Source organism: Mytilus californianus, unplaced genomic scaffold (assembly GCF_021869535.1).
Source record: "Mytilus californianus isolate M0D057914Y unplaced genomic scaffold, xbMytCali1.0.p SCAF_1, whole genome shotgun sequence".
NCBI classification, from domain to species: domain Eukaryota; kingdom Metazoa; phylum Mollusca; class Bivalvia; order Mytilida; family Mytilidae; genus Mytilus; species Mytilus californianus.
In genome coordinates, this window is record NW_026262581.1 from 79,744,191 (window position 1) to 79,816,279 (window position 72,089).

General features: G+C 32.8%; 1 protein-coding gene across 1 annotated transcript; it reads left to right on the plus strand.

The window, feature by feature from the left end:
- The first annotated feature begins 14,546 nt into the window (after positions 1 to 14,546).
- On the plus strand, positions 14,547 to 27,083 carry LOC127708823 (uncharacterized). The gene is made up of 4 exons (XM_052213978.1): positions 14,547 to 14,658; positions 19,020 to 19,091; positions 21,192 to 21,368; positions 26,934 to 27,083. Exons 2-4 carry the CDS (start codon positions 19,046 to 19,048, stop codon positions 26,993 to 26,995), a joined length of 285 nt encoding a protein of 94 aa, XP_052069938.1. The 5' UTR covers positions 14,547 to 14,658; positions 19,020 to 19,045; the 3' UTR covers positions 26,996 to 27,083.
- Positions 27,084 to 72,089: the final 45,006 nt, after the last annotated feature.

Genomic DNA, 72,089 nt, shown 5'->3' on the forward strand with positions numbered 1-72,089 from the left:
ACTCGCCAAGGAATTTGTTTTGTCCCGGCTGATAAGGCTGCTAATAATATCATTATTGTTTGACGTAAATTTTACATTGAGGTTCTGCAAAAGGAAATCACGAATTTACCAACATTCCAACTAACTCCATTTTCGGAAAATGACATCTGTAACAAACATAAACTTTTAGCTACCTCTTTACAAGCAGAACCAAATACAATGAAAGTTCCAACTATGTACTGGCTTCCGAAGCTGCATAAAACACCTTACAAATATAGATTTATTTCGTCTCCAAGCCATTGTTCCACTATTAAACTATCTATTCTACTTGCTAGTACACTTGGTACAATCAAAAACCTGGCAATAAATTGTTAAAATAAGGCCTTTGAAAATAGTGGAATAATTACTTTTGAAGTGTCAAAAATTCGTTGGAAGTACTTGATAAATTGCATGCTTATATTGGTGATTTCGATTCTGTTCAAAGTTTTGATGTTTCTACCCTATATACCACTTTGCCTCATAATCTTATTAAAAAAATCTCACACCTAATTAAATGGGCATTTAAAAAGTTAGAATGCGAATACATATGTTCTAACTCTTTTAGGTCATTTTTTAGTATCAACACAAAAGAACTATGTCAATTGGACCTGCTTTGATACTTTAACTGCACTTGAATTTTTACTAGATAACATTTTTGTTCGCTGTGGAGATTCCGTATATCGTCAAATTATCAGAATTCTAATGGGGACTAACTGCACCACTTATTGCGGACCTGTTTCTGTATTGTTATGAGTTACAATTTTTGACTAAAATTAGCAAAGACCCATCGAAACAACATCTGATACAATAATTTAATTACACTTTTAGATATTTGGATGATATATTGGCTCTCAATAATGACGACTTCAGTATATACACTAAAGAGATTTATCCTGCTGAACTGACTTTAAATAAAGCTAATACTAACAATGAACACTGCCTTTCCTGGATCTTGATATCTATATCTTTAACGGGAAGCTTAATACCAAAATTTATGAAAAGAGATGATTTTTCATTTCCTTTTGTTAATTATCCATTTTTAGATGGTGACGTTCCCTTGTCACTATCTTATGGTGTTTATATATCTCAACTTGTTCGATTCGATCGTGTATGAAACAACGCATTAGATTTTAACGAAAGAAACCTCTATATTACTGAAAAAATATTACACCAGGGTTTTCGATATCACAAACTAGTCAAAACATTTACTAAAGATACTGTTGTCAGGTCATTAAAGATGGCATATTTTGTAGTTAAATGCTCGGAGTTAATGAAAACAAGTTTGAGGTTTTAACATGCTTATAAGAAATAGGCGCCGTCCGAAACCCTAATATTAGTGTCAAAATTTGCATTTCAAAACTAAACATCTGGCAAATACTTCGACCGAGATAGACTGCATTATTTTTTCAATAAACAAATATATCGAAGGGAAAACGCTTAGTTGTACACATAAGAGAAGTAAACCAGATAACTATAACAATACAGTTGTAGGTCGCTCATTATAGGTTTACCGATTTGCTATCGTTCTAACCGTAGTACTTGGAGTCGTCATTTAACTTTTTAAGATAATTAATGTATACATTTAATGTCTACGCTTGTTGTATGAATGCTTATCAAAAGTATTTTGAGTATTTAAGTTGCACCTCGTCATTAATTTCACGTTTTTTTTTGTGTGTATTCATAGTAAACAATATTGGGTGTACTCGATTATTCTTACAAACAACTGTTGCTTTGTTGTGTTTTGTGTACTGCTGTTTGTCTGTTGGTCTTTTTCATTTTTAGCCATGGCGTTGTCAGTTAAATTTCGACATATGAGTTTGAATGTCCCATTGGTATCTTTCACCCCTCTTTTGCAAGTCCATGTTGCATGAACGGTTTGTAATTTAGATTTATTTCCCCTGAAATGGCACAAAGACAAACAAGAAGCTGAACTAGAAAGTTCATTTATAATCTATCTGATTTTCTTCTGTAATATTATTATTATAATATAGAATGAATAGGTTGACATATTTTGGATAGGCTTTTAGAAAACATGAAAAAAAGAGCCATTTTATATTACCTCATTAGTAATGTGAAACTATGATTGTCTGTGTGTGGGTATACAGCCAGTCAAGGTTGTCTGTGTGTGGGTATACAGCCAGTCATGATTGTCTGTGTGTGGGTATACAGCCAGTCATGATTGTCTGTGTGTGGGTATACAGCCAGTCATGATTGTCTGTGTGTGGGTATACAGCCAGTCATGATTGTCTGTGTGTGGGTATACAGCCAGTCATGATTGTCTGTGTGTGGGTATACAGCCAGTCATGATTGTCTGTGTGTGGGTATACAGCCAGTCATGATTGTCTGTGTGTGGGTATACAGCCAGTCAAGGTTGTTAAACAAAATTTATATTAACGACTGTGTCTGTAGGTCTCTCAAAATTGTCAGTTATACAGTAGATGTAAATTAACGTAGAAAGCAATCTAATACATTCCCATGTGAGTGATCAATAAATCATTTAATGAATAGTATCAATTCTTCGCGACTTGCACACATTCCGGAAAAGAATGGACAAATGTATGGACAACTGTCAGTCTATGTATTTTTATTTTGTTTTAAGTTTGTCTAGATGATTTCCGATAACATATAACTTGGAATAACTTTTTAGGTACTTTATTTGATACAAAATAGAAAATATCTAATACGATTGTTTTCTTCATTCTTTCGCTTGTATGTTTAACAAATCAACGCTATTTTTAGATGAGAGAACAAACTGTTAATTCTCACTCAAAGGGCTTAGTGAGCTTCTGCGTGGCAACCGTCGCTTTACTTTAAACAAAAGGATAAAATGAAACAGGACCCAGTTATTTGTCAAATTGAACCCCTCTCCCTGCCCATAAGATTATTCGAAGGAACTGTTTTTAAATTTTATTATTCTTTATATATTGACAGCTGTGATCAGGGTAATTTTATGTCCAAACTTGAGAATGAATATTTAGGTTCGACCATTTACTCACTGACATTCAAATTTCAGTTTCAAAAATAATTGATGTACACTTATTCTTGAAAAAACAAATTGAAGCACTTCAAAATACCCTTTTCTTGCGGTAGAACAGGTTTCAAACGATGGTACATTTGTAATCATACTACATACGCGTTCAACCTATTCAAAACTTCGGGGGTACTTATTATATAATGAGTGACAGGAATAAGGTGCTGGAATAGGTCACTATATCAAGCTTCATGATATGTGATAAAGTCGAGAATTGATTTGAAATATATATAGAATAATGGCATTTTTGTTTTTGATACCGACTTTATTAGCAAGCATATCAAACGAGCTCGCTAGGGCGAGCTATTATTCGAACTGAAGAAGTCAGTATAAAAAAGTACAATGCCATTATTTTTTTAATCGGCCATTTGTCTTTACTGTATGTTTTTTTTTCGTTGAGGATATGAAGTAAAATGAAATAGTAAGTAAAACTACTTTTACGCGTACAAAACGTTTGGATAATTGTTCGGGTGTATGAATGAATGAAGTCGCGTGCATTTCATTGATAATTGATAATTTGACGCGAATGGACGTGACGTTGCAGCACTGATACATGACGTCATTGCCTAATATTTTCTAGTATCAAGTCCTGTCCATAATCTTAAAAATATTAGGGTACTGGATGTCTCAGCTACTCACCCCTACAATAAAAGGATTGCTTCTATGTTAACAGTTACTATTTTCGTTAGTTTTTGCCAAAATCACACAGAAAGGGTAAAAAAAAAAATAAGGAGGCGAATGATGAATTATAGTTCTTTGTACATCTGGCGTTGCAGATCATTTTTGCTTATTAAGATTTTAGGCAAAAACGGAAAATAAATGGTACTTGAGCCATTTAAATTATTTGAAGATCTTATTTTGCTATCATTTTTACTATATAAAGTATCTCTATATCTATAACACATGTAGCAGTGTTAACGATAATAGGCAAAAATTAAAGAAATTGGTAAAATTTGTTATTTAAATGCAATAACTCCTATAAGAAGTTAAATAGTTCTGATCAAAATGGACACTAAGTAGATCTAAACATTCTGATCATTTCTGCCTCCGTTTCTTTTTATAGCGGTTTTCGTACAAAAATTGCATTTTAATTTTGCCATTTGATTAGGGACTTTCCGTTTTGAATTTTCCTCGGAGTTCAGTATTTTTGTGATTTTATTTTTTACACCTATATTATTAGCTACGTTGGTTGGCAGACAGGGTCATAGGACACATTTTATTTCATGCAAGTATTTGCCGATATGAAAAAACAACCAGAGTTAGTAGTTGAAAAATGAACTAGAAATAGACAGTTGGTTGCAGTTTTGTCTTCGACATTCAGTCTTCAGTTGAATCTCAGTTCATTATATAGCTTTTGAATTTGACTAAGAGTTTGAAAGTGATAGGCTTCATAGCTAATAAATCACAACAATGACTGATGTTTTATATTAAGTAAACACCTTAACTTATGGAAATGGATATTTTTTATAGTGAAACAAGAGTATAAGCTTCTGTTACCTTGAAATTTTGAGTTGTTGTATTTTTTGTGTTTGTTCTTACGTAAGAATTGTATGGTATTAACATGAATTCTGGAAAAAAAAACATTGATCAGAACAATATACCTAGTACAAGTGAAGCTTCATCGATTTCTATTCGATTTTGAATCACATATCGCACTCATTGATAACAATTTCCAGTGAGCAAAGCAATACATTAGTCCTTTATAATATAAAGTTTCAGAGATACAATTTATCATAAAGGAGTCAAGATGAAAAGGAAGGCACAGAGAGAGGTACAACGTAAGAGATGGAGCAATTCATGCAAGAAGTCAATATTGCATAATTTTGCTTATTTTGATGGAAACTAGAGAAAAGACAGATAGGCTGGGACTTATATTGGTACTCCGGGATTGTGATGGGGCATTATAACGTCCTATATATTAGTATTCTTTATCAAACAATTGTTTATAAATGTAGATTATAAATGCATGTATAATAGAAATGAGAATGGAAACGGGGAATGTGTCAAAGAGATTCAAAACCAGACCAAAGAGCAGAAAACAGCCCAAGGCATCCAATGCCCGGGGTCTTCAACGCTGCAAGAAAATCCAGCACCTGTAAGCGGGCTTCAGCTGGCCCCTAAACAATAATGTATACTAGTTCAGCGAAATGGACGCCACACTAAGCTCCGAAACATATAAATGAACGAAAATTTAAAACACATACAGAAGACTAACAAAGGCTAGAGGTTCTTAACATGGGACAGACGTATAAATGCGGCGGGGTTAAACCTGTTTTTGTGAGATCTCAACCCTTCCCTATACATCTAGCCAATGTGTAATAAACAAACACACAGCCATATGTAAAGCAAAACTCAGTTCAAAGGAAATCCGAGTCCGACGTTAGAATAGGTAATAGAAGAAACTAAGCAAAATGACTATGATCATCATAAATTAACAATGGACTAATAGCAGTTGTATGCTAAACGGCGGAAACGGAATACGGAACGGAAACGGCAACAATATCTATATGGACGGAATTTGAGAAAAAGATGGCAAGAACTACGAAAATCAAAAAAGACTGAAATAAAAAAAAAAATCACACAACAACTATGTCGAAAATAGGACAGGAGATATCAAGGAAGATAGCAAACAGTTCTGGAAATACAGCTTTAAAAAAAACTCTCTCTATCTTCTGTTTTTACCCAAAACACAAAAGTCGTTACAGAGGGGCAATCACTCCTATAAAGAGTCTACTTACTATTTCGGCACAATTTGCCTTGTTTGTATATATTGTCTTGCTGATAATATTTGTTATTTAAAGTTTCTATCTATCTTTTATAGTTTTCAAGATAATAAGCAAAACACCAGTGTTGTTAAAAATCATTAAAGATCAAAAACTCTAATAACGAGTCGACCAACGATGTCGACCTTTTTTACCTGTATGTGGGATCTTGTCTTGCTTGGCATTTTTCGATTAGAAGTTTCTCTCTATCTATTATACATTTCAAGATAAAGGCAAACACGAAAAAAATAGTTAATTTTCGAAATAATAGACAACACTTGCATTTTACCCTTATGTTCTATTTCTAGCCATGTCGGCCATCTTGGTTAGCGGATAGGGTTATCGGACAATTTTTTTCAAAACTAGATACCCCAATAATGATTGTGGACAAGTTTATCTTAAACTGTCAGACCACTTCTTATAGGAGGTATGTTTGGTTACAAACTTGGACCAATAGTTTCATAGAATAAGGTTTTTGTAAAAGTTAACGACGACGACGACGACGACGACAGACGACGGACACAAAGTGATTAGAAGTCATCAACTGAAGATTTATCTCTAAAGAAACATTTTATCCAAAATTAAAATACATAGAAATAACTTAAGTAAGGATGAGAAAATAGTACACGGACTCAATACATCAACAGCCTGTGGGCCATACGAAGTAAGCCCTAGAATACTAAACAAAAATATCAAATGAATTCGCACCTATCATTAGTCACCTTTTTCAACAATCCATCAATACCAGCTCAATTCCTGATGAATAGACAGGATGATTTTTAGAAATCCTAGGACATGACTACGGCTAGCTTGAAAAGGGCACTGTGCAAATCGTATACTGTGGATTCATTATTATTCGTTGGATACCAATTTTTGTGGGTTTCGTGGGTTAAGGTGAACCACGAATTCAAATAATTGACGAATTACATATAGGCTTTGTGTGCAGAGATTTGCAAAACCACGAAATCAAATATCCACGAAAATTGATACCCACGAAAATAAATGAATCCACAGTATCCATGTACTGTTTTTCCGCCAGTTTTTTTCACACTAATTCGTATTTATTGATATTAAAGTCTAGGAGAGCATATGGGAATGATTTTCCGACATTGATACAAAAAACGTACTTCAGTATTGTAATCGAGTGAGAAATGCTTTGTATAGTGAGGGATTTGGTCAAGTGTTACATAAAAAAAGAGTGTATCTATGTCTAGTTCCAAGGTTTCATATATGTTGTTGTCCATACTTGATTGTCCCATCGGGTTTCTCTTACGTTTTCTTTCCATCACACAAAAAGATAGCAGGAAAATCACCAATACAGTGCAACACAACAAATTACACCACATCACTAACCCTAAGTCAAAGCAATTTAAAAAGAAACAAAGAAAAAAATGATGAAAAGCAATTCCACCAAAAATTAATTACTACAAGCTATCTAAAATCGAGGCGAATGTCCATCTTATTGATGTTTATCCCTTTCTTTTTTTATTCATTTCAATATTTTGTTTGTGTTTTTTTTTTGGATAATCAGAAAAGACAAATTGACTATAGTGAATCGCATGAACGAATTACGGTCATGGTATTAAGTGCAAGAGTAGAATATAAAATACATGACATAATGGAATAATTGCAAATGGTTTACGCAATTAAAGAACGTACACTATATGCATGTCCTTATCAAATATTTTAAAAACATAAGTCCACCATCTCCTGCAATTCATTTCAATACTTTAAGCTTTCAAATCTTTTTTCCTAATACTCCTTTATTTTTTTGTTCTTGTAAACATGTGATATACTATAACATGCCTATGAAACTACATATTTAAAAAGTAAAGATGTAAATTCTTTTTGTTTCCGTTTTCTGTTTCCACTTTTAATCATCACCCGTTACTGATATCCCCACTCCAGCTCCAGACCTCAATTAAATTGATTAAAAGATTATAACTTCATCATATGAAAATCAAGCACAATTCCTCCCGTTAGGAGTTTAGGGTCATGCCATCATAAATAATACGAGAACATAATCTGTATAATGCCAAAAACTGGTTTTAGAATAAATGTGTTTATTTTCGATATAAAGACCCTATGAGTGAATCAATATTAATTCCCCAAAAAAGCCATTTTTAATGATTTGACAACAGTATTGTTACTATATCCCTTCTGGATAAGTTTGTTTAAAAGTTTGGTTAGCATCTGAAGTAAAAGACGACATTTGAGTGCTTTGTATAGAGTATTGCCATACAAGATTGGATGTGAAACACCAGAACGCATTAGATGTCTGTACGTTGATTTATATTAACGAATGATGTCTTTGTACCGATGAAAAAAATTAGTAAAACCTTTGACAAGTTTGTGATATTGAAAACCATGTTGTAATAATTTTTCAGTAATACAGAGGTTTCTTTCGTCAAAATCAAATACGGTGTTACAAAGAAGAGTGAATCGAACACGTTGAAATTTATCAACACCATACGATGGTGCCAAAGGAACGTCACCATTTAGAAATGGATAATCAACAATAGGAAATGAAAAATAATCTCTTTTGTTGTAAATTGTAGTATTATGTTTCCCGTTAGAGATATAGATATCAAGATCCAGGAAAGGGCAGTGTTCAAATGTACATTATTTTGTCACTCTAACCTTTGTTCTTTCAGCATTAGATGCTAACTTTTACAGCAACTTTGTTTTTTCTTTGAGGGACACACAAGTTATTTTTGTGAAATAATCCTATTATTGTATAACATAACTTTAAAGTGATAAAATTGAAAATGGAAATGGGGAATATGTCAAAGAGACAACAACCCGACCAAAGAGCAGACAACAGCCGAAGGCCACCAATGGGTCTTCAACGCAGCGAGAAAATCCCGCACCAGGAGGTGGTCCTCAGCTGGCCCCTAAATAAAATTGTGTACTAGTTCAGTGAAAATGGACGTCATACCAAACTCCAAAACATATAAATGAACTAAAATTAAAAAACACACAAGACTAACAAAGGCCAGAGGCTCCTGACTTGGGGCAGGCGCAAAAATGCGGCGGGGTTAAACATGTTTTGTGATATCTCAACCACCCCATATACCTCTAGCCAATGTAGAATAAAGAAACACATAGCAATACGCACAGAAAAACTCAGTTTAAAAGACGTCCAAGTCCGATGTCAGAATAGGTAACAAAAGAAACTAAGCAAAATGACTATAATACATAAATGAACAAAGGACTACTAGCAGTTACTGACATGCCAGCTCCAAACCTCAATTTAACTGATGGAAAGATTATGTCTTCATCATATGAAAATCAAGTACAATCCCTCCCGTTAGGGGTTTAGTATTATACCATCATAAAATATATGAGAAGAACATAACCCGTATCATGCCAACAACTGGTTTTAGAATAAATGTGTTTATTTCCGATGCAAAGACCCTATGAGTGAATCAATATTAATACCAAAATATGCAATCCTTAATGACTTGACAACAGTAACGTAACTATAGCCTTTCCGAATAAGTCTGTTAAAAGGTTTGGTTAGCTTTTGAGGTGAATGCCGACATTTTTCTGCTTTGTAAAGAATATTACCATTAAATATTGGATGTGAAATACCTGAACGTATAAGATGTCTGCAGGTTGATTTATATTTACGAATGATGTCCTTGTACCGATGATAAAATGTAGTAAATGTTTTGACTAGTTTGTGATATCGAAAACCCTGGTGTAATAATTTTTGAGTAATACAGAGATTTCTTTCGTTGAAATCAAATACGTTGTTACATACACGAGCGAATCAAACAAGTTGAGCTATATAAACACCATAAGATGGCGACAAGGGAACGTCACCATCTAAAAATGGATAATTAACAATAGGAAATGAAAAATCATGTCTTTTATCATAAATTTTGGTATTAAGCTTCCCGTTAAAGATAAAGATATCAAGATTTAGGAAAGGGCAGTGTTCATTGTTAGTATTAGCTTTACTTAAAGTCAGTTCAGCAGGATAAATCTCTTTCGTGTACATACTGAAGTCGTCATTATTGAATGCCAATATATCATCTAAATATCTAAAAGTGTTATTAAATTTTTGAATCAGATATTGTTTCGATGGGTCTTTGCTGATTTTAGTCATAAATTGTAACTCATAACAATACAGAAACAGGTCCGCAATAAGTGGTGCACAGTTAGTCCCCATGGGAATTCCGATAACCTGACGATATACGGAACCTCCATAGCGAACAAAAATGTTATCTAGTAAAAATTCAAGGGCAGTTATAGTATCAAAGCAGGTCCAATTGACATAGTTCTTTTGTTTGTTATTACTAAAAAATGACCTAAAAGAGTTTGAACATATATATTCGCATTCCGACTTTTTAAATGCCCATTTAATCAGGTGTGTGAATTTTTTCTTAATAAGATCATGAGGCAACGTGGTATATAGGGTAGAAAAATAAAAACTTTGAACAGATTCGAAATCACCAATATAAGCATACAATTTATCAAGTACTTCCAACGAATTTTTGACACTCCAAAAGTAATTAATTCCACTATTTTCAAAGGCCTTATTTGAACAATTTATTACCAGGTTTTTGATTGTACCAAGTGTACTAGTAAGTAGAATAGATAGAAGACGAAATAAATCTATATTTGTAAGGAGTTTTATGCAGCTTCGGAAGCCAGTACATAGTTGATCAGATATCTAAAAGATAAGTGTTTCAATAAAGACAGTATATGGTGTTTTCGATATTTTCTCCAACGAACGATACATTAAAGTTATCAAAACGCACAAAGACAAATTGACGTATACAGTAAACACATTATAAAGATCATGGCTATTTTCTGGAGAAATAACACTCACCAGTTGATATGTGAAATTATTTGTATAAATATTTAAATGATTTTATGACAGTTCTTTACCGTGCATTTTTAAAACAGTCATTTCAAGAATTAAAATTGGAATTTCATAATAAACATGTTAATTGAGAACAAAACATATGTACATCGTGTACGATCCTTTTTTTTTATATTAAATGTGTACATAAATAAGCTATATTTTTAATATTGTATATAGATCCGCTTAGCTTGTTGTGGTTTTGTCGTTTCATAACGCGCGACTCAAGTTCCGGAAATGTGTACGGCGGTTATACACCGTGCACTATTTCGATTTAGTCACTGACTCTTATTCAAGTTGTGAGATAGTCGGACACAGTTTACACCAATATAACCTCTAGGAAAAACCGTGCTTAATCCTATAGAGAATTTGAAAGAAAAAAATTAAAAATTATTCGGTTAAGTCATGTTCGCTTTCATATACACACAGTCCATCAAATTGCCTACTAAAAAGTATTTGGTTTTTTTCCCTGCAAGGCAAGAACGATTTATGCTGTCAAAGGTGAAGGTATGGTAAGGCCACTTTTTGGCCCTTGAATTCAAAAAATAAAGAAAATACAAATCTACCAAATAACATGATCATTCAAATGTTCAGAAAAAAATAATAAGTCTGTAAGACATCAGTATTCAGGATTTGAATTGTGTTTTATACTGCAACTAGTTGTGTTTATTTTCTAAATATAGTAACACAGCTTTATTTTGTGCAATGTCAATTTCATCATGGATCACTTTTTCCACAATCAGGGGTTCATTAAGGGACGAAAATGAGTTTGAAATTAGTGTTACAATTTAAATAGCTATCAATGTATTAATTCAAGTTGCAGTATAAAAACAATATTAGGTCAATGTCAGAAAAATGTAAACTTTTACTCGGTAAAACCTCGCCCTTCCCCAGTTTCTCAGCTTCATACAAAAAAGTTTATATTTTTTTTGACATTGACCTAATATCATCTATGTACACACTTGCTTGAGACTTCAAATTTCTAAAGTGCAATACTGTAAACCAACTAATTTTCGCGTTCAAACCTTTCTAACCCACTTCGCGGCGATTACATTTTGCGATTTTCAAATTTATTTGATGTAGTTAAATAAGGAATGATCAAATTTTACATATTCGCGACAATATTCACATTATTTTTCTACTCTCGAAAGTCGCGAAAAATAAAACGCTCGCGAAAACAAGTTGGTTTACAGTACTACAAAGAGTCAAAGATAGCCTCAATTCGACTTGTTTATGACATCATGTTGACCTTTCTTCACTTCAAGTGTCCATATTTTTGCAATTTCAGGGGCCATATAATGGCTCTTAAATCATCCTACCTCCTCATTTATTGTAAGTTATTTTCCGTGCTGTTTTATGAAATTTGAAACCTTTTGCTGCCCATACAAAACAATTCTGCACGAAAAAGAAATTCAAAGTATATTATTATTACATTTGAATTGACATCTTATTACAGCTTTTAAACAAATGTGCAAATATTTGACATTTAAGTAAAATGTATGTTTAAATGGATTTGTCAAATATTTTCTACTTTGATGCTCTAAAGAGATCATGTATTTAAAACAAGAATAACAAATTAAAAGGCAAACATAATAATCAATAGGCCTATCAGTGCACATGTTATTTCGCAGCAATAGGCAATGTTCAAAGTGTAAATGAAAGTATTAATTGCATGCTGTCACAACTATAAATAATTGAAAATAAAACAAATATATACAATTTTATAAACGATGTCACAGAATAGTGGTTTCAATTCCCGCTGAGTGAAGGACAAAAATTTGCTACCGATAAGATCTAATTAAGGGACGCTCATTAGATATTCTTAGTTGTTTGTTTCCGAACGAATAATACATTTCAATATGTTGCATAATTTCTACAGATTTTTTTTAAGTTGTCAGTATTTTGCGAATCTCTTATCACAATTGAATAAACCAATGAAGCACACTGTGTACACAGTTTGCAGCTTTACTGAACTAAACTTTTATTTCCGAAATTTGAAATTTAGCTTCAACATACTCGTGTCCCAAGTTAAGAACCCGTAGTGGTCGTTAAACGTTGGTTCATGTCTGTCATATTAAATTTGCGTAAATTGTTTTGTTATAGATTAGATCGTTAGTTTTCTCATTTGAATTGTTTCACATTTTTCATGTCGGGACCTTTTACAGTCAGCTATACGGTATGGGTTTTTCTCATTGTTGAAGTATGGTTGCCTCTAATTGCTTACTACCACTTCATTTTAACTCTGGTGGACAGTTGTCTCATTTGCAATCATGCCACATCTCTCCATTTTTATATTTACACCTTGCAATCATTCTTTATACAAGATATAATCAAATAATGACATTACTTACAGTTTGTAAGAAATATACACAATCAAGTTAACGTAACGTTGATCCATGGTCCAAAAAATGAGGTAAAAATTTAAGTGAACCGTTTCTGACGTACATGCACATGTATCTATATATATAATATATAAAAGTCTTAAGGTTTGTCCAACGATATTGATAAAAGATAAAAAATACATACGAACAAGATGAAATGAAATCGTTTTGACAGATATTTCGGCATTACTAATGGCCTTCATCACTGCCAGTCCCTTTTCAAAACGTGACAGAACAATGAATTATTTGTGTGTTAAAAGTGCTTGTACTTTATCGTACGTTTTCATTCCCGTACTTAATAGAAGTGTACGTGTATCTTTGACATCCCCATACTCAAGTAGATGTATACGGGTATCTTTGTCATCAAAATACTGCCCACAAATCACCATACGATAGTCCCAAATATGGACAGTTCTCGGCATTGCTTGTAAATTTTACCTCATTCCCAATCCATCCCCTCGTGATCCATGTTCATAACAGAAGCTAACAAGGAGATTTGGAAAGAGATGGGAGAAATTGCACTGTCAAAATTTTGTTTTGGTCATAAATTCTAAGGCAAAGTTGTGATATGGTTCATTCAAAAGGGTCAAAATTAAAACGTCTAAAGCTATAAAATTGAATTTATTGTTCTTCAGAAATACACTACAATATTGACTTTGTTCTCGAATGAGAATTTTTGACTTTCCACTATTTTTGTTTCATAGTTCTTCATGTTGGTAAAGACGGAAAGTTTAATCCACTGGGATAATGTTACTAGTAGTTATATAATACAGGTCATATAGAAAACAACCATACAGCAAATTTAATACATATCGAACAGTCTAATCAGGAGATAAAAAAAAAACTACAGTTCCTAAATGGTGATTGAACTTTAAAAACGAGGTCAAGGATAACGGTCATATCTAAGACGGAAACTTCGTGTCAGAAGACATCTGTATACTGAAACTCCTCCACCCTCTGAAATACGGAGATTCACATAAAAATAACGCAGTCGCCGGATTAGCATCACTACATGTCTTTCACCAGGTGACATTCTTCGAAAACTAGAAAAAAAACGAGCATCTGACGAATTCATCTAATATTTAAGTGCAAGAACTTAACTCTTATGCATGCACTGCATAAACGTTTGGAAGGCCGAGGTATTTCCGATGTCACCGAATGGATTGTTGAACATCTATGACGAATTACTGTCAACTGCGGAGCTTAGACTTTGAATTAAAGAAACACTTCTGACTACTATTACATAACATAAATATTTGTAGTTGTAATCTACATAATCGTGTTAGGGTAACCTACTATAATATTAAAATATATTTAACACAAAAAACAGGATGCAGTACATGTTTATATTAAAACATTTTTGAAAAATCTGTAACGAATAACGAAATGAGTCAAGTATGATTGTAGCAACATGTTTTACCATTAATTTTTTTTTTTGAATTGAGTATAAATATTCTGCGCAGTTTATATGATGTGTCATATTTGGGGAAAGACTTGTATGGTAAACCAATGTGCATTACTGTAGCGCAAGGAAAACCCTAATTTGTTGTGGAAAAATAATTAAGGAGTCACTTAAAACTTCACTGTATGTGCGTGAGTTATATAGTTATATATATATTTCAAGTAAAGAGACTAGTGTCTCATAATGGGCCACATTTTGTTTTACTTTCACAGTTTTTAAGATGAGTTTCACATCGGGTGAAGACTGCCTGTAGTCATAGCATTGATAAAGGGACCACTCCGGCATCGTTTCATCTACAAAATGTTGATGTTGTTTTTATAACTTAGTTCATGAAGTAGATATCATTCGCCTTATGGCCTTTGAAGGAACCAAAAAGTTTTCATTCATGGAAATATCTTAAGCATTCACGCTGCCAGCTGAAATTTAAGATTAAGAATTGTTTAATATATCAAATTGATGAAACTAAGAGGGGTCCGTGTGGTTATATTTTTTTAGATATAAACATATGAAAAGGGGCATGTTTTTTTTACTTACGAACAGCTCGTATATATATAGATAAATAATCTAGAGCGGTAACTCGAGTAATGCAAATCGTTATATTTCACACAGATACTGGCCAATAAATACCTTTTTTATTATCGTTTTACTTGAATTATAGTTGCCTTTATTTACTTCAAATGAACTTGCGAAAACAATCAGCAAAGTTTCTTATTTCTCGTGTTTAATTTATTTTTTTTGCCTTTCCTTTTTCTTAAAAATCTAGTGACAAGAGATACTGAAGCTCTCAGATGTTGCTATAATGTATTTTAATTTTTTTATTTAAATACATGTCTATATAGAAAAAAATCTATGCCATGCGCAATCAAAATGTGCGATGGTTGAATATCCGTTGCCAGCATGTTATGCTATCACTCGTCTAAACTCGGCCAATTCTGGAGAGTAGCGGGTATGCTATAAATATGTTGTCTGTCCTTTTTCGATTTCTGATTATGATCTTAAAAATTCTCATTTAAACAAAATCTGTTCAGTTCAACGTTATCATATATTCAACGTAAATACTATACAAAAATTTCCGTTTGAACGTCATGCATTTGTGGATTTACATGACGCGCGAAGCATGCATAGCAGGAGACGCTTGAAGATCATGCAATGCACTAATTTTTTATCATGTACCTTCTTGTTGGATTTAAAAGATTTGAACATAGATAAACTATAAGTTTATTGCTATTATTGATAAAATTGCTCTTTTCTATAATATTCTTTGTTATATTATGGCGGTCCAATGCCCTGAATTTGAACCTTTTAAAGAAATAACGAGGCGGCAGAACGATACCGGTTTAAGTGACAATAAGTGTATTCGCAGTTTTCAAAAAGCTTCGTAAATGTGGTGCGTCCGAAGCGCTCAGTTTGCGAATTAACCTTCATTATGAACGCTTACAACAAAAATTTAAAAGCCAAGAATGTATAAATACTTGAGAAACTATATGACTGAAGTGAAAAAAATGGAAGTCAGTTGAAATTCCGAATTCAGTTGCTTAATGACTGTTTCACCTAGACTCAATTATTGCATTACAGAAAGATCCGAGGTAAAGCACCGATAACAATCAAAGAAAAGTTTACCTTAATGCAGAAAATTTGCCAAAACATATGCATAGGCGGGATGTAAGGGCAGTAGCTGGGCTTATCTGTGAATCGAAACTATTGATATCTGTTTCGTCCCCGAGGGTATCACCAGCCCAGTAGTCAGCACTTCGGTGTTGACATGAATATCAATCATATGGTCATTTTTATAAATTTCCTGTTACAAAACGTTGAATTTTTCGGAAAACTAAGGATTTTCTTATCCCAGGAATAGAATACCTTAGTCGTATTTGGCACAACTTTTTGAAATTTTGGATCCTCAAAGCTCTTCAACTTCTTACTTGTTTGGCTTTATAACTATTTTGATCTGAGCGTCACTGATGAGTCTTATGTATACGAAACGCGCGTCTGGCTTATTAAATTATAATCCCGGTACCTTTGATAACTAATTATACATGTTTATTAAAGAAAATACGCGGTAATAAGTTTTGAGTGCTTTATAAAAATTTTAATTACGTAATGTGATATCCCGTTTTAATAATATTTCTACAGGGAAGCCATACTTTCAACTCACATATAAGTATCTATTTAACAATTGCGATATCGTCTATAGAAGGGAATCACATTAAAAAAACCTAATCGAAATGACAACAAGTTCAAACAAGAAAACCATTGAATGGCCTGATTTATGTACAAAACAATAAACGAAAAACAAATATAAATATCATATGAAAATTGCATCTTTTTTTATTGGTCCTAAAATCAGAATACATTTAATTACATATGAGAGAGAGAATGTCCGAGAAAATAAAAATGTTTACAAAAACAGGAAAGGAATCTCAATGTCTATGCAAATTATTCAATCCTGTTTTGAGCCGACTACAAATTAAATTAATGTTTCGAGAAAATTATTGTTATTCTTCATATACTGCAACTCTTACAACTGTTCCAAATGGTATATTTTGGGTGAAAATCATATTTTTTTAATTTGAAGAGCACGACGTAAAACTTCCGCGAACCTGTATTCTGTTTTGATTTCATAATTAAAACTCTACGGAAACGCATTGTCAACTTCATAAACAAGGCAATACGGTCTGTGACAAATGTTAATAGCAGAAGAACTTTAACAAAATTTAGGCTGAGTAACCACAGTTTGAGAATAGAAACTGGGAGATATGAACGGAAACTAAATACAATATCAAGAAAACTTGAGCTTTTGCCCAGATGTTAAAGGCTCTATCAACACTGTTGAAATAACTTAATAGAAAATGAACTGCATTTTGTTTTATCGTGCCCCAAATCCACAATCTGAATATTTTGTTTGATTTCACCAAGAAGTGAATTATTGGGGTTCTTTAATATGCAGAATCTAGCCGTGTATATTTAGATTTTTGATTTTGGGAATGGTTTTCAAATTGGTCCACATTAAAGTCCAAAGGGTCCAAAACTAAACTTAGTTTGATTTTAGCAAAATTGAATTCAAGAGGTTCTTGAATCTAAACATGTATTTAGATTTTTGATTTTGGTCCCCGTTATCAAATTGGTCCACATTGAGATCCAAAGGGTTCAAAACTGAAGTTTGTTTGATTTCATCAAAAATTGAATTCTTGTTTTTTTTATATGCTGTTTCTGACCATGTTTTTAGATTTTAAATATAAGACCATGGTAGCTAAATGTCCAATTTCAAAATTTCAAGTTCTTAAACCACATTCATTCTTTGTCAGAAACTATGTTATGTCAAATATTTAATATCAATCCAAATCAGAGATGTATTGCACAATCAATAGAAATTGTAAGTCGAGTCAGAGTTAAAAATAGATGCAGCATCAAATATAATGTTAGAGAAGAAATTAGGTATCAATGCAGTTTGAATTTTACGGTTAATTATTAGATATTTTGAAAAATAATAAGAAGGAAGTTTGATGAGGAATGATATTTTGGAAAATTATTTTTTTTTTTCATTTTCTTCTAAATTTTTTGGAAAAACTTTCATGGTAGGTTTGTTTGTTATTCTGTAAACATTAATTTTCAGAATGCTTTATTTATCTATTTTTTTGATGAAGTGAACCCTTTAAAAACTAATTATATTTTCCATTAATAAATAACTAAATTAAATTCTTAGTGAACTTGAATATACTGAATCTAACCGTGTACTTAGATTTTGGATATTGGGCCATTAAATAAGTAAAAGTCCAATTTCATATTTTTAAGTTCTTTGATCTCATTAATTCTGTGTCGGAAACCTTTGCTGAGTCAAATTTTTAATCACAATCCTATTTGAAAGCTGTATCAAGCTGGAAAGTTGTGTCAATACTTGCTCCAATTGTTTAGGATTCGACATCTGCGGTCGTATCAAGCTACGCCCAGCGGAGCATTTTACTAATCATGTTTCTATATTTGTTTTTAATCATTTTGTAATTACTAACAATCAGTCATTTTTATTTTTCAATCATTAACAATCAGTACGTATGTTAGATTGCATGTGTTATGTTGTAGATATTGTATAAAACTTTGTGATTTGTATTGATTTATATAAGAAAAGAAAGAAAAAAAAGCATATTTCATTTTTATGTCTCATTTAAAGGTAATGCCCCTTTAAAAATGATCGCAGTGACTGAATGAAAGTTTGAGGTCTTAACCTATTTACAAGAAATAAGCGCCATCTTAAACCCAAATATCAGGTTATAAAGTTTACTTTTCATAACTAAAATCCACCTGCATTATCCATGGAAATAACTACTTTGACACTTTACCCAAGTGTTCTTATCAAATATGTAAATACTGCAATTGAGAATCATAGAGAAAAGAATATCATATTCAAAAACATAAAATACACCCTTTTACTCGTATAGGGTGGTTCATTTTAAAATGTGTTTATTCAATCGATTTGAAATATATTGATCTTTTTCAGGATTGACATTTGAAACATCCAACATTATGAGAAAGATTGCAATATTCCTTATAATTGTGCTTGTTATTGCTGGTAAGTTTGAACTCACCTTGTAAGTAGTAGTATTTCTATTTATTATACCCCCGCAAACAAAGTTTAGGGTGTATACTAGAATCACCATGTCCGACTGTCCGTCCGTCCGTCCTTCCGTCTGTCTGTTCCGATTCGTGTCCGGTGCATAACTTTTGTTCAGTAAACTTAGGTTAATTAAACTTAGTATGCAGTTGCATCATGGGCTGATGTCTGTCATATACCAAAGTACGATCACTCTGACCATAAATTTGACCTTTGATCCTATGATGGTAAAACCTTATCTAATTAGTGTCCGGCTCATATCTTTTGTATCGTAAATCTTTAACCGATTAACCAAACTTGATGGGGTTGCATCATGGGCATGGTGTTAAAGTTCAAATTCAAGGTCAGAGTGACCTGACTCTGATATATGCCCCCTATTCCAACCCCTGATGTATCAGCATACCACATTTAATCAACCTTAGTTCTATGGTACAAAACGGTCAGGAATCTACTTCGTCAAAATTATCTCCCCATTACGCCACCTCATGAGTTGTAAGCAATTGTAGGGATGACGCTCCTGAAAACTGACAAATTTATCAATATAGCATCATTACAATTCTTACAAGACAGTTTTATTCTAAAAAGACAAATGTATCTACTAGATATTAAGCATCGATTAATGTACTTTTAGGGCTTTTGTCAACTGAAAACTATTGTCTGATCGGTTGTGGGGAATTTTCGAAAGTTCCAAAAAATATTCTAATAAAATATTTTGTGGAAGGGCAGACGAAAAATTCAGAGGTTGAAGACTAATTACCTTAGATAACACACACAAACAAATGAAAAGTTTTTGAAGTTATGCTGTCTTTTAAGATCAATTTGTAAAGTCTGTTTTCAAGGGTTTTTAGTAAAAAAAAAATAAAAAGTGTTAGTGCTTGGTGTGTCCGACTTTATTTATTTTAGTACATCTCATGAATAAAATAATTAAAGTCATATAAAACGACTTTCTTGTAATTTTAATATTATCGAAATTATTGAACCAATGCATGCATATATACTAAACTAAGTCCTGTATGCACGTTTGTTTGATATTTATTACGAGTCTAGAACGTATTATCGCCATGTTTCATTCAGTGTTGTTAATCGTAAGCTAATTAACTTTCGAGTTTGTTGCCGAGTTTACCAGATCGTGACCTTGATAACAATCAACACAGAGCATGTGGAGCACGTGACAAATAAGTGAATTAAAAGAGCCATGATATTTCGGAGATGCAAATCAATGCTTAAAAAAGATCAATTTTTATCTTTGTAATTTTTTTTCGGCAGAGTTTTAGCTTATGCACAAAAAGATCCACATAAATTTACAACTACCTAGACTTTGTACCTGGGTCAGTATAATTCTTTTAAATTAACCTATCAGTAACCATGTGTCAATCTAACACTTAGTAATGATTATATGAAATGAATAGTTGAAAATCGCAAAACGTCATTGCCTTAATACTGAATTTCACAGTACCATCTACAATACAAGTAAGGACGTGACATATGTTTGTCATTGTGATGATTAACAAACCCATACAGTACATATATGTATTGTACATATTGTCATGTTTGATTGAGACCTCTCATAGAGTTATCCTATTGGCGGATCCAGGAAGGGAGGTATGTGTTCCCTGAGTTGGAATCCCCCTTTTTTCGATTATGTTAGGTTTTTCTGTTTTTGTTTTATTTTATCATGTGAACGTTTAATGTTGTTTTATGTGTTGGAACCCCCACCCCTTTTTTTTCAAAATGGCTGGATCCGCGCCTGTATCCGGTTATCACATAATTACATGCCCTTTATAATCTGTAGACAGCATAACATAGTTATTCCATATAGCAGATAAACAATGTTTTCTATGATTAAACGGTCGGATCTACCGTTTCCAAAAATATAAATAGGTGGTTAGTTACTTACGGCGCGTACTCTTTTTTCGAAAATTGTAAAAAGGAAGAAAGTTGAAAGAAAAGAAAATATTAGACACCGAAGACATACTGTGAGATATCCCCATTGGTAATTGGAAAGTACAAAATTTACAAGAATTCAGCAATAGTCAGATGATTAATGTTTCATTTCAGTAGTGCAAGAAACAGAACAACAAGAATGTTCAAAAACGCACTGTGAAGGACGTGGTAGATTTAAGGGTAATTGCGATTGTGGATGTCATAATTGTTGTGTTAGAAAATACAAGTGTAGGGGAGGAGATTGCAAACGTTTTGGATCTGGCCGCAGAAAATGTTACTGTTTCAATTGTCGTAAGTTTGTAAAATATCAGAACAAAATTATGGTTATCTTTTGGAAATAAATTCATTCGGTCTTTCAATATGTTTATTTGATTCAAAATGTTAATTTTCAAAGACTTTAAGTTGTGATGTGTTTCCTTTTATATTGCTACACACATTTAATTTTCAAAAGGCCTTGCATGCAATTTCAGTTTTTTTTTCTAGTGCAAACTGTGTTTTTTCTTCGTTTCTTTTAGCCTTGCATGAAGTTTATTTTATTTTGCATACCAGTTTTTATTATTTCTTTTCAAATTCTATATTTTCTATCAGTACATTTTGAATATTTTAAACAAAAAAGGCAAAGAAATCTAACAAATATAGTGATAATTTGCCCGACAATCAAAGTTGCCGATAATGTCACTCTATAGTACATTTAGAAAACCACGGGGCACATCAAGATATTTGTCAATCTATTCAAATATAGATCTCTGATTCGACTAAACGAATAGAGTGAAGGTGAAAACGCTTAGTTGTACACATAAGAGAATTGATCTCAAGAAAAGAACCAGATAACTATAACAATATGGTTGTAGGTCCATCAATAGAGGTTTCCCGATTTACTACCGTACCAACCGTAGAACTTACTGGGAGCCGTCATTCAACTTTTTTAAATAATTGATGCATATACTTAATATCAACGTTTGTTGTATGAATGCTAATCAAAAGTATTTGGAGGATGTTAAGCTGCACCTTGGTCTTAATCATGTGGGTTCTTTTTGTGTTCATAGCAAACAATATTGGGTGTACTCGATTATGCGTTGCGCGAACGGTTTGTAGTTCAGATTTATTTCTCCTGAAATTGCAGAGTCATAAAGAAGTTAAAATAGAAAGCTTATTTCTAATCTATCTGATTTTTTCTTGTGATATTAGTATTATAATATAGAATGAATGATTGACAATTTTTGTTGGATAGGTGTTTAGAAAGGGTGAAAAAATAAGAGTCATTTTAACATAAAAAATTGACCTCATTAATAATGTAAAACTATTATTATCTGTGTGTTGGTATACACCAGTCAAGGTTTGTAAAACGCAATTTATATAAACGACTGTGTGTTTATAGGTCTCTCAAAATTATCAGTTATATATTAAATGTGAATTAACGTAGAAAGCAGTCTAATACATTCCCATATAAGTCAACAACAAATTCATTAATGAATATTGTCAATTCTTCGCGACGTGCAAAACATTTTGGAAAAGAATGGACAAATTTATGGATATTAATTTGGAATAAATTTTTGCGGTACTTTGCTTTTATATAAAACACAAAATATCTAATAAAATTGTTTTTTTTTTATTTTTTCGCTAGTATGTTTAGCGAATCAACGCTATTTTTAAATTATAGCACAAATTGTTAAGTCTTACTCAAAGGTCTTAGTGAGCTTATGCTTGTCAACCGTTGCTTTACGTTAAACAAAAGGATAAAATTAAACGGGACCCAGTTATTGGAACCCTCTCCCTACCAATAAGAATATTCAAAGGAAATGTTTTTAAATATTGTTATTCTTTATATCATGATAGCTGTGTTCAGGATCTTTTATGTCCTAACTTGAGAATAAATATTTAGATTCGACCATTAACATTTACATGTCAGTTTTATAAACAATTGATGTACACTTACTCTTGAAGAAACAGATTTAATCACTTCCAACACCTTTTTTCATGCAGTAAAACAGGTTTCAAACGTTGGTACATTTGTAAACGTAGTACATACGCTAGTAACTTGGAACGGTGGGAATCCCAACCTATTCAAGCTCGGGGTACTTAGTTTAAAATGAGTGATAGGAATGAACCGCGTGAATAGGTCACTATATCAACAAACCAAATGGTGTAGATGTAGGCGCATATATAGACTATACTCATCCGATTAATGAGGAAATTAATGTATACAGAGTCTGCCTATTGACCAAATGAACTGCCTTTATTATTTAATGCTGAGATGGTTTCATTCTTTTTTCTTTGTATTGTGTTCGGACATTTATTTGAGGGTCTTATGTTTTTGTTATGTTTTTGCCTGTTTTTTGTTTTTTTTAGAAAGTCATTGTTTATCCTTTTAACATTTTATTTCGATAACTGATAACAAAATAATAAATTTGCCATTGTGCTACATATTGTGAAATTTTGCAGAGAGCTATGAATGATTTCGTATTCACTTGGCATCCTTCGTATGGAAAATCTTGTAAACCCTCGATCGGACTTTTGCGCTTGGTCATAACACTTTACTCAGTACTCGGAGTACACATTTGTTTTTGAAACACCAAATCCAGTATTTTGATTGGTTGATTTCTGAGTTTGAGTACAATAATCGTGTTCAAAATTTGCATGACAGCAAGACTAGGTGTTTTTTTTTCTTTTTAAATTTGCAATTTGAATTTTGATACATGGCCTTTTTTTAAAACACAAAGTTTGTTACATATTTTCCGCTGTAAGCCGAGTGAGGAAGATAAGAAAACCTAGAGGGTCGGGTATTTCAGGTTAAATCCCATGAAAAATATAAACAAATTACCGACAAATATTTACCAAGTGGGGAGAATGATCCTTAATTTTTTAATACCAGAGATCACATTGGCAGTTTGTAATGGTACAAAAACCATCGTATAGCAACGTTATATTCCCATAGAACGTTTACAAAAGTATGAAAGTATAAAATATTCATACCGCACTAGTGCAAATCTAGCTTCAAATTTTTGCCATCATCAGTGACAAAAAAAAAACAGTTTTTCAAGCTTTGCTATACAATAAAAGGGTTATTGCATAAATACTGGTAAACATATTCCCTCGTAGATTATATATTTCACCCACTAGCTCGTGCAATATAAAAATTTACTTTGGACGATTTTTACCATTATTCATGCAAAAACCCTATAGTAAAAGATAGTAATAAACGAACTAGACGGAATGATCAAAATGACACATTTTTTGACTCAGCAAATGGCCTTTGTCAATGTCAATCTTTTTCCCAAATGATATAATAAAATATGATTTCTTTTTTCATGCTACAAGACCTCATTCATACATGCAACTTTATTCTAATATAAGGTGCAAGCCGGGGGCTCTTATGGGTCGAGCGATGGTATAGTAACTTTAACGATAGAGTGATTTAATATATAAAATGAATGTTTAAAATTATATGAAACGAGTTTTTTTTTAACTTTAATGTAAGAAAATTATTAAACCAATGCATGCAAATATACTAAATTAAGTCCGCTATGTACATTTTTAAACATTTATAACGAGTCCATAACGTATAATCGACAATTCATGATCGAAAACTTTAGCTGCTAATTAAGTTTTGAGATTGTTGCCGAAGTTTACCGATCGTTGACTTGATACTTGATAAACAATCGATAAAGAATCATGGATCACGTGGAAAATAAGTGAGTTGGTAGAGCACTAAAGTTTGAATTGAGTTGAATTAGATGATACCTCGAACACAACACCAACTATACCTGGTACGTATCAAATCGGCAAACCTATAACGGCCGGAAAACTTAACTTGATTTGACATAAAAAAAAATGATAGGGTCAACGACCTAATATTTTTGGTGTATCAACCAATTCTGTTAACCTGTTGTAAGTGGGGGGAAAAACGCCGAAATGCGACGTATTATAGATGAACTACGAGATGACGTTACGCTTATTTTGACGTTTTTAGCGTTTTGGGGCCAACAACAATCTGATTAAATTTTGTACACCCCAAAACGAGTAGGTGACCATAATAAATATTGACATCATTAAAAAGGAAAATTTATTTGGAAACAACATATTGATTTTTAAGAAAAATCTATGTACTGAGTTTAACGAAAGGTGTTTGTAAAATAAAATCTTCAACGTTTTTGATAGATTTAATGTATATTCTACACAAATATTTTCATGATTTTCATTTAATAATATATTAGCAAGTTTAACAGTCAAATTTATTATTTTTCTCATTTAGTACAACGTCCAACAGTTGTATAAAATTTAACGCAATCTGTGACATAGCCTAAGCATTTAATGATCATTATCCTTAATTAATAATTTTTGACTAGGTACAAGTACATGTTGGTATCTTATTTCGTATCCGTGAACTAAGATCGGACGTTGAATTTACGTCAAAGCGAAAAAGTAGGTCACAGTGACCAACTTCTGATTGAACACTAGTTAATCCTCGTTTGCAGTTCCTCGGTACTGGTTCAATGTATATTAAAATGAACTCGGTCTTGCAATGTTTAGTCAGCAACCAATAAAATGTATATCAGAATGACCTCCTTTTATGGAGACGTTGATGCTCTCTCATATGCATCACTAGTCCAAGTTAAATGATTGGTAGTCACATAGTATTTAAGGCTTGAATTACATTTAATTTAGGTCAAAGGCACCCAAAATGTAAGACAGGGTGATCTAATTTTCGTTGAATATTGTCATACTCCATAGATGGATCCTTTATGAAACAGCAAGTAACTATGAATTGATTTGCTATTGTTTGCTAGCGTCCTGTGGCATTAACTGTACTATGACGTTAAACTAAATTTATCAATAAAGTTAAAAAACCGAATGATTAGTAAACCGTGAAATATGGTTAACATTATAGAAGGCCGTACAGTGATCCATAGTTAACTTTGGAGCACGTCAATTGGTCTCTGGTGGAGAGTTGGCAGTCATACCACATCTTCTTATTTTTATATTATGTGAAAATAACCATTATTTTATGACAAAAACTCGATCTCTCAAAGATAAGCCTATTCGTCAAAATAAATGGCTACATATCTAATTGTACATGAGAAGAGGCTGTGAATATAGATTGGAAAAACAGTTAATTTCCCCATAGGCGACAATGGTAGCCTTTTTCGAGATACAGACTTTAGAAAGTTGATTTGTTTAACGAAACCTTGCTAGAATTAAATAAAAATTATTAGAACAGTATTTTTTGTCAAAAAAATATAAATTCCTATGGCTTTTCTAAACGTAGTTTGTACTTATCTATCTCGCCTATCAATTTTGCGCTGAAAAACACGTGTCTCATCCTAGCGTCGAAAAGATATCTCAATTCTATTAGGGCTAAGGAAAATATATTATTTTGCCTCAGGTATAATGCAGAGTGCACGAAGTCTCTAGTAATAAAAAATACCGGGTACGCACACATCGACCAATCAGGATTAGCCATACTCTTAATTCTGAATACCATGTTGGTGGAATTATAAGTATCCATCAATTTCAGACAATTAATATCTATATTTACTAATTGTGTATGTATTCCCAAATTTCACTCAAACCATTAAAAAAAATTCATTTTGCTATTTGGTAATATTAGAAACATATGTATATATCTCTGGTGATATTATTTACAAAACATAGAAAAAAACAATTATAATGTTGTAGTAATAATACTTTTAAATACGTCAAGTCTATATATTTTGCTGAACTATCCTCCAAACTACATTATTTCTCTTGAATAATTTCGAAGGATGCGCGAATAGAAATTAATTATCAACGAATGCTTTACACTGGTAGGCGCTTTACATTTCTCACTAACGTGTTACATCTTTCAATCTATTTCAGGAGGTGAAAAAGGCTTCCCTCCCAAAAAGGATGATATAGACAAGGATTCAAAAACGGGATAAACGGCAAAATTTTATTTACTTCAAAATATATAGATGTAGATTTTGTTAGTTTTTCAACCAAATAAAAGTTATAATTACAACAGCCTCATTTTTGTTATGGTTTTAACTTGCCAATGCGAAAGTGGAATGATCGACAACGGCGTTAATGAAAACGACTTCCTTTTTTTCTAATCCCAACTGTTAACTTGGTTAACCATAATTGAATGGAAGTAGTATTTCTGATGACCGGTTTTGTGACTTAGTCAATGTTAGTTGAGTGTTCTCATGATTGGAAATCAACAATCAGAGGTCAGTATATGTCAGATACAACTCATAGGAACAACCAATTGATTTTTATTTGAAGGGGGTGGTGGAAATGATCTTGTATTCTATATCTTTTTTCATATTAAGTTAGAAATTTTTCTTATAAAAGAGAGGCGGAAATACCAAAGGCATAGCCAAACTCACAAGTCGAAAATGAACCGACAATGCCATGGTTAAAAAACGAAAAGGGAACAAAAGAAAAAGAACAGTCTACAAAAACACAACATAGAAAACTAAAGAGTGAGCAATACAATCTGCAGCACAAACCGGGGTGATCTCAGGTAATCAGGAAGGGAAGGATGCTTAAGATGATTACGGATATTTTCCCACACCAAACATATTTATCAATAAAATATTCCGCAGGGCGCAGCTTGATTGAGGTCGAACCCTGAATAGTTGGGGCAAGTATGAACACTACATTTAAGCTTGATACAGTTCTGAATTTGGATTGTGATTAAAAATTTGGCACAACATAGATTTCCAACACAGAATGGATGTGGTCAAAGAACTGGAAAATTGGAATCAGACTTTTACCTTTCATGGTCCCATATCCAAAATCTAAATACACGGTTAGATTCAGCAAACCAAGAATTCAATTAATTTATTTATTAATGGACAATATTAAATATGGTAAAGAGTAAGTTTTCTTATTGGCAATCATACCACATCTTCTTATTTTTATATTAGCTAAGTTTTTAAAATGCTCCATACATGAATTTAGTTTAAGCTGTAATTGGTTGGAAACCTTTTATAAATTTCATTAATATTTTTTTTTTATGTTTAGTTGTCATCAGGTAACGAATGATGTTTTTAAACATATTGTGACTCTGGGTGATGGGGAAGGGGAGGAAATTCATTTTTCTTGACATTGTTAATCTGTTAGCATTTAGAAATAAATATTTGAAGATCTTGTTTTGCTGATCATTTTTACTATTAAGTATCTCTATATTTACAATAGTGTTCAAGATAAATGCAAAAATGAAAGAAATTGGTCAAATTTGTAATTTAAGGGGAACAGTTTTGATCAAAATGGACACAAGGTAGATCTCAAAATTCTGAACATTCCTGCACCCGTCTCTTTTTTTTATCGGTTTTCAAGATAATATACAAAACTTGCACTTCACCCCTATGTTCTATCATTAGCCATGTTAGTTGACAGGCAGTGTCATTGAATATATTTAATTTCATTCAAGTATTGGCCGATAGAAAAACAACAGTGCACACGCTGAAATGTCTCGCCTGTTTTACTTATCATTGAATTCATGTTGAAAGTCTGTAACATGAAGGTTTTACTACAAGTATCACATAAACTTAACATTATAAATGCTCTTTTATAATGTGGTCATGGTCAGATAAACCAGACCAGACAGACATGTACACATTACAATCATTCCATACACCAACTACAGTTGACCTGTTGCTTATATTATCTGATAAACTGACAAAATTACGAAAACGTTTCATTGACTAATGAACCATGAAAATGAAGTCAAGGTCAGATAATAACTAACAGACAGACATGTATCCCTTACAATCATTCCATACACCAAATATAGCTGACCTATTGCTTTTAGTTATTGAAAAACAGACCAAAAAACAAAAACCTAACATTGACCTATGAACCATAAGAATGAGGACAAGGTCAGATGATACTGGCTAGACCGACATGTACATCTTTCAATCATTCCATACACCAAATATAGTTGACCTATTGCTTATAGCACTTGAAAAACGGACCTAAACACAAAAAAAATACCATTGACTAATAAAACATGAAAATGAGGTCATGGTCAGATGAAACCTGCCATATTGACATGTCCTTTACAATCATACCATATAGTTGACCTACTGCTTATAGTATCTGAGAAACAGACCTATTCACGTTACTTTAATCTTGATCCCTCATCCATGAAATGAGGTCAGGGTCAGGAGAATCCTGTCTAACGGACATGAAGACGTTGCAAAGAACCCATATAGCAAATATAGTAATCCTATTACTCATAATAAGTGAGAAATTTACATGACAAAAGAATCTCAAATTTTTTTTCAAGCAGTTGCTGAACCATGAAAATGAGAATACTATTACATGTTTTTTTGCAATAATCAACAATCGTCCTGTTATCCAGTGGTCAAAGATGATAGTTTAACGAATTGAATGATTCGAGAAAAGACTTAAACCATAAAAATTAATCATTGTCCAATGAGCCTGTCGAATGATTTCAGGTTCAGGTGTTACAGGTCATTCATTACACCAAAAAGTTGCCTTCTACTGACAGTATAGAAGAAACCGACCTCATCACAAAAACTTGTATCACAGATCCACGAAATAAGATTGAGGTCACGTGAATCCTGTTTGATGGACATGTAGACCTTGCATGGACCCCAAATACTAAATTATAACTCTTGAAAACATTGTTGATCCGTGCTGATTAATGAACTCTTCCCAGACGTTGAGGATCTAAACGTCATAAAACAATCAACAAGAAATGTAGACGCGAGTGTTTAAAGTGAAATTTTCAGTTTAAGTTACATTACTCAGAAATATCATAATAAACTGTTGACATAGAGATATGTCTCACCTGTCGGCATAAATTCAGAAAAAGACAATCTGATGGACAGCAACATTGCTAATTAATTCAAAGCCGCTGGACCATTATCTAGTGGACAGTGCCTCAAAATGGTCGACAGACTGAGATGAACAGACAGTAATATAACTTTATAGAAAATATCGTTGTCTACTGTAAGCAATGAAAATTACTAGTTCATCCAGTCACTGGACCATGACCTAGGGGTCAGGGCCTCAAAATAGTCGTTAAACGTATATGTATTGATAGTAATGCAACTTTAAAGAAAATATCATTGACCTATCACAAGAAGTTCCTATCAAACTGACTGTAGCAGAAAACTTCACATTAATAAACTGTTACCACAGAGATAATGTCTCACATTTTTATTATTTTTATAGTAAAATGCAATAATTGAAATCAAAATAGCAATAGTGTAACATATCAGTTAAGTAAAAAAATGTTATCAGCAAATTAAAATCATACTAAATAGTTTTGTTATACACATATGCACTTTAACAGTACTACAATCTGTCGATATCTTCATTTTGGCATTGCACAAAGTCATGTTTTTCGCTGACTGTTAATGACGTTTTTACATTAAATCCTCCGATGTTGGATGTGTACTGATTGATATTTTAGTCTTAGATACATAATTTTTTTGTTGGTTGTTATTGGCTTTGGACTAGCTGTCAGTAACTGCGAGTACTCTCAGATCTGTACTTAGTGTCCTTTTTGTTGTTAGGGATGAGGGATTGATAAATACCCTGCCACGTCCAGTCTGTGTTTATGTTTGATGTTTTTCTGCTTTGTATCGATCTGATGAGTTAAGCCTTTTTCAACTGATTCTTATAGTTTGTCTGTTACACCACCGTCCCAGGTTAGAGGAGGGTTGTAGTTCAGTGGTTGTCGTTGGTTCATGGCTGTTATATTTGTTTTTCGTTAATTGTTTTGTTATGAGTTAGGCAGTTAGTTTTCTCAGTTGAATTGTTTTATGTTTTACATGTCAGGGCCTTTGATAGCCGACTATCCGGTATAGGTTTTCTTATTGTTGAAGGCCGTGCGGTTGCCTACAATTGCTTACATCCGCTTTATTTGAACTTTGGTGGTTAGTTGTCTCATTGGCAATATTACCTCATCTCCTTTTTTTATAAAGTTAATGAACCATGACTGGAGAAACATGACCAAACAATTTCCATGGAATTGAGATGTGCCAATGCTAATAGAACTGCATATCATATATCATTAACTTACCACTTTTGGTTACCCATAAACTGACTTATCACAAACTAATACACTTAAACTAAACAAAAGTCTCAGAGTCAAAAGACCATGACTGAGGGGGCAGTGCCAAATAATCTCTATGGAAATGAGATTTTCCAATGCTAATACAGCTGCATATCAAATATCATTGACCTACCACTAGTGGTTCCCAATAAACTGATCTAATCACAAACTAATACATGTAAACTAAGCAAAAGTTTCAAAGTCAGTAGACCATGACTCAGAGGGCGGGGCCAAATAATCTCAATGGAAATGTGATGTTCCAATAATAATACAGCTGCAAACCAAATATCAATGACATATAAACTAACCTTATTAAAAACTAATACAAGTAAACTAAACAAACGTTTCGAAGTCAATAGACCATGACTGTTCCCATATACTAAATTTTAACTCTTGTAAACATTGTTGATCCGTGCTGATTAATGAACTCTTCCCAGACATTGCTGATCTAAACGTCAATAACAACACCCAACAAGAAATGTAGACGTGAGTTTTTATAGTTCAATTTTCAATATAAATTATATTTCCAAGGAACATAATTCATGTTAAAATAAATGATCAGGGATCTTTAAAACTTAAAGACATTCCTGGTATAAATTCATAGAAATCCTTCAAGAAATATAGGTTTGAAGGTGCTTACAATACATTTTCCATATATACAGTACTATTTTCAACTTATATAACACTAGTTGATTAGCACAAGTTTTTGAAACTCCTCAGACATATCATAATAAACTGTTTACACAGACATACGTCTCTTGTCGGCAACAAACTCAAAAAAAGACAATATGATGGACAGCCAAGAATTGCTGAGCCAAATAATCTCCATGGAAATGATATATACCAACGCTAATACAACTGCATACCAAATATATTACTGACCTACCTCTAGTGGTTTCCCAGAAACTGACCTAATCACAAACTAATACATTATTGATGCCGCCGCTGGAAACAGCATACCTATGTCTTGCTTTTTGACTCCGTCAAGGCGTGACAAAAATTGCTAATTAATTCATGACCGCTGGACCATAACCTAGATAGTTATGCAACTTCATATTAAATATCAATGATCTATCACAAGTAGCTCCTGTCAAACTAACTTAACAACTGTTGACGCCGTTGTCGCCGGAAATGCGATCCCTGTCTCGCTTTCTATATCCGTCCGTCTCAACTGATACCTTTATACTCAGACTCAATATCTATTGTATGCTCCATCTGTTTTTAAAGAGGTTTTCAATTGTGATACTATGGTATTTCACCTTATAACATGAACATCTTGCATTTGAATCATCTGCTATGTAAGTCGTCTCATAGATCATTATACCACCTATCTTTTAATTTTATATGTATGCAATTCCATGTTGCAAAGGTTGTCTTTTTATTTTTGGCCATGGCGTTGTCAGTTTGTTTTCGATCTATGAGTTTGACTGTCCCTCTGGTATCTTTCGTCCCTCTTTTACAAGGTTTTGGTAAAACTGCAAGTGATGCATTCAAAAATAGATTTTACCTGTTTCTTTACAAATTAAAGTTAGAGCTGTACACATAGCTAGACTTATACCCCCAAACATACATTTTCGTTGCTGACAAGGTGATTCCTATATACCCTCGACTTTGTTTGCGGGGGTATAACAATGCAATAACTAATAATAATTAGTATTGAAGATTTTCTTCTGGAATTGTGTAATTAGCATACTCAGTTGAATTCTGAGGAAACTGTTTTCAGTGGCGAGACAGTTTCCTATAGTATACATAAAGTAGTTATTTGGCCAGTTAAAGTTTATCCAGTAGTAACATTATACATTTAAAAACTGGTAACGGTTAACCTTGGAATCTACCTTTCAGCTTGTTCATAATAGTGAATTTACAGTGATTACCGTTTGCTCATATTAGCAATTGATTAGGGATTAGGAATATAAAAGCGAGGCAAAAGTTACTAAAGAAACATTTAAACTCATAAGTCGAAAATAAACTGACAACGCCATGGCTAAGAAATAAAAGACAAACAGACAAACAACAGTACACAAAACACATCATAGAAAATTAAAGACTGAGCAACATAAACCCCACCAAAACTGGGGGTGATCTCAGGTGCTCCAGAAGGGTACACAGATCTTGCTCCGCATGTTGCACCCATCGTGTTGCTCATGTAAGTACAAACCAGGTGATAGGTCTAATTCGGTAGGTCACACTCGGGGAAAGGGACGGGATTATAGTTACAACAATAGAAACATATCCGTCGTCATCTATAAATCCGATATTCTATAACGATCAACCCGCTCGTGATGGTGTCTGTTAAGTTTTATGTAGGGATGATTTCAACTTCACCACTTGGAACTCCTGGTTAAGTAGCGTCCTTGTGAGCAGCAACCCTGTATCAAGGAAATCATGATATCAAATACAAACGTTGGAATATGGTATTAACTGGGAGATATTTACTCCGTATGCAGGCGCTGCATGAATGTTGTTACAAGGAAATGAAAAGTTCACAATTGGGAAGCTGAAATCATCTTTTATGTCATAATGTTTTGTTTTCAACCATACCTCATTGTTAATTTCTAGATGTACGTCAATATAATACAGGATTAACTGTATCTGTTGTATCCTTTATCTCAAGTTCGATGGGATAGATGCATTTAATATAGTCACCAAATTTGAATTATTTAGTGCGAGAACATCATATATATATGATAGCTGATCTCAATGGTACACCATCTACTTGCCACTATGCATTATGTACTGTGTTACAACCCTTGCTAAAACCGACGAGGAAAGGCATTACTTAACCACCGAAAGCTATATTTTCATATAGCCTAGGTGGTCGAGTGGTCTAGTGCGCTGGACACGGTGCAAGCGGTGTTGCCACGGTGTCACAGAAGCAAAAGTTCGAATCCCGATGAGGGAAAAACAAACATCTGCTTACGCAAATTTGAAGATCTTATAATAATAGGCTAAATTTGAGACGAATTATATACCGGGTATATAGTATGCTGTTATCTCTGAATTACCACGTGTTATGCGATGTAGAATGTCTGGCATAAAGTGTCCACATGTTTATACGTCAACATAGTACATCTGCAAGCATATACTAAGTATATATATATGATAAGTATGTCTAAACAAGTGACAACTCTAGGACAGATCCATCCATTGGATTACCAGTGAAGGTGATACACGGCTGCAACACATATTATATTCATAATTACTCTAAATATCAGCACAACAATGTTAAATCTGCAAATTTGCGGAAACAAATTTTTGTTCTTCCCTCGCCGGGATTCGAACTTATCCTATTGGTATATCGAGACAACATCGCCTGCACTGTGTCCAGCGCTCTAGACCGATAGGCCACCTAGACTGAACTAAAAAAAACAGCTTTCGATGGCCTAGTGTTACCTTTCCTCGTCAGTAGAATCTATAGTTGTAACACACTACATGATGTATTAGGCATGAGGATGGAATTGATTGCAGATTAGCTAAGTTATCTGTACTAAAGGATCGTATGATGCAGTCACAGAAATAGTACGTCAAAACAAGTGACAACTCTAGGACAGATCCATCCACTGGATCACCAGTGAAAGTGATACACGGCTGTAAACACATATTATATTCATAATTACGCCGGGATTCGAATTCATGCTATTGGGATATCGAATTAGCATGGGTTCGAATCCCAGCAAGGGAAGAACAAAAATTTGCTTCCGCAAACTTGCAGATTTAAACTTGTTGTGCTGATATTTAGAGTAATTCTAAGTATATATATACATACTTAGTATGTGCTTGCAGATGTACTATGTTGACTAACAATGGGGAAGTTGCTTTATCCCTTTCCTTGAATGTGATACTCTGGATTCATTTTTTTTTCGTGAATCACGAATCCAGGACAACATTCTTATGTACAGTCTAGGAAGTCTCCAGATATTAAGGCCTTATAGTTTAAGGCTGTGGCAAGACATGGTATGGTTTAACTCAATCTTCTTTATAGCTTCTTCAATCCTAATCTTAAACATCTTATTCCAACACCTTACTCTTCGAGATGATTGAATTTAATTATCTAACATTGAAAGAATTGATTCCAACTGCTTAGTCATATGGTAATTATATTTTATATCGATGACATATTGTTAATAAAGAAGTGGCAACTTTCTAGATAAGCCTGTTCTGATAGTTGTAACCACTGTAAAGTCCTAACAAAACATTAAATGCTGTTCTCTTGAGAGTATCCAGGTTATTTCTGATAATAATATTTTTTGTTTTTGATACTGACTTTATCAGCAAAAATATCAAGCGAACCCGCTAGAGTGAGCTGATACTCGAGCTGATAAAGTCAGTATCAAAAAATAAAATGCCATTATTTTTTTTTTCGATTATTTGTCTTAACTGTATGTTTTTTTGGTTGAGAATATGAAGCAAAATGAAATAGTAAATAATACTACTTTTACGCGTACAAAACGTTTGGATAGTTCTTCGGTTGTTTGAATAAAGTCACGTGCATTTCATTGATAAATTGAGGCGGATAGAATTGCGCACGTGACGTTGCTGCAACGATACATGACGTCTTTGCCTAATATTTTCGAGTATCAAGTCCTGTCCATGATCTTAGAGTATTAGGCAGTAACATCAAAGGGAAAATGTACGAAATGCCGATAAATAAATGGCATGCTACTTGCTCTTCTATAACATAATTCCTGCTTCCTCGTAGGTTACAGCATTCATTCAAATATGCATGGAGTAAAATTATTAAAACGAACATGCTAATGTTTTTAGGAGTATCTCATCGTCAAAAAACGATTTACAACCCTTGGAATAACAATGCCAGACATGTATGATTAATCTTAGTATTCCTCATCATCACCTCTTTCAGAATTGGCAGGTGCTCTACTGAAACCTTATTGTTCAGTTGTAATAATTTATATTTCAGGAACCACAAAGCTTGAAAAGCTATATACTGTAAATTCAGAATTTTTGGGTGCATTAATTATTACTGTTGAGCACTGGATAGTAATGCAATATTAATAATTGTGATTTTAGATAATAGTGCACACAAATTATGCTACTAAACTTCAAGTACATTTTTTCTATTTTTGCGAAAACCTATCTTGTGGCAATTTTTACAATAATAAAAACATTAAACAAACATCCTGAGGTCAGTTTTATTTTAATTATATGTTGTTTTTTGTCATTTTCCCAAGCAAATATTTGTTCTCTCTGTAAGTTCAATTTCAATTTGGTCTTCTGGTAATATACCCATCATGAGAGGGTGAAAAGAGAAGGTTTGATCCCTAGCCAAGTTAAACCGGACTTGTAATTGGTATTAGCTGTGTTTCTGCAAAACATGCTGCATTTAGAAGTAAGAGAAAATACTTGTTGCTTTGTAGTCAGAATGATGAATATAGAAGGATAACATGTCTATCAACCATTTAAGCTAGCATGTGAAGTTACTGATTCATATGAGATAAGCATTTTCTTCCTGGAATTTTATTTTCATATTTGCAGCTCCACGTTATGAACCAACCAATCAATTAATTTTGAGAAATCAGATGTCAAGGAGAGTAATTCCAGAAACAATTGTCAAGGAGCTGAATTTGTATAGTCAGTGTTTAAAAGTATGTATAATTAGGGAGTATAAGAGTTACATATGAATTTGTAATTCTAAAACCTAAGAAAAGAATTTTTTCGGTATCAAAGATATTCAAAGCTATTTACTGATTAACATACCCAAATTTCTGGAGTTGTTATTACAATCCTATTTACACTAATCTGGGTTTATTTTTTAGCTCACCTTGACCAAAGGGCCAAGTGAGCTTTTCTCGTCACTTAGCGTCCGCCGCCGACATGGCTAAAAATAGAAAATAGGGATAAACTGTAAGTTTTACATATTATCTTGAAATAATAAGTCAACATGGTCGATATCATTGAATGACTCCTTATTGTATCTGTTGCTCTTTAATGACGAATTTTGCCAAGTTTTAGTGTTTTTGCCTATAATCTTCAAAAGTAAGACAATATCTACAAAAAATCAACAAAGCCGAAATCGTCAGACAACTCCTCATTGGAGTAATTGCCCTTAAATGGTGACTTTTAACTTTTTTTTTTAGTTTTTGAAAAAATATCTTAAAAACTGTAATAGACAGATCAAAAATGAAATAAGCAAGAATAATCAGCAAGACAAGATCTACAAAGATGTCTTATTGCAAAAATTATCAGTCGACTCCTTATTGGAGTTATTACCCTATAATAAGGATTTTACCCATGTTTTGCTTTTTTACCTATAATATCTTTACACGAGCGCAGTCGCTGAAATGTCTCGCCTGCTTTACTGACCATTGATATTAGAAGGGGGTTCCTTCATTGCTGTATTCTTTAAATTTTAGACCATTTTGCTTTATTCTTTATATTGTTTGCCCATTATTCTGTATTCTAGATTTGGCCTTATTTTAGGTCCTTTTTGATCATATAGCTCTTCAACTCTTTCAGTTCTTATACATCCTTGGCTTTCAAATATTTGGCTTCCGGATGAAATTTATAACGTGTTGTTTCGTTTTCTGATAAAGAAGCTGATTAGTTTCACTTGTTCTTTTCATATATAGCTTAATTAATAATTTGATAATGTTTTGGTGTTTGTAATATAATTAAAATATTTTTTTTTATAATTTATTTTTTTCTTCATGAATTTACAGGTATCAACATATATTTATCTTGTGGTACAATAATCAAGCAAGAGAAATAAATAAGCATGATAAGCATTCTATGGACTTACACTATGAAATCTATGGATGAAGTATAGTAATAACATTTTCATTAATATAGTAATAATAGTAATAGTAGTGCACGAAATATATGAGCATGCATATGGTATAACAGTATACAAGTACTTTCAAATACTCATATACACATATGTATATACATTAACCTAATTTAAATTTAATTAATGACCTTAGCCCAGGGGTTCCAGTACAAGTTGTGTTCTTCCATACTTAAATATTTTGAAGAAATATGTTTCTCTAAAATCAAGTTTTCTTTTATGTAATTTTGAAGACCTTTAATATGAGGTTTTATATCTTGCATCTTACATCTGTAAATGAAATACTTTGTCAGTAAGATAACTTTATTTTTAATAAAATTCAATTTATAATTTTCATAGAGGCCAAAAATGACAATATTCAAATTTAGTGGAATTTCTATATGAACTATATCGAAAATCCAAGAATTTAGATTGTGCCAAATGTCGGCTACAATATAACAACCCCAAAGTAAATGTTCTATAGTTTCAGGCTCTTCCTTGCAAAATGTACACAAATTACATTTAACAAGTTTCATTTTAAAGAGTAGAGCATTAGTCCCTAAGATATAATGAATAATTCTATATTGAAACCAACATAACCTAGTGTTTTTTGAAATCTTGGTAACACACAAGTGTATTTTTTTCCAATTTTCTACAACTTTATTAAGAATACCTTCCCATTTTTTTTCTGCTACAAAATCTATAGGTAAAGTTCCTTGATTTAAAATAGTATACATGTCCTTTGAGCCCTTTTCGGACTTAAAGAAAATATTAATGTTAAAAGGTATAATAGCCTGATGTTTTTTCTCTCTTTCGGTGTTGATTCCAATGGCTTGTAGCCATTTTTTTAGTGCTAATATAAGCCCATAAAACTGTAGAAACATGGGTTTGAAATTATACATAATTTCAAAATTTTCATATGTTAATATATTTCCATGTTCATCTAACAGGTCATTTACAATCCATACCCCATGATGTGACCAATTTTTATAGTAAACGCTGACGTTATCAATTTTAATATGTTCGATATATAGATGTCGAAATGACTTCCTCAAAATGAAATGGATGTCTGAGTTTTGACATAATTTTCCAGGCATGAAAAACTTCATCCCAAAATTTGTTTTTTGAATTTTTAATAATTCCAAAATAAGCCAACTCTGTAAAATTTATATTTTGGGTGGAGGTAAATAATTGGATCCATTTGGATTTTGACTTAAATAATCTTCTAACCCAAGTAAGTTTTAACCCTTGTATAAAATGTCTCAAATTAATCATTTTAGGCCCCCTCTAAAGTATTCTTGGCATAGAAGATCCCGCTTTATCTTGTCAGGCTTATCATCCCAAATGAATGAATAAATTTTACTATTAAGTTGACGTATCATATTATCATCTGGACCTGGGATGGACAGGAACAGATGATTTAATTTTGATATAATCAGTGACTTTATAATTGTTATTTTACCAAACGGGGTAAGTGACTGTTTTGACCATTTTTGTAATATTTTTTTCTATTTCTTGTATTCGAGGAGCATAGTTTAGATTTAACATTCTATCTAAATCAACACAGAAAGTGATACCTAATAATTTGAAGGTACTGAAACCCCATTTCAGTCCCCACTTTACACATATTTTGTCTTGACTATGTCTTTTACTACCTATCCATATAACGTTTGTTTTGTCTGAATTAATTTTCAGTCCTGATATCTCAGCATAGAATTGTAATATACGGAAAGATGCATCCAGTGAGGAAGGCGACCCATCTAAAATAAGTGTCGTCTGCATATTGAGACAAGATATACTCTGAATCATCTATCGTAATACCCTTTATCTCATCACTACTTCTTACTAAAATGCCTAATATTTCAGCACATAGCAAGAAAAGGTAAGGAGACAAAGGATCCCCCTGTCTACAGCCTCTCTCCACACGGAAAAAGTCTGACAGACAGCAGTTCTGGGTGACAGTAGATGTAATATCATTATAAAATGTTTTTATCCAGTTCATAATAGAGTCTCCAAAATTAAAATACTTCAGTGTTTCAAAGAGAAAGGCCCATGATATAAAGTCAAAGGCCTTCTCAAAATCAATGTGTAATAATATACCAGGGATATCATTTTCTTCTGTAAAGTGTAAAATATTTGTAGATTGTTATTTTCTTCGGAGGAATATATTGTGTGTCTGTTTTTCAAAACTTTAAACTTTAAACAGTAATATCAAAGATGAATTGGCGATTGGTTTCATTTATGACAACAACAAAAAAAAAAAAAAAAACAACAGACAGCGACCAACGACAACCACTGAATTGCAGGCTCCTGATTTTGAACAGACACATAATAATTTGGCGGGGTTAAACATGTTTGTGATCCTTCGACCCTCCACTTACCTGGACACTGGTATAACAACACAACATAAGACCAATTTGCAAAAAAAAAAAAAACAGTTGGCAACGGCTTGACTCATCAAATCGGCAAATGAACCATTAAAAACCTAACATGGAGACAAAAGACACAACGCACCGATTTATTAGTACTCGACGTTAGGGTACGACCATTTTATATTCGGGGAAAAGAAGAGGAGGGGCTGGTGGCGGGAAATTTTTTTCCTGATTGACCTAGATTCTTTTTCATCTGTTGCTACGCATGCTTATTTTTTATTTCGCGGCTTTGCTGCGCAAAAATATTTTCACTTTTGTACAAATTTAGATCCTCAACTTTCCTGCATTTAATGTTGCAGATTATTCATTTTCATCCTGTTTTGTGCAGAGTCATTTATTTTCAGTTCATACCAGGCCAAGTTATTCATTTTCAAAATCCTCACCCCCTTTCGAAATCAAATGGTCGTCCCCTTACCGAAAGCTAATGAAAGGACGTCATCAATAGTCTGAGAAAAGTATGATCATAAACAAAATTACTGTAAGAACTAGGATTCTACTGGTACAGTATGTTTTACTAACTGACTGAACTATTCCAAACGTCTTAGAGAAAAGGATTATGCATTCTTTAATATGCCTGTCCCGAGTCAGGATCGAGCTGCTGTTAGAGTGGTTGTCGTTGGTTCATGTCTGTCATATCTATTTTTGTTGAATTGTTAAGTTATAAATTAGGCCTTTAGTTTTCTCAAATGAATTGTTCCAAATTTTTCATATCGGGGCCTTTTATAGCCAACCATATGGTATGGGTTTTTCTCATTGTTGAAGGCCGTGCGGTTGCCTATACTTGCTTACTTCCACGTCTCCTTATTTTTATATTATACAACGAGTTTTACTTCAAATTAAATCAATGTTCCATATAAATGAGGTACGGTCATATAAACTCTGCCACAAAGAGATGACATCTTGCTTTCATTCCATACACCCAATATATTTAACCCCCTACTTATAGTATCTGAGATACGGACTTAACCACTGAAACTAAACATTGTTCACTGATCCATGAAATGTGGTCAAGGTCAGGTGAACCATGTCGAACGGAAATATAAACCTTGCAAGAATACCATATATTAGTAACCAAATATAGTTATCCTAAAACTCATGATAAGTGAGACATTCACATGACGAAAAAAAAGCTATACAGTTTTTCAGCAGTCACCAAAAAAAGAAAATGAGGTCAAGGACAATGATTATATGACAGACGGAAACTTCTATATACAAAGTATGAATCATCCAATTCCTCTTCCCTCTGGAATATGAAGCTATACAAATAGTTTACGGTGTTGCTGCCGCCACCATCATATTGTATTCTGTATGCCCCGCATTCTGCGACTTGTGTCGAATGCGATTAAAAAAAACAACTGAAGTTAGCATTCTATCCTTAACCCGGTCGGTGGGTTTCCAACTTAACAGTAGACAATGAAACGTAATAGCTTCTACTAGCTTCGGCAATTTTTCTATGTTGTTTCAATCTGATTAAATTTTGATCTATGTTAACTCGCGTGCTCGTATATAAAGCACATATGAGGATAACAAAATCATAGATCTATATTTTTAATTATACTGATGTTGTTTACAAGTGTTTGTAAAATAAATACATTGATGCTGTACTTAACCCTCTTTTTGTAGATAATCTTTAACTTCATATCAATTGTAGGCCAATTTATTCTCAATAAGTCATATACAGTACACTTGAGATAAGTGTGTAAGATGGAGTGATTAACCTGTTTAAAATTGTCATTTTGTTTTCATAACTTAAACAGAAACCCTCCCCTTTTTTCACCGTTTGCAGTTTTTTCTTATTTCTATAAAGCAAATATGTACACAGTCCTGCTAATTCAATCCATTCTGAGTTAATATTACATCAGTTTTGGAATTGATTACAATTTGATGTGCTTCCACACTCACCAAAAGAAAATAGGATATTTACCTAGAAAATCATTATAAACACCTTCTATCAAAAGACGGGAAAATAACATTTTGGGAGGGCAACTAGTAAATGTTAATATCCAAAAAACATCTCCAGAGATCACTTGTATCGAATCTTGTGGATAAAGTCCAAATTTGGAAATTTTGATAGTTCAAGGTCACTGTTATTTAACAGCTGAATGAAAATTGTAAATGTGCAACCTATAAGTACAAATGTCAATCTTGAACAATATTTGGCAACAGAAACATCAAATTAGTCCTAAATATAGAAACTATAGTTATAATACTTTGAATTATTTGAATTTATTTTGCTATAAACACATATATGTAGGGGCGGCCAGCTGTTTTATCGATTTCTCTGCTTTTCCTTGACATTTTAACTTTGACCTTTGACCTAAATTTAAGAAAATTTTGACCACTGTAGAAAACGACGACATTAATATTTCGATGAGGCTTGTTCTCCTCATTCCAATGATATAAAATACAGCCGTGTGTTATTCCGTTAAACCAAATCGATCAAATTCGTTTACTGGGCACCCTACTAATATACACCATAAATAATAATCTAAATAAAACTTAATGCACAGCAAGTGAAAATTATCCATATGCTATGTCCAGCTTAGGCAATTAATTGTCGAAGGAGACATATACATGTATATGCATAATCATGGTCAACTTATGCTAACACATTTGTTTGGGTATTTTTTTCAAAACGTATACAGTTATTTAGGAAGTTGCAAAGTACACACGAATTTACATAATATTTTAAACATGTGTAATGCACCAGTAATAAGAACATTATATTTGGAGACTGACACAACTTGATTCATTTACCCTATCGAACTTATTTAATAATTCTACTTGTAATTTCTTTTTTATCTTACATTCTAAATGGAAACGTTCCTGGTTTTAAAGTACATGACAAAGTCCTTTCTTCTGTTAGAATTTTTCAACGTGGTACGTTAAGTGAAATTCTTTAGCTAGGTTAAGTTAAACATTTCTGTATAAAAATCACTACTATTTTCATCATATCAGTTCAGTGGCTTTTATGTACTAAATTTTATAAAATAGTTTCAAGAGGAAGAAAACGAACACAGTCACATAACTCTGTAAAGATGCATCAAAGGGAGTGTAACTGCCAACCACCATACGTAAGTCAATATGATCTACATTTCACGTTTCAGTGACTTGGTATACCAAGTTTTAATTCCGAGTAAAGGTCTCAGATACTATATGAGTTAAGATTTTGTAATTAAACAACCTTCAACCAAAAGTGGATTTGAACTACATTAACCATAGCTAAATACCTTCCGGCATCTGTAAAGACCAGAGACGGCAATAAAAGCACTTTACATTTTAAAACCTTTACATTTTTAGCCGAAATGTATATAAAAAAATCTGGGTGGTATCTAAATGAAAGAGCAAAGGTTTCTGAATTTAAATTTACCAAAAATATGATTCAAATTCAAATATTTCATTGGGCAAAGCACATACAATGTATTATATATGATCTTGAATGTGTTATCTCTCAAGTGTACATATATACACCATAAATGATAATGTAAATAAAGCTTTATGCACAGCAAGTGAAAATTATCCATATGCTATAACCACTAGTCTATTAAATATCATGACATTCAAACATCTCAGCTTAAGCAATTAATTGTTGAAGGAGATATATACATATAACTAGAACTCAATGTGTTCATTCAACATGCCAACGATGCCTATCCCTCAATAAAATTCACTTGTGAAATCTCTGACTTTAAGATCACATTTCTTGACACTGCTACGAAAGTGAAGGATGGAATCATATTTACAGATTTGTATTGCAAGCCCACAGACAAACATCAATATATTTCTCCTTTGAGTTGTCATCCTAAGCATTGCACCAAGAGCATTCCCTATAGCCAGGCCATACGAATAAAACGGATTTGCTCCACTAATGATACTGAAAAAAAACCAAAAACATCGGGCTACAGAAGATAAGACATTGATAAGAGTTTCTCTCGTGCTAACAACATAAGCCAAGATGAACTTTTACAATATAAAGACAAAAAGGTCAACAAAAGAGTGCCGTTTGTGCTGACTTACCATCCCAAATTTGACAAGTTATCACACCCTATCCGAGAAAATTGGAAAGAAATCGAAAAAAAATCCTAAACTATCCAAGATCTTTCCCGAGCCACTTGTACTGGCTTGTGAGAGCTGATTTATCCTCTAAATCAAGCTCTTCGTCTGTGGGCTCTTGCAATGGATGCGGAAACAAACGATATCTGACTTGCAAGCAAATACTGAATACACAGACCATATATTGCAATGTTAATTGCAAGACTACAAATGCTGTGTATCTTCTACAGTGTAAATGTGGTCAACAGTATGTTGGCGAGTCAGAACAGCCATTTCACAAACGTATGAACGGCCATCGTAGCGACTACAAATGCAAGCCAGACCTTCCTCTCAGTCGACATTTGAGATCCCCTGGCCACACTCATGCAGATCTCAATCGACTGACCATTACAATCATAAACCACAACACTGCTTGGTCTAGGGAGGATAGACTCGCTCGGGAAAGATTTTGGATATGAAAATTAAAAACTTTGGCACCAAATGGGATCAATGAAAAGGTGTAGTTCTAATTCGCGCAGTGGTTTTCATTTGGTTTATATTACATATTACTACGCAGTCTCTGTTGCTATTCCTTTACCGTTGTCAACTCTAAAATTCTAGAATTATACCAGTCTATATCTCAGGATGCTATTCATTTGCGATGTTTATGTTTAACCTTTCCTTTGTCAAATTTTTTTTTTAATCATTATCAAACTGCTATTTATTTGGGATGTGTAGATACGCAGCCTCTGTTGTAATTACTTTACCGTCGTCAAATTTAAAATTTGAGTTTTGTACCAGCTCAGATCTGTCAGTGCTATTCATTGGGAATGTATTTCTACGCAGTCTTTTCGTTACCTGTGAAATTTTAGAAATGTACCAATTCATTTTGCACTTTACTATTTTTGCTAGTAGCATATCTATGCAGTCTCTGTTGTAAATACCTAACCTACGTCATTTTTGAAATTTTAGAACTGTACAAGCGTTGTTCGGTTTTAATTGTATAAATTTAAAGATTGTTATAGTTTTAAATCAGAATAGATTGATATGATTCATTTTACATCATATTCATACTGATGAAGGATATCTGTTATCCGAAATATTTATAGATAATTACATTTAATGTTTCCTTTTTTTAATATTGGTGTTGTTTTGTACACTTTTTAGGTGTTTATATAATTTATTTATTGTGTACAGCAAAAACAACATTTTTCAAAAGACCAAAAAAGTGAAAAGTATATTTTAACAAATCGCATTTGACTAACAGGTCAAACAACTGATGTTCTTAAACCCTGCTGACTGCCATTGACGATTGCCAAATAAATTGATCACGAGATGTAACATGGATCTTAATTATTAATCTAATACCAAACAGAAAACAATAAACTTGCGGAGAAGATGGTATACCGCACACATGAGTTGCTAAAATTTGTACACCATATCCGGATCTCGACAATTAATGTCTCTTCAGTGATGTTAGGGATCGAAACGTTATTTGGAAGGCCATATAATTTACTTCTATTTAGGATAGACTCTTGAATTTTAAAGAGTCGAAATAGGATGAACGGATCATATAAACCCGAAGGAAAATATGATACAAGCCCAAACGAAAAAATATAAACAAGTCTTAATTGAAAACAACGTTCAAACCTATGATTGCGTTGGATAAAAACCGCAATTTTTACACGTGTTCATGTAAAACAAATTTCTTGGTAGAGGGGTCTAAATACAGCACAAACAACATTTTCCAAAAGACCAAAAAACTGAAAAGTATATTTTAACAAATCGCATTTGACTAACAGGTCGAACAACTGATGTTCTTAAACCCTTCTGACTGCCATTGACGATTGCCAAATAAATTGAGCACGAGATGTAACATGGATCTTAATTATTAATCTAATACCAAACAGAAAACAATAAACTTGCGGAGAAGATAGTATACCGCAAACATGAGGTGCAAAAATTTGTACACCATATCCGGATTCCGACAATTAATGTCTCTTCAGTGATGTTAGGGATCGAAACGGTATTTGGAAGGCCATATAATTTACCTTAATTTAGGATACACTCTTGAATTTTAAAGAGTCGAAATAGGATGAACGGATCATATAAACTCGAAGGAAAATATAATACAAGCCCAAACGAAAAAATATAAACAAGTCTACATTGAAAACAACGTTCAAACCTATGATTGTGTTGGATAAAAACCGCAATTTTATACGTGTGCATGTAAAAACAAATTTCTTGGTAGAGGGGTCTAAATACAGCACAAACAACATTTTCCAAAAGACCAAAAAGGTGAAAAGGTATATTTAAACAAAACGCATTTGACTAACAGGTCGAACAACGGATGTTCTTTAACCCTGCTGACTGCCATATATATATATATATATATATATGTATAAGTGCCTATAAAAAGCAGCACATGACATACAAATCTATGGGAGTGTGGATTAATCAGTACAGAGATTAATTCAATTACACAAATAAAATTATAGATTGCCTAACAATGTAATTTTAACACACTATTTAGTATGTAAATATAAGAATGTTTAAAATATTTACAAAATGATGAAAATAAACGCAATATTTCGCTAGACTAACTAGCTTTATCAAGCGTGCATCTATCCAGGTGAAATCGGATGTAGATGATAAGAAACTTTTGCAGCTCAATGTATATGTTGCACTTGAATTTAGCTGCCTTGAAAATAATACATAATTTGGATGAAGTTCAAGATTTTTACAAAATTGGTAGCTGAAGTTATCAACGTCCATTGGCCAATATTACAGGATAAAAAGGACGATGCTGTGTACTAAATTATTCTTTATCTTTCCTGTATCTTTTCTCATCTTTTTCGTTAAGACCATCAGGTTCTAAAGTGTGGAGTTGGTGGATCCAAAAATTTTCTCTTCTCCTTCTCGCCGTGGTGTCCCACTCGGTGTTGACTTCTATGATTTGGAAGGTAACATTATCAAAAGAATGTTTCGTTGAACGAAGATGTCTTGTGAGAGGACAGTTTTTGTTGGTTTTGTACCATGAACGATGGTTATTGAGCCGAATATTAAATTTGTCCATTGTTTCTCCCACATACTGAATGCCACATGTGTCACATGTTAATATATAAATTGAGTTCTCCGTTTTACAGTTGGAATTTGAGTAGATGGTATAATTTTGTTTAGTAACGGAGCTGATGAAAGAACTGCTTGTATTGGCAGCTTTACAACACAAGCAGTTCCTTCGACCACATTGTTTGTAGCAACCGGGAGATGGAGTAGGCTGCTTTGCTAATACAGATGTCACTAATTTGTCACGGATGTTTTTAGGTCTTCTGAAAGCCATGACTGGTGGTGAGGAAAATACTTTTTTAAGATTTGAATCATTTTCTATAATTTTCCAATGCTTCTGATAGACGGTACTAGTATGGGCACAAAAATGGCCCCGTCATATGCCAACATATTTATGGGCCAACTTGAAAAACGCCTCTTGGCTAGTGCTCCATACCAGCCCTTATCATGGTTCCGATTCATTGACGATATTGATTTCAAATGGACAGATTCACAAGAACATCTTAATGAATTTCTAGGACACTGTAACTCTTTCCACCATTCAATAAAATTTACATATGAATCAACTATGGAGAAAATAAACTTCCTCGACACTACGAGTTACATCAAGAACGGAACCATTATAACGGACCTTCATACCAAACAAACGGACAAACATCAATTCCTTTCTCCTAAAAGTTGCCATCCTAAACACTGCTCCCGTGGCATCCCATTCAGCCAGGCATTGCGAATCAAGAGAATATGCTCTACTGAAAATACGCAAAATGCTAGACTTGGACAACTACGTAAACATCTAGTTGTTCGAGGATACAATAACAACATCATTGATAGCGCTTTCGAAAGAGCTTACAAAACTAGTCGCCAAGAACTTCTAGAGTACAAAGATAAGAATAAAGCAGCTAATAGAACACCCCTTGTACTCACTTACCATCCTGATTTTAAAAATGTGTCTTCGATTGTTCAGAAGCATTGGAAAATTATAGAAAATGATTCAAATCTTAAAAAAGTATTTTCCTCACCACCAGTCATGGCCTTCAGAAGACCTAAAAACATCCGTGACAAATTAGTGACATCTGTATTAGCAAAGCAGCCTACTCCATCTCCCGGTTGCTACAAACAATGTGGTCGAAGGAACTGCTTGTGTTGTAAAGCTGCCAATACAAGCAGTTCTTTCATCAGCTCCGTTACTAAACAAAATTATACCATCTACTCAAATTCCAACTGTAAAACGGAGAACTCAATTTATATATTAACATGTGACACATGTGGCATTCAGTATGTGGGAGAAACAATGGACAAATTTAATATTCGGCTCAATAACCATCGTTCATGGTACAAAACCAACAAAAAACTGTCCTCTCACAAGACATCTTCGTTCAACGAAACATTCTTTTGATAATGTTACCTTCCAAATCATAGAAGTCAACACCGAGTGGGACACCACGGCGAGAAGGAGAAGAGAAAATTTTTGGATCCACCAACTCCACACTTTAGAACCTGATGGTCTTAACGAAAAAGATGAGAAAAGATACAGGAAAGATAAAGAATAATTTAGTACACAGCATCGTCCTTTTTATCCTGTAATATTGGCCAATGGACGTTGATAACTTCAGCTACCAATTTTGTAAAAATCTTGAACTTCATCCAAATTATGTATTATTTTCAAAGCAGCTAAATTCAAGTGCAACATATACATTGAGCTGCAAAAGTTTCTTATCATCTACATCCGATTTCACCTGGATAGATGCACGCTTGATAAAGCTAGTTAGTCTAGCGAAATATTGCGTTTATTTTCATCATTTTGTAAATATTTTAAACATTCTTATATTTACATACTAAATAGTGTGTTAAAATTACATTGTTAGGCAATCTATATATATATATATATATATATATAGATTGCCTAACAATGTGTTAAAATTACATTGTTAGGCAATCTATATATATATATATATATATATATATAGATTGCCTAACAATGTAATTTTAACACACTATTTAGTATGTAAATATTTATGTACTAAATAGTGTGTTAAAATTACATTGTTAGGCAATCTATAAATTTTTTTGTGTAATTGAATTAATCTCTGTGCTGATTAATCCACACTCCCATAGATTTGTATGTCATGTGCTGCTATTTATAGGCACTTATATATATATATATATATATATATATATATACATACTGATACAGATCTATAAATATGATTCCATCCTTCACTTTCGTAGCAGTGTCAAGAATATATGCACAATCATGGTCAACTTATGTTTACACATTTGTATTGGTATTTTTTATTTCAAAACTTATGTATTTATTTAGGAAGTTGCAAAGTACCTACGAATTTACATAACATTTTAAACATGTTTAATGAACCAGTAATAAGAGCATTATATAAAAAATACGGACATTTAATACTTATGCAGATAAATTTAACTGTTACATTCAAATAGAAATCTTGTTCACAGCTGTTGTTCATTGTTAAATAAATCCGTTAAAAATTAAAAATAATACATTTATTTACATATTCAAAATGTATGGGTAACCTAGAATTCAAAACATGGTCTTTTCGATATTTTTTTCAAAGAACGATATATTATCTTACCAAAACGTACAGTTTATACAGTTAACAAATCTTAAAGAAATGTCAGCGTTGTATAACAGCAAATATAAATAAATATATATATATATGGTGATGCGGCAAAAAGGTGACTTTAAATGCAGTTGAAAACAACGTCTATTTTTTTCGCTTAATAAAAAGGGCAATTATTAATGGCTCCTACATGCAGACATTGAATATATGTTCTATACTTTGTAAAATTGGATTATCTGGATTTTTTAAAACCTTAATGAATAAGCTTTCGATTTAGAGTAATTCCAATCCTGTATCATCCAATCAGAAGTCGTCTATTCTGAGTACCATCTTGGAATAAATAGAAAAACTGGCTAGTAAACAAATAATTGCGCTCTTGTAACCAAGTTATATGAAATTATTTGTATACATATTTAAAGCATTTTTATGGCAGTTCTGTGATTTTAGTTTCACAATATACGTTTCATAACAGTAATTACAGCTGGAGTTAAGGTTCCTCATGACAAATGGACAAACAATTTACTCTGAGCTAGTACAGACTAACCTGTGCAGTTGGAAAACTTTTAAGGCCTAGCATCCACTAGATAAGTTAAAGGCATTTTGTGTTTCAGAAAGATAAAAATCTTTTTTGGATTTTGATGGGCATTCTTTTTGTTCCTGCAGAAGAAGGTGTAAAAATAAACTAAGTTATGTTGAATCTTTGAGATGCCCCACTCAGGCAACAACTAAATTGTTTTGATTAACATGACAATAGAAATCTACACAACATTATGTGATTTAAAGAGTGAAACTGAGTGGACAGTATCAAATGTAATTCAGGTGTTTTTACACCTTCTGCAGGAACGAAAACAAATACACATCAAAACCCCAAAAAAGATTTTATCTTTCTGAAACACAAAATGTATTCAACTTTTATATATCTAGTGGATGCCAGGCCTTAAAACTTTTCCAACTGCACAGGCTAGTCTGTACTAAGTGTAGTTTTTAGGGTGTAAACAGAGCCATTTTTGTCCATTTGTTATGATGAATCTTAAAACTGGAATTTCATAATATACATTGATTACTTAACATATATACATCGTGTACGGCGATACATTTTTTTGTAGATAAAATGTGTATATAAACAAGCATTCTGGGAGTATTGCATGGTAATACATAGTCCACTACCGGGTAAAAATTCATTATACTGGAACAAAATGCTAACTTGTTCTATAACTTGTCATGGTGTAAACAAAAAGAAAACATCAAGTCAATATCTTCAAGCATGACTAAAAACTGTGGAAACCTGAATATATGAGTGAATTTTTCTAGTCCAAGGACCATAACTCTGCACAAAATTATCAGACCGAAACAAAAATTTGAACTTGATCTGTAACTTGTCATGATAAAACTATATACCAATTGTCAATAAATTTCTTCAAGCATGATGAAAAAAAGTGTGGAAAACCTATAACACTCTAACATTAGATATGATTAATAGTTCTCTAAAATTAGATATGATGTAATACAATGTCTATCTATTTTCAAATTACAATCAAATATAATTAATAGTTCCAAATATTTTTTCTTTCATTTGTCACAAACGAATATAGATTTGTAACTTATCTATAAAATGTCAACAACTTTTATCTACACAATGTAATGTAATGAAATATATACCTTGATAAAAATAGATTATTATCTAATTAAAGGATTTTACTTAATAAAATATATATATATATATATATATACATGTAGCATTCAGATAATTAGTCTATCCAAAATAACATATAAACCTGCCACGAAATTCCTCAAATAATTTACCAAAGAATGTCTTTAAAAAAATGAGTTATCTTCCTTTGTACAGATATATGGTTTACATAGTACTTTAACATTAGTTATTGAGTTTTTTTATGGACCATAACTCTGGACTAAATCATCAGACCGGAACAAAATTCGAACTTGATCTATAACTTGTCATGATAAAACTATATACCAAATATCAAATCAATATCTTCAAGAACAAAGAAAAAAGGTGTGGAAAACTGAGTTGCCGGAATGACGGATGGACAGACGGACAGAGTGCAAACCTAAAGTCCCCTTCGACTTCGTCGGTAGGGGACTAATAAGGTATATTTTTAATATGATATATTGACCTGCTCAGCCTGTTGTGGTTTTGTCGTTTCAGAACGCGCCACTCAAATTTCGGAACGGTTATACCCCGAGCATAATGTCAATTTTGCCACTGACTCTTATTCTGTTTGTGAGATAATCGGATCAAGTTTACACATCAAAAACCTCTAGAAAAAAACGTGTTTAATCCTAAAGAGAATTTTTTGGGGAAAAGTTTTATATTGTTTCATATTAGAAAACAAATAACTTGGTTAAGTTAAAATCGCTTTCATATACACACAGTCCATCAAATTGTGTATTTGTTTCCCCCCTGCATGGCAAGGAAGATTTATACTGTCAAAGGAGAAAGTATGGTAAGGCCACTTTTTGGCACTTGAATTCAAAAAATAAAAAAATTCGTAAGAGTTCCGCGGAACCCAGTGTCTCACCTACTTTTGCTGTTGTCTATGTTTTCAGTGTGATAGGGGAATGCACATAATAGATTTAATTTACAAAAATGGGGAAAAATTATTAAAAATTTTCCTCTAGATACTATCTTTTGATTGTAAAAAGCTTCTGTCCAAGTTTGGTAAAAATCCAGGATGGTTTATGACCTAATAATTGTTTTAAAATTTTAACAGCAAACTGTATGTAATATTAACTGGAAGAAAAACTAAGTCCATTTATAAGTAATATACGGAAAAACAGACAATAAATTTTTACCAAATTTCTTCTAGATACTAGCTTTTGATCATAAACAAGCTTCTGTCCAAGTTTGGTACAAATCCAGGATAGTTTAAGAAAGTTATTAAAATTTTTAAAACTTTAACCACTGAGTGAATTTTATGTTAACTGGCAGAAAAACTAAGTCCATTTATAACTAAAATACGGATAAACAGGATTTTTTTTTTAACAAAATTTACTTCTGGATACTATCTTATGATCATAAACAAGCTTCTGTCCAAGTTCGGTAGAAATCCAGGAAATTTTAAGAAAGTTATTAAAATGTTAAAAACTTTAACCACAGAGTGAATGTAATGTTAACTGGCAGAAAAACTAAGTCCATTTATAAGTAAAATACAGATACTAGTAAACAGTATTAAAAGTTATTAAAATTTCAAAAACTTTAACCACAGGGTGAATATTTGTGGACGCCGCCGACGACTACGACGACGACGGAATGTAGGATCGCTATGTCTCGCTTTTGCGACAAAATTCGCAGGCTCGACAAAAATACAAATCTACCAAATAACTTCATCATTCAAATGTTCAGAAGACATCAATAAGTATGTAAGACATCAGTATTTATACTTTGCATTTTGTCGTAAATACTTGCTTGAGACTTCAAACTTCTTGCATTTAGTGAAAAACTACAAAAACAGTCATAAATAGTATCAGTTTCCCGCGGCATAGTTGGAATCCCCCTTTTGTTCGATTCTTTTTTGTATTTTTGTGTGTTTTATTTTATCATGTGAACGTTCAAAGGTGTTCTGGGGGGTTAGAACCACCTCCCCTTTCAAAATGGCTGGATCCGCGCCTGTATCTGGTTACTAGTATCACATAATTACATTTCCACCCTAATATCTGTAGACAGTATGATATTAGTATTCAATATAGCAGATAAACAATGTTTTTTTATGATTAAAACGGTCGGATCTACCTATTTCAAAAATAAAGATAGGTGGTTAATTTCTTATGGCGCGTACTTTTTTCGAAAATTGAAAAAAAAGGGGAAAGTTGAAAGAAAATAAAATATAAAACACATCCAGCAAATTTAATACATTTCGGACAGTCTAAGCAGGAGATAAAAAACTAGTTTCTGAATTGATTGAACCATGAAAATGAGGCTAAGGACAACGGACATATCTCAGACAGAAAGCTCGTGTCATAAGGCATCTGTACACTCAAGCTCTTCCACTCTCTTAAATACGAAGATTTATACCAAAGTAACACAGCCACCAGATTAGCATCACTATATGTTTTGCATCAGGCGACATTCTTCGCAGGTGAGACAAAAACGAGCATCTAACGAATTCATCTAACGTGTACATGAATCAACTTTACCCCAATGCATGCACTACATAAACGATTGGAAGTCCGCTTTGAACGCATGACATTTATAACGTGTTGTTTTCATTTTTTACATCACTGAGTCGATACCTCTGCTGGTGAACTATCAGTTCCCGAGGGTATCAACAGCTCAGTAGTCAGTACTTCGGTACTGACATGATTTATAACAAAACTTTCTAAAATTGTCCGTTTATAAATTTTTAAATGATGAAGAAACAAAGGTTTCAACTCCCTCAGGCAAAGTTGACCTTAGATGGATTTGGCTATTGTTTAATGTCCTTTTTGGTCATATAGCTCTTCAACTGTTTCGATTCTTACTCATCCTTGGCTTTTAAATATTTGTTTTTGAGCGTTCCTGGTGAAGGATTGTTGAACATTTAGGACGAAGTACTGTCAACTACAGAGCTTAGACTTGAAATTAAAGAAACACTTCTGACTTCCTTTACGTAACATTGTAATCTGCTTAATCGTGTTAAGGTAACCTACTATAAAATCATTTCGACATTAACATTATCATTTAATAAAACATGTTTATATCAAAACTGTATTTTTTTTAATCTCTAACGAATAACGAAATGAGTCGAATATAATTGTAGCAACAGGTTTTATGATTTTTTTTTTAATTTGGTATAAATAGACTCTCTAGTTTATATGACTTGTCATATTTTGGGAAAATACTTTAAGGTAAATAATTGTTCATTACTGTAGTGCAGGGAAAATCAAATCTGATTTTGAAAAATAATGAAGGAGTCACTTTAAAACTTTCTGTGCATGATTAAAACCGAGTTTGAGTTGTACCTTTTTTTTTTTATGTCCAAGGATATTTAAAATAAGACTGCATGTAGTCATAGCATTAAGTGATAAAGCGACCACTCCGGTATCGCTTACATGCATTCTCTACAGAATTTTTATATTGGGTACATTATTTCTATCAAAAAGTCTGGAATCATAGCTCTTAATGTCGGTTTTACATTTTGATATAGGTTAAATTAGTGACTAATGTAATTAATAATTTTTTTTAATTGATTCAATCTATTTTCTCGTGAGATGAGTAAAATTAGCGTTTCATTTATATGATTTGTACCACTTGTTTTATTTGTTTGTTTGTTTTTATACTTAGTTTATGAAGTAGATATCATTCGTCTTATGGCTTTTGTATGAACAACCAGGTTGTCATGCACGGATATATCTTAAGGATGCACGCTGTTGAAATTTAAGATAACAATTTCCTGAAAGAAATCTTTTTTATAGGACTTGTTTAATATATCAAATTATGACATAACAAAGATTGGTCGGTGTGGTTATATTTTTAGATACAAGTATATGAAAAGGGGGGATGTTATTTGGACTTATAATTTCGATCAACCGGGATATTAAATACAGATAAATAATATAGAGTGGTTTCTCGAGTAATGCGATCTTTATATCGTTCACACGGCTAAGTAGCCAAAAAATACATTTTTTTTGTGCTTTACTTGAATTTTGGCTGCATATATTTACTTCAAAAGAACTTGCAAAAACAATCGGCAAAATATTTTAAGTTTTGAATTGTATTTTCTTTTTGGATTTAACGATTTGAACATAGATAAACAATCAGTTTATTGCTATCATTCATATAATTGCTCTTTTCCATAATATATGTTTCTTTGATATGTTATGGCGGTCCAATGTCCCGAATTTGAACCTTTCTAAAGGAATAACAAGGCGGCAAAACAGTACCAATTTAAGTGATAATAAGTGTATTCGCAATTACTTAATTAAATAAAAATGTCCATAGTACATGGATGCCCCACTTGCACTATCATTTTCTATGTTCAGTGGACCTAGAAATTGGGGTCAAAACTCTAACTTGGCATTAAAATTAGAAAGATCATATCATAGGAAACATGTGTACTAAGTTTGAGGTTGATTGGACTTCAACTTCATCAAAAACTACCTTGACCAAACATTTTAACCTGAAGCGGGACAGACGGACGAACGGACGGACAGACGGACAGACGGAGGAACAAATGAACGGACGCACAGACCGAACATAATGTCCCTCTACTATCGTACGTTGGGCATAACAACTTCATAAATGTGGTGCGTTCGAAGCGCTCTGTTCTCTGTATCAACCTTCATCAGGAACGCTTACAACAAAAATTTGAAAGCCAAGAATGTATAAATACTTGAGAACCTAAAAGACTAAAGGGACATTAAAAGAATGGAAGTCAATTGAAATTCCGAAGTCAATTGCTTAATGACTGTTAAACCTATACTCAATTAGTACACCACAGAGATCCTTGGGAAAGTACCGTTAACAATCAAAGAAAAGTTTAACTTTAGGCAGAAAATATGCCAAAATATAAGCGGTTTTATCCACGTTTATCCAACATTTGATAATTAGACTAAAACAACATCAAGGATTGGAGGGTCTTCTTAAGGACCGGCATCTTGATATTTACCTGTTATTCACCTGTATCAGTTCGTCAACTAAAATATTGTAAAAAGGGGTATTTTTCAAAAGATATATATTAAAACATTAACAAACCAATAATTGGTTTTTCATATATTTTCGGTTGAATATAACCAGAAAATGTAGCTTAATAATTGTTATCCGTGTTTGACTAATAGGCAGGATGTAAGACCATAGCACTTCAAGAGGACAGTAGCTGGGCTTATCTGTAAGTCGAAACTATTGATAACCTTTTATATACGTTTATTAAATGAAATAATAAGTTTTGAGGGCTTTATAAATAATTCAACCACGTAATGTGGTATCCCGTTTTTGATAAAATTTCTACAGGGAAGCCAAATTTCAACCCAAATATAAGTATCTGTTTTACAATTGCGTTATCGTCTACAAAACGGTAGTATTTATTCTTCCTGTTACTGAAAGCAAGTTTGGGGTCTTACTCTTCTTACAAGAAATAAGCGCCGCCTTAAACCCAAATATTGGGGTCTAAAGTTTGCATTTCATACCTTAAATTAACTTGCAGTATCCATGGGAAGAACTACCGTGACACTTTACCCAAGTGTTCTTATCAAATATGGAGATACTGCAATTGAGAACCATATAGGAAATAATATTTCATTTAAAAACGTAAAAGCTCTAACTCGGATAGGATGATTTATTTAAAATGTGTTTATTCAATCGATTTGAAATATATTGGTCTTTTTTTCAGGATTGAGATTTGAAACATCCAACATTATGAGAAAGATTGGATTATTCCTTATAATTGTGGTTCTTCTTGCTGGTAAGTTCGAACTCACCTTGTAAATAGCAGTATTTTTGTGTATTGTATTAAAAAAAACAAAAAAAGTTTGGGGGTATATAGGAATCACCATGTCCAACTGTCCGTCCGTCCCGCTTCGTGTCCGGTGCATAACTTTGGTCCGTAAAACTTAGGTATGCAGTTACATCATGGACTCGGGTGTGTCATATACCAAGTCAGGTAACTCTGGCCTTGATCCCTATGATAGGAACACCTTGTCCAATTCGTGTCCGGTGCATAACTTTTGTATCGAAAACCTTAGATAGCACTCCATAGTTCAAATATGAAAGCTAGTGTGCAATAAAGTTCATTTTTTGGATAGCCGAAAATTAATATAGCTTTCATAGTGGGTTTATATGAAGATTAAGATTGTGTAATGTTTGTATTATGGGCTGTTTTCTGTAATGACAGTCCGCATTTTCATATCCATACCAGACATTGGTCCAGAAATTATTGTAATGATTTTTTTTTTCCAACTTTTTGTTGCACGAACTTTGTGATTCAATTTTTCGAAAAATGAGACGAAAGACACCCAAATTTTTATTTAATCATTTGATAGATTTATATCAATAGTTTCAGTAAAAGTATCACTCAAAGGGATTGAAATTCTAGTTTGAACCAAATTTTTGATGAATATGTGACATTTTCATGCCCCCTTTTGCAATATTTTATGGTAAATAAATGCAGAATGTCATGGATACACAAAAAATGAATTATGTTTCACCATTTTACTTTTTAAAATCAAATCTATGGAAGATACTGATTACATACATATGCACATGTATGACACAAACATTTGGCTTAATTATGTAAGCCCATTTAGGACCTCCCAAAAATATGATTTGAATTCGATATCACGAATCCATATCGTTATCACAAATTGTTTAATTCGTTATCACGGATTAAATTCATTATCAAGAATGTGTGTAATTTGTTATCACAGTTTTTTGTAATTAGTGATTACTGATTAAATTAGTTATCACAGATTTTTGTAATTCGTCATAACGGTTTAAAGTAGTTAAAATTATAACCGTAAACGCGACAATTAAAAACAAATCTGTTGCAACGAATTCAATCTGTAAGTCGAACGAAGTTAATTCGTTATCAAGAATCACAAAAACCTGTGATAACTATTTCTACGAATTCGTGATAACGGATTTAATCAATTATAACGAGTTATACAATTCGTTATCACAATTTATACATTTCGGTATCACGGATTATAAAATTCATTATTATGATTTTAATCACGAATTATAAAAAAACGAATTTAATCCGAAATTAAAAACCAATTGTTCAGAGAACAATTAAAGGTCTTTCCACCCCATGTGCACACATGTTGATATGAAGATATCAAATAGGGTTTAAAATGTCATTTCTGGTATCAGACGATAGCTTACTTAAAGCTGATTCCGAAAATATATGGTTATTATAAACTTTTGCTTTAAATAAGGTAGATAATGTTTACTTCCGGTTTGAAAAATATCATTTCCAGTATTGTATGATAGGTTACTTGACATTGATCCAAAAAAAATATGGTTCTAGATACTTTTACATCAAATAATGCAAAAAAATGGCTAGTTCCGGTTTCTTAAGGTCATTTCAAGGTCATGAATTTTCCTACCAAATTCAAAAGACCCGATGGTTTTATAGGATAGGTCAAAATCTAGAAATTTACCTTTGACCTTGAACTAAGTCACAGTCACAACAAAGGTCATAAAGCAAGGAACTCAAATCAAAAGACGCTAAGTCTTTACTACATATGGCTGATGAGTTATATCACAATATAGCTTATTTGAAACATAACAGGTGACGAAACTCCCATTAAATGTCAACGCACCCTTTAAACCAAAATATATATGTTTAGACATGTCGCAACTGACAGTTTGGTAAAAATATGTTGTCGATATCTTATTCGTTTGTGTGGAGAAGCAATAATAAGCCAAAATCAAAATTTAGAACATGACATTGACTTTTGACATTGACCTTATTTTCTTTTTGGTGGACCAAGGACCTAAAATCAAACTACCCTAGGTCTCTATAATTTATGATTTACCAGTTACAATTGCATTTCACTTATGTCAAATACAGAAGGGGACATAACTCTCATATCGAGTCTCCAGAAAGCTTCGGTCAAAATTAAACATAACATTCTTAGGATATACATGTGACGAGCAATTTGGAACAAAAATTGTTGGTTTCTTTTACGGTTGCGAAGAAGTAGTCATAACTTGAAAAACAGTGTTCGGGGAGATAACTCTTACAAAGAAAAGTGTTCGGTGAAGCGTATTTACTGTTACATAAAATATATCAAATATCTTTGAAACACCAAAACAGCGCAAGAAAAAAAAATAATCAGAACAAAAGCAAAAGGTCTTTCCACTTTTCCAGTGGAAAGACCTAGTTACGAATTCCAAAAACTGTTATAAATAATTCCGATCTTAATTTAATCTGTTATAACGAATTCTTCAATTTTCGAATTCAAATATATATTTTTTAGAGGTCCTAAATGGGCTTCCGTACTTAATGTATTAGAAAGAAAGCCAAGAATAGAAAATTATTAAACATTTTGTGGTTCAATTTCAATTTTATTTCCTGTGGATAACCACTTAGTATGCAGTTGCATCATGGGCTTGGGAGTGTCACATACTAAAGTCAGATCACTCTGACATTGACATTGACCTTTGCTGCATTAATAGTTAAACCTTATCCTTACGCGGTGCATAACTTTTGTATCGTAAAACTTAGGATAACAAAACGTAATATGCAGTTGCGTCATGGGTCAGGGAGGGGGGTCATATACCAAAGTAAGATCCCTTTGATAGTAAAACCATATCGTATTTGTGTCTGGCTCCTATCATTTGTTCCGAAAAACTTAGATTAACTAAACTTGGTATGAAGTTGGATCATGGGCTTGGGGTCAAAGTTCAAATTCAAGATCAGAGTGACCTGACTTTGACATCCCATGATGTATCAGCATACCAAATTTGGTCAACTTGAGTTTTATGTTTCAAAAGTTATCAGCAAGACACAAAGTCAAAGGTCAGAGTGACATGACTTTAGTATATGACACACCCCTATGATAGTAAAACATTGTCTGATTTGTGTTTGATGCGTAACTTTTGTACTGTAACTAAGATTGACAAAACTTTATATGCAGAAGCATCATACTGACTTTAACCTTAACCTTCTATTTCTGAATGTACAGTATACAAACCTCAGACTTTGTAGCTGGGTCAGTATAATTCTTTCAGATTGACCTACCAGTAACCATGCGTAATTCTAACACAGAGGCAATGATCATATAAATGAATAGCAGAAAATCTCCAAACGTCATTGCTTCAATACTGAGTTTCACAGCACCAACTACAATACATTACGGGGATAATTAGTCCCGCTATGCGGACATATCTAGTTGTGAATATTTTGAAACAATGAACGTTACATTTGTTTTTCGATGTTATGAAGAAAAAAAAACATACAATACATTGTACATATTGTCATGTTTTAGTAGAGGTTTCCCCACTTGCTACGTATCAGGTACGGTTGGTTCGTAACTCAACCGTCAGTGCTGTTTGGGAGGTATCATCTAATGCATGAGATTATTTTGTTCATCATGATAGAATTAAAGAAATCGAATTGCATATCAGCAAAATCCATCTTTTTTTATTTGATAGCGATTTTATCGTTTCTATAACACTTTTTGCATGAATCAAACAGACCTTAAACGAACTGAGTTGAGACGGCCTTTATTTTCTAAATATAGATTTGCGTTTGTGTTTGTTTAATGTGATGTTTTTGTTTTGTTTACATATACAAAAAATTAGAAGAATATTTTCTTATGTATATATACAGAATTTGGAATAATTAAAATACTATGTATGAACGACTTTCTTAAAGGGGCATTAGCTACGAGATATATAAAAAAAATTAAAATATGATTTTTTTTTTTTGTTCAATCATTAATGAAAGTGAAATAATAATTCGCTTTTAGCAGCCAGTTTAGTTCATATTTGTCAAAATAAGCTAAGAAACATCGATGATGAATTATTCACTTGCAAGTGAAGAATTCGACCTTATTGAATCCGTATTCATGTGACCTTCAATTTAACCCATTAACTAGAGATTGGTTACGCATATATTAGTCGTGTTCAGCCATTAAAAGGAAAAGAATGTCAACATTGAAAGTGAAAATTGTGCTGATTTCTAAATATAGTTCTTGCATAATTTTGAAAAATTAGTTGTTATTATTTAAGTAGTATATTTCGACATTTACCGAATACTTTTTTCTTGAAAAGATAAGAGAGCTGGGATTTTATATTGAATAAAAAAAGAGCACCTTTCTAGTGTTTTGTTTTATCAACAACTGAAGATTCTTTTTCTAGAAATGCATTCTAAAAAGTAAACATGAAAATATTGAAAAATAAATATTTACGATTTTATTGCCAATGAATAACCCATCAATGTCTAGAATTGTTGAAATAAAAAACATGAACAATTGTCATTTGATTATAGTAATTTGCGCTGACACTCTTCTTGCAAAAGTTTACGAGCGTATCTTATAATTGACCCTTCCTTCGTACTTTTATTATTTACAAAACCTCTTATCAGAGACGGATTTTGGGGGCCCAGTGAGCCCAAGTTTGCCCCCCCCCCCAAAGTATCTGGCCCTTATTGAGCTTCAACTTCAACTATGATAAATGGAAAGACTTTTTACTATAGTATTCCTACAAACGTTGCCTTGCTAGGAGGCCTTACTTTTTTAAACTCCTGAATCAACACCTGCTCATACATGTGTAAGACGATTTTTGTTGGAATATAAGAATGGTACAAAATATAATTTTTTTATAATGTAAACTACGATGTTATATTGTTTTAAAAAAATGGTGATATGTTGTATATTATTTATGGAGAATATTGAGACACTTACTTGAATTTATAATTTAGGTTATTGTATAAGTGCAGAATAATTTAGTTTTAAAATCATTTTATCATTAATACACTAGTAATGAGGTTAATTATGTATGTTAAAAAAAAATTTCAACCAATTCATTCTATATTGTAATGATAATATAACAGGAGAAAATCAGATAGAATATAAAAGTTCTTTGTATTTTAGCTTCTTTTTGCCTTTGCAATTTCAGGGGAAATAAATCTATTTTACATCGGTTCATGCAACGGTAACCGGTTGCATGAAGCATAATCGAGTACACACAATATATTTTGCTATAAATACGAAAAATATCAAAATATTAAAAAAACTAATATCAAGCTGCAGCTAAACAGTCAGGATTCTACTTCGTCAAAATTATCTCCCCATTACGCCACCATTTTTTTCAATCGTAAAAAAGGAAGCCATTGTAGGGCTGACGCGCTGTCAATTTAGCTCTTAGCTTTTTAAGATTCAATTGTAAAGTCTGTCGTCAAGGGTTTTCAGTTAAAAAAATGTTATTTAAAAACAGCAACTCTTGTTATGACTCATTATTAAGGGTTTCACTTAAGCCATATATTTCATTTTTTAAGGATTATGTACCCTTGTGTTGCTTCAATGCTAAACATATGGAAATTTTATAGAAAATCCACAGCCTTTCCCCTTGTACTCTCATATTTAGCAATTCGGTACTTGATAGATAGAGGATTATTGCATGCAATGCTAGCAATGATTTCCTTAAAACAAGTTTATAAATTAAGATATTGGTTAAAATAAATAAAGATATGGACCAATTCAAGTACACCTTCTAGGGTGAGCTCGACTTTAGTGACTCAACACGAGGTGTTTTTTTAATTTAAAGGTTGTTTAGGACTTTTTGTAAACAATAAACGCTAGCTGATCATTGAAAAACAAGTGAGTAAACTATGTTTCAAATTTTATAACAAAAATCTCTGTATTAAAGTCTGTGGATTTTCTACAAAATTCTTGATTTTATTATCACCAAATTCCCCTTTTCTATTAAATGCAATGAAACTATAAATAATTATGCTTTGCACGAAGTTTCCCCTCGGTATATGTACAAAATGACCCATCTTTATTATTCATTATATTTGCTGTTTTGATGCTATTGCAATTTGAAAAGTTCATAATTCACAGGCCACAGAAGGGGTCATAAACCTTAAGTGCTATGAGTTTTTAATGTTATGATATCAACCGGTAGTCTAAATATATAAAAATAATAGAATCTGAAGCACAGAAGATGTATTAAATATTTTTGCATTATACGTTTTCAAGACAAAAAAGTCAATTCAAACACGCCTGAACATAAAAAGGTGTACTCGATATTCCCTTTTCGATGAAATTTTGCCCATTTTAGGATTTTATCCCCAAAAAACTGTCACCGGGGGCAGAAATGCAAATAGATGCTTTAAAAAGATCAATCTTTTATCTTTCTGTGGAATTTTTATCGGCGGAATTTATGCGTATGCACAAAAAAAATCCACATGCATTTACACCTACCACAATTGACTGTTTTGTGAAAATTTTTATTTGATTTAAAAGTTAACAAATATCTCGAAGTTCCATACTATAATTTAAGTAAAAACACGTATATAAGATGCATAAAATCCTAAATTATGCACTTGCATAAAACTTTTAAAGCCCATAAAAACATATGTAAACAATTCAAATATACCAACTTGGCCGTTTTTACCTTCTCTCATAAAACTCCATTTCTGTTGTTCAATTTCAACTGGATATCAGACTGTAAAAATTCTCTAAATTCTTTTGATTTTGATCCATTAAACTAACGCGGACATTAGGTGTATACATCAATAATCACAAGTTCAATGACGGCTCCCAGTTCGTACTACAGTTGGTACGGTTACAAATCGGGAAGCATCTATCTATTGAGACCTCTCATGAAGGTATTCCATTGGCAGATCCAAACGTTTTTCGTTTTTTTTTTGTGCGGGTTTATTATGTGAACGTTTCATGGTGTTTATGGTTTTGCAACACCCCCCCCCCCCCCCCCTTCTTTTCAAAATGGCTGCATCTGCGCATGTATCCGGTTATCACATAAGTACATCTCCCCCTTTGAATCTGTAGACAGCATAAAATGTTTATTCAATGTAGCAGATATGCGTATTTATGATTAAAACGGTCGGATCTACCTATTCCAAAATAACAGATAGGTTGTTAGTTACTTACGGCGCGTACTCTTTTTTCGAAAATTGAAAAAAGGGGGAAAGTCGAACGAAAACAAAATATTACACACCGAATAAATAATGTTAGATATTCCCATTGGTAATTGGAAAGAACTTAATTACAAGATTTCATTACTTAGCAGATGATTAATGTTTCATTTCAGTTGTGCAAGAAACAGAACAACAAGAATGTTCAAGGACGCATTGTGAAGGACGTGGTAGATTTAAGGGTAATTGCGGTTGTGGATGTCATAATTGTTGTATCAGAAAATACCAGTGTAGGGGAGGATTTTGCAGTCGTTTTGGACTTGGTCGCAGAAAATGTTACTGTTTCAGATGTCGTGAGTTTGTAAAATACCAGAACAAAATTGTTATTGCTTATTGTGTATGCTTTTTGCAAATAAATTTATTCATTCTTTCAATATGTTTATTTGATTCAAAATTTAAATTTTCAAAGACTTCAAGTTGTGATGTGTTTCCTTTGTATTGCTACGAACATTTCATTCTCAAGAGGCCTTTCGTGCAATTTAATTTTTTTTTATTGCATACTGTGTTTTTTTTTCGTTTTTTTTAAGTCTTGCATGAGGTTTTTTTTTTTTTGCATACCAGTTTTTATTCGTTCTTTTCAAATTCTATATTTTCTATCAGTACATTGTGCATATTTAAAAAAAAACAGGCAAAGAAATATAACAAATACAGTGATAATTTGCCCTACAATCAAAGTTGCCGATAATGTCACTGTAAAGTACAACACAATAAACCACGAGGCACATCATGATATTTGTCAATCTATTTAAAATATAGATCTCTGATTCGACCGGGATGGACAGCATTACTTTAATTAACAAATAGAGCGTATGTGAAAACGCTAAGTTGTACACATAAGGGAGCTACCATTTGATTTTTATGGGGGGGGGGGGGGGGGGGGGGGGCTAGGATGAAATTTGAAAAAAAATAGGCAGGACAGGAGTTTTGTGTAAAAAAAAAGGCAGGATGAGATTATTTGCAAAAAAAAAAGGCAGGATGACAATTTATGTAAAAAAATAAGTCAGGATAAACTAAAAAAAAAAGGCAGGACCGAATAGAGTGAAAAATAAAAAGGCAGGACCGAATGGAGGGAAAAATAAAAAGGCAGGACAAAATTTTTCATCCTAGCCCCCCCCCCCATAAAAATCAAATGGTAGCTCCCTAAGAGAAGTTATCTCAACAAAAAAAAAAACAGATAACTATAACAATATGGTCCCTCAATAAAGGTTTCCCGATTTGCTACCCTACCACTGGGAGGATTTTAAGCTGAACCTTTGTATAACTTCACATGGGTTCTTTTCGTATTGATAGCAAACAACAGTGGGTGTACTCGGTTATGCTTTCAAGCAACCGTTACAAGAACGGTTTGTAATTTAGTTTTATTTCCCCTGACATTGCAGAGACAAAAAGAAGCTAAAATATGATGTTTAGTTATAATCTATCTGATTTTCTCCTGTGATATTATTATTATAATATAGAATGAATAGATTGATATTTTTTGGATAGGCTTTTAGAAAGCGTGAAAAAATAAGAGTCATATTTTAATATAAAAAGTTGACCTCATTATTAATGTAAAACTATAATTGTCTGTGTAGGTATACTGCCAGTCAATTTATATAAACGACTGTGTGTGTAGGTCTCTCAAAATTATCAGTAATACATTAGATGTTAATTGACGTAGAATGAAGTCTAATACATTTTGGAAAAGAATGGACAAATGTATGGACAACTTTCACTCTATGTAATTTTTTTGTTTTTAACTTGTTTAGATGATTTCCGGTAACATTTAACTTGGAATAACTTTTTGCGGTACTTTGTTTTTATATAAGATACAAAATATTTAATAAAATTGTCGTCTTCATTTTTTCGCTAGTATGTTTAACGAATCAACGCTATATTTAGATGAGAGCACAAATTGTTAAGTCTAACTCAAAGGGCTTAGTAAGCTTCTGATTGGAAACCGTTGCTTTACCTTAAACAAAGGGATAAAATGGAACGGGACCCAGTTATTTCAACCATCTCCCTGCCCATACGATTATTCGAAGGAAATGTTTTTAAATCCTGTTATTCTTTATATCTTGATAGCTGTGATCAGAGTCATTGTATGTCCTAACTTTAAAATGAATATTGAGATTCGACCATTTAGTCACTGACATTTACATTTCAGTTTCAAAAACAATTGATGTACACTTATTTTTGAAGAAACAAATTTAAGCACTTGCAAATACTTTTTTCTTGCGGTAAAACGGGTTTCAAACGATGGTACATTTATAAACATACTACATACGCGAGTAACTTGGAACGGAGGGGCTCCCAGCCTATTCAAGACTCGGTGGGTACTTAATATATAATGAGTGATAGGAATGAGCCGCTGGAATATGCCACTATATCAATAGACCAAATGGCGTAGATGTAGGCAAATATATAGACTATACTCATCAGATTAATGAGGAAATTGATATATACAGAGTCTGCCTTTGCTTGTTATTTAATGGTTAGATGACTTTATTCTTTTTTCTTTGTTCTGATTTTGGACAATTATTTGGGGGTCTTATGTTTTTGTCTGTTTGTTTTGTTTTTGAAAGTCTTTGTTTGTCCTTTTTTACTTTTTGTTTCGATAACTGATAACAAAATAATAAATTTGCCATTGTGCAACATATTGTGCAATTTTGCAGAGAGCTATGATTGATTTCGTATTCACTAGGCATCCTTCCTATGAAAAATCATTTAAACCCTCGATCGGACTTTGGCTCTTGGTCACAACACTTTACTCAGTACTCGGAGTACAAAATTTGATCTCGAAACACCAAATCCAGTATTTTGATTGGTTGATTTCTGAGTCTGAGTACGATAATCGTGCTCAAAATTTGTATGACCACAAGGCTAGATGTTTTTTTCTTTTTAAATTTTCTATGTATTTTGATTTTTGATACATGACCTTTTTTTAAAACACAACATTTGATACCTCTTTTCCGCTGTAAGCCGAGTGAGGAAAATAAGAAAACCTAGAGAGTCAGGTATTTCAGGTTAGATCCCATTTATGATATATATATGAACAAATTACCGACAAATATTTACCAACCGGGGAGAATGATCCTTAATTTTTAATACCAGAGATCACATTGGTAGTTTTTAGTAGTACAAAAACCATCGAATAGCAACATTATATTCCCATAGAACGTTACAAAAAGTAAGAAAGTATAAAATATTCATATCGCACTAGTGTAAATCTAGCTTCAAATTATTGCCGTCATCAGTGACAAAAATAAGTTTGAAACACTGAATAAAAGGGTTCTTGCATAAATACTGATAAACATTATCCCTCGTGGATTATATATTTCACTCGTACGCTCGTGCAATATGAAATTCTACATGGGACGATATTTACCTATATTCATGCAAAAACCCTATAGTAAAAGAACGTGATAAACTAACAAGATGGGATTTATTGATGAATTGATTGGTGTTTAACGCCACTTTCAACTCTATTGTGCTATTTCGTGGCGGTCAGTTTTTATTGGTGGAGGAAGCCGAAGTGCCCGGAGAGAACCACCGACCTTCGGTAGGAAAACTTACAATCCTAGTCAATTAGGATTGGAGTCGAGTGCACCTGCCCCGTGCGGGATTCGAACTCACAAACTCAGTGTTGACTAGCTAGTGATACAGTAGTTCAACTACTTCGACGACTCGGCCACCGAGGCCCCTAACAAGATGGGATGATATTAATGAGACATTTTTCGACTCAGCAAATGGTCTATGTCAGGGTCAATCTTTTTTTCCCAAATGAGATAATACAATATGAGTTTCTTTGTTCATGCTACAAGACCTTACTCATACATGTAACTTTAATTTAATATAAGGCACAAGCCGGCGGCTTATGGGTCGAGCGATAATAGTAACTTTAACAACGATTTAGTGATTTAATATATAGAATAAATGTTTAAAATTATATGAAACGAGTTTCTTGTAATTTTAACGTAAGGAAATTATTGAACTATACTAAACTGAGTCCTCTGTGTACATTTTTTAACATTTATAACGAGTCCATAGCGTATAATCGACAATTCTTGATCAAAAACTTTAGCTACTAAATAATTTTTGGGATAATTGTCTAGGTTTACCGATCGTTAACTTGATAAACAGTCGACAAAGAATCATGGACCACGTGAAAAATAAGTGAGTTGGTAAAGCGATGTGATTTTCATTAATGCGTATCCATTTGTTAATGTCATGACAGATTTTTAATAATTAAGTGCATCAATTTTGTTCCATCAGAATCAGAATCAGAATAACACTACCTACATTCCAGTGCACATTTCTTTACCTTTTCTATCTCAGGTTTTCCCTCGTACTTGCTCTTTGTGGCTGCCGAAGTTCTAACGAGAGGTCTCGTGGTTAACGTCACTGCATACGGAAAGACAATAATTCAATACATTTTCTAAAGATTTTGATCAGATGAAGGATTTTTATTTTACAAGAAAGTCCATGTACATTTGTTTTATAGAAAAACTTAGCCATTCAAGTAAATAAAACCTAGTCAATATGTTTATTTTTTTTAAATTTGAGAATTATGTGATATTAAAAGCATCACAAGTTGTTACATATAATTCTATCTTTTTCATTTTGTCACTGAACTTTTCGGTTTATGGAGCCATGAAAAGCAGTTGACTATGATACTAAATGAATAAACATATAAATTTCCTTTAAATTTAAATTATTATTTGTTACATTCATTGTTATTTATGATTGAAAGAAAACGTATATTGTTAAAGTCATATGATACTTCAAATTAAAATAAAAATTATGACTAGGTTTTATATATAAAATTTTTACAATACCAACCACAAACAGAAAAGCAAATCTATATTTAGAATCTAAATGCAACTCAGTTCGTGTAAGGACTGTTTGATTCATGCACTTGTGTACTTACTCAATATCTCGTATAAAAACACAAACAATAAAGTTTGAAATGAATTGAACTGAATTAGATGATACCTCGAAAACAACACCAATACCTTATACGTAGCAAATCGGGAAACCTCTAATAGCCGAAAAACTCCACTAGATTTGATATGAAATAATGAAAGGGTCAACGACTTCGTTTTTTGGTGTGTTAACCGATTCTGTTGTTAGTGGGGGAAACGCCGAAATACGACGTATCATGGATGTACAACGAGACAACGTTATGTTTATTTCAACGTCAGGAATATGGCATTTGTTATCAAATTTGTTATCAAATAGTCCGTTTCTATATATGCTGACGTTTGTTTTTGCTGCAGTCCAGTGTTTCTGTTGTTCCGTTGTTTTCCACTTATAGTTGATGTGTTTCCTCGGTTTTGGTTTGTGACCCGGATTTGTTTTCGCTTAATCGATTTATGACTATTGAACAGTGGTATACTACTGTTGCCTTTATTTAGCGTTTTTGGGCCAAGAACACCAATTTCACTAACGTTTTGTATGTCCCAAAAACGAGTAGGTGATCATATAACTCTTGACGTCATTTAGACAGACATTTATTTGGAAACAACATATTGATTTTTAAGAAACATCTATGTACTGAGTTTAATATATTAGCAGGTTTAACAGTTAAATTGATTATTTTTCGATTTTCAGTTAGAGTTCAACGTCCAACAGTTGTAAGAAATTTTAACACAATCTGTGACATACCCTATGCATTTACTGATCCTTGACATTAATTAATCTTTTTTACTAGGTATATGTTGGTATCTTATTTCGTATCCGAGGACTAAGCTCGGACGTTAAATGTAATCAAAGTTTGAAAAGTAGGTCACAGTGGCCAAATTTTGGTTGAACACTAGCTAATTTTCGTTCGCAGTTCCTCAGTACTTGTACAATGTATATGAGAAATGAGCTCTGTCTTGCAATGTTTAGTCAACAAAGCGTAAAATGTAGATCAGAATGACCTCCCATATGCATCATTATGCCAAGTTATATGATTGGTAGTCTCATAGTATGTAAGATTTGAAAACGGACATACATTTAATATAGGTCAATGACGTCTAAAATGTATGAACGGGTGACCTAATTTTCGTGGAATATTGTCATACTCCTTAGATGCATCCTTAATGAAACAGCAAGTAACTATTGATTGATTAATTATTGTTTGCCAGCGTCCAGTGACATTTGCTGTACTATGACGTTTAACTAAAATTTTTCAGTAAAGTTAAAAAACCTAATGGTTTAGTGAAACGTGAAATATGGTTATCATAGTAGAAAGCCGTACGATGACCCATAGTCACTCCCCATAGTTGTTAACTTCTATGTCAATTGGTCTCTGGTGGAGTGTTGTCTCATTGGCAGTCATACCACATCTTCTTATTTTTATATTAAGTGAAAATAGCCATTATTTTATGAAAAAATACTCAATCATTCAAAGATAAGCCTATTCATCAAAATAAATGGCTACATATCTTATTGTACATGAGAACAGGCTGTGGGTGCAAACGCGCACGCCTTCTGCTCAACTTCCATTTGACGGAACAAAAATATCGAACTCTAAGGAAAATTCAAAACGGAAAGTCCCTTATCAAATGTCAAAATCAAAAGCTCAAACACATCAGACGAATGGAAAACAACTGTCATATTCCTGACTTGGTACAGGCATTTCCTTATGTAGAAAATGGTGGATTAAATCTGGTTTTATAGCTAGTTAAACCTCTCACTTGTATGACAGTCGCATATAATTCCATTATATTGACAACAATGTGTGAACAAAACAAACAGACATAATAGGTAAAAATGTCAAAAATAGGGGTACAGCAGTCAACATCGTGTTATAATCTTAATCACCATAAAAACAAACAAATATATCAACAAAGAAAAACAAAATGGCATATAGACAAAGCACACAAGCAAAAATGAAAGACAAGAATACAAAAAAATTACCACAGCACAACAAAACATTGGCGGGATGCAAAAGTACCGAGCCACGCCAAAAGGATATTACAAAAAATGGAGTAAACAGTAAAGGTTAATAATTTACAAAGACAAATAAAAGAACACTATAACACGTAATTAAGATGATAAACAACGTCAGTACCTAGAATCTATACTTCAAGACCACCATGTATTATTTGTGAAGTTGACAGGGAATATTTATCAACTAGGTCTTGGTATCTTCCGATGAACTTTTTTTAGAAAAAGGATGAGACGTTCTTTGTCATAACCCTGGTTCATCAACTTTCTGCTCAGACACTGGTGACGTTTTATAAAGTCTGAGTAGCAGCTGCAAGCTCTTGAATACCGAAAAAGTTGGGAAATGTATATCCCATATGCAAGTGAAGTTGGTTTATTGCTACTAAGGTGGTGGAAATTGAATATTTCAAAATTAAATTCGTCTCGTTTGTCATAGATTCTGGTACTGAGCTCGAGATGACCGCTTAAGTCAAATTCGAGGTATAAGTCTAAAATGAGGCGGAGGAAGCCGTGTCTGTTGTTT

Excerpts from the sequence above, each read along its gene's own strand:
- LOC127708823 (XM_052213978.1), top strand. The coding sequence starts at position 19,046 with ATGAGAAAGATTGCAATATTCCTTATAATTGTGCTTGTTATTGCTG. Across the intron at positions 19,092-21,191 it reads AATTGTGCTTGTTATTGCTG|TAGTGCAAGAAACAGAACAA; the intron begins GTAAGTTTGAAC and ends GTTTCATTTCAG. Across the intron at positions 21,369-26,933 it reads ATGTTACTGTTTCAATTGTC|GAGGTGAAAAAGGCTTCCCT; the intron begins GTAAGTTTGTAA and ends AATCTATTTCAG.